Genomic DNA, 60,217 nt, shown 5'->3' with positions numbered 1-60,217 from the left:
TACTTTCAGAATATGTGGACCATATAGGCAAAAAGAATTTCGGAGATGGGACTTTTTTCCGATTTTCTGAAAATGTTAAGGTGACTTTAGGAAAATTTCCGATAAAATGGGCCACTGTAAAAAAATGAAGAAGGGTTGGGGGCTCAACCGAAATGTCTAAAGAGCGTACTTTCAGAATATGTGGACCATATAGCAAAAAGAATTTCGGAGATGGGAATTTTTCCGATTTTCTGAAAATGTTAAGGTGAATTTAGGAAAATTTCCGATAAAATGGGCCACTGTAAAAAAATGAAGAAGGGTTCGGGGTTGAGGGGGGTCTAAACTGAAAAAGAAATCTAAGAGTGTACTACCATGTGGACCATATAGGCAAAAAGAATTTTGGAGACTGGAATTTTTCCGATTTTCTGAAAATGTTTACTTTCAAAATTTCCGATAAAAAATGGGCCACTGTAAAAAAATGAAGAAAGGGTTCGGGGGGGGGGGTCATAAAGGTCTAAGAGTGTACTTTCAGAATATGTGGACCATATAGGCAAAGAGAATTTCGGAGATGGGAATTTTTCCGATTTTCTGAAAATGTTTAGGGTGTCTTTAGGAAAATTTCACCCTAAACATTTTCAGAAAATCGGAAAAATTCCCATCTCCGAAATTCTTTTTGCCTATGTGGTCCACATATTCTGAAAGTACACTCTTAGACCTTTCGTTTGAGCCCCCCCTCAACCCCGAACCCTTCTTCATTTTTTACAGTGGCCCATTTTATCGGAAATTTTCCTAAAGTCACCCTAAACATTTTCAGAAAAGCGGAAAAATTCCCATCTCCGAAATTCTTTTTGCTTATATGGTCCACATATTCTGAAAGTACACTCTTAGACCTTTCGTTTGAGCCCCCCCTCAACCCCGAACCCTTCTTCATTTTTTTACAGTGGCCCATTTTATCGGAAATTTTCCTAAAGTCACCCTAAACATTTTCAGAAAATCGGAAAAATTTCCATCTCCGAAATTCTTTTTGCCTATATGGTCCACATATTCTGAAAGTACACTCTTAAACCTTTCGTTTGAGCCCCCCCTCAACCCCGAACCCTTCTTCATTTTTTTACAGTGGCCCATTTTATCGGAAATTTTCCTAAAGTCACCCGAAACATTTTCAGAAAATCGGAAAAATGCCCATCTCCGAAACTCTTTTTGCCTATATGGTCCACATATTCTGAAAGTACACTCTTAGACCTTTCGTTTGAGCCCCCCCTCAACCCCGAACCCTTCTTCATATTTTTAAAGTGGCCCATTTTATCGGAAATTTTCCGAATGTTACCCTAAACATTTTCAGAAAATCGGAAAAATTCCCATCTCCAAAATTCTTTTTGCCTATATGGTCCACATATTCTGAAAGTACACTCTTAGACCTTTCGTTTGAGCCCCCCCCTCAACCCCGAACCCTTCTTCATTTTTTTACAATGGCCAATTTTATCGGAAATTTTCCTAAAGTCAACCTAAACATTTTCAGAAAATCGGAAAAATTCCCATCTCCGAAATTCTTTTTGCCTATGTGGTCCACATATTCTGAAAGTACACTCTTAGACCTTTCGTTTGAGCCCCCCCTCAACCCCGAACCTTTCTTCATTTTTTTACAGTGGCCCATTTTATCGGAAATTTTCCTAAAGTCACCCTAAACATTTTCAGAAAAGCGGAAAAATTCCCATCTCCGAAATTCTTTTTGCTTATATGGTCCACATATTCTGAAAGTACACTCTTAGACCTTTCGTTTGAGCCCCCCCTCAACCCCGAACCTTTCTTCATTTTTTTACAGTGGCCCATTTTATCGGAAATTTTCCTAAAGTCACCCTAAACATTTTCAGAAAATCGGAAAAATTCCCATCTCCGAAACTCTTTTTGCCTATATGGTCCACATATTCTGAAAGTACACTCTTAGACCTTTCGTTTGAGCCCCCCTCAACCCCGAACCCTTCTTCATTTTTTTACAGTGGCCCATTTTATCGGAAATTTTCCTAAAGTCACCCTAAACATTTTCAGAAAATCGGAAAAATTGCCATCTCCGAAACTCTGTTTGCCTAAATGGTCCACATATTCCGAAAGTACACTCTTAGGCCTTTCGTTTGAGCCCCCCCTCAACCCCGAACCCTTCTTCATTTTTTTACAGTGGCCCATTTTATCGGAAATTTTCCTAAAGTCACCCTAAACATTTTCAGAAAATCGGAAAAATTCCCATCTCCGAAACTCTTTTTGCCTATATGGTCCACATATTCTGAAAGTACACTCTTAGACCTTTCGTTTGAGCCCCCCCTCAACCTCGAACCCTTCTTCATTTTTTTACAGTGGCCAATTTTATCGGAAATTTTCCTAAAGTCAACCTAAACATTTTCAGAAAATCGGAATAATTCCCATCTCCGAAATTCTTTTTGCCTATATGGTCCACATATTCTGAAAGTACACTCTTAGGCCTTTCGTTTGAGCCCCCCCTCAACCCCGAACCCTTCTTCATTTTTTTACAATGGGGTATTTTATATGAAATTTGCATAAGGCCGGCCGCAATTTAGTTCTGCAAATTGGTGGCGCATTGTCATATACGCTCACATACTGCGCACAATTCTGTTCTGCAAATTGTGGCACATTCTCAGTTACGCTCACACTTTCTCTCTCTCTCGATTTAGTTCTGCAATTTCGCATTCTCTCACTCTCTCTGTCTTAACCCTATGTGAACCAGTGAAAAAGTTTGGTGGTTTGTGTCTTTGCTAGTTAAATTTTAAATTTATCTTCACGGACATCGCAATACTTAAGGCTGTGTTTTTCGAAGTGAATGCGAATTACATACTAATGTGGTCGAGAAGCGTAAACGTCTACCTACTTGGTGCTGTTGACACCAAGTAACATCATGTACATAGTGAAGGTCTTGCTGAGTATCGCTTGTGTAGGAGAGAGAATATAGTTAAACATGGATCTATTTGTGTATACGCTTTGAAGATATATAAGACATGGTGAAAACAACGTGAGGTAGAATTTTTCCATTGAGTTTGAACTAGATTATGAGATGTAATCTAGTGAAAAATGGCAATACAAAGCGAGGACACCAAGTCCCAAATTTAAGGATGAACTGTTTCTAGGCAACAATAGATGTCAGTCCCATCACTTAGGTCATGCTAAGGCATACTAATCGGCTGCTTATCTGAATTAAGTTATCCCATGACATTCTAATGACTAAACTCGTTATCAAATCATTACATAGGAATAACACAAAAAATATAGCAGGAAATAGCGCCCCGCAGATAAAAGTGGTAGCACTAAATAAGCAAGGAGAAAATTAATAAGCAAGGATCACAACCACTACACAAAATTCAAGGAGTCGTTGTTTCTAGGCAAGGATAGTTGACAGCCCCATCATCTAGGACAGGCTAATGCTGGGCTAATTGAAAAATACGGCGATGCTTTATGGAAAATATTTGCTCCCAAAATAATTAACAAGAAAAAAAAAATTGTGTACTAAATGTGAAAGCAGAAATCGCCATATATTGTCATTTATATATATATATATATATATACTGAATCATATGTTCGTCTTAACCACCAATTGTCTTTTTTTTGTTTACCTTTTTTATATAATCAATATTATATCACATTACAACTTCACATTATTCAAAATGCTACAGCCTAACATAACATAATTATATTTTTTGTTTCTGTGGTGGCAAGCTCAATTTGATGTGGTTAAGTGGCATTTATTATTTGAATTGCTGTGCGAATCGAATTCGACATTTGTAATTGATATTTAATGTTACGAGAAAGAGATCACGAATAATAATCACTCAAACAAATAATAATAATGAGTACTTGAATTTACTTACCCTTTTCACTTTCGACAACATCATCCTCCTCCGCATCATCTTCCTTGGCTTTGATCAATTTAATTTGTTGTTCCAGCTCCTTGAGGGTAAAATTGGTTAATGTTGCTGCACTAATGTTGGTACCCTCCAAGGCGTTATATTCCAAAATGGTTTCCTCCGCAAAAATTTGCATACTATAATTGACTTTATCTTCAAATACCGAAGCAATTTTACCCTCTAAGTGCTTGGCAGAATCACCGACCTGCTTATCACCACCCACAGACAGCAGCTGATCATCAAGGTCACAATTATCCTTGAGGCTACATGTTGCTGCAGCGGCAGCATGATTTGCTGCATCCAGAGAGTGAGCCACACGCTCATGACAACTAAACACTGCCAGCAGCAGGAATATTAGGGTAGTACCCTTGTTACGCATTTTTAATTAGTAGTTCTTTGTATTTTGGTTTTTAATTTTTTGTTAATTGTGTTTTATAATTTGTTTTTGTTTTTAGTCACTTTGATTTTGTTTTTAATTTGTTCACTTGTTACATTCGTTTAATTTTGTTAATTTGCATATCAGTTTTTTTATTTTTTTTCTTTTTTCGTTATAACATTAAATGTCCGGTTTATTCGTAATTATTTTGTTTTTTGTTGTTTTAGCTGTAAAGAGAAGAAATTATGTAATTAAAATCTGGGTCATTTTTTGTTGTTTGTATTTTATTGCAAAGTAGGCGTTTTGCTAAGGCGTTAATTTCGATTGTTTCTGTTATTGTTAACACAATTGTTATTAATTGTAGAGTGGGAAAATAGTTTTTTTTTTGTTTAAATGCCCATTCAAATTAAATTTTTATTAAAAGTCGCCGGTTTTTTGTCACATTATTGCTTATACCGGAAATTAAAAACTTCAGAGCGCGTTTTATTAAAGTAATAATGTTACGAAGGTTTATTTGAACCAAAACCTTTATATCATTTAATCAAAGGAATAAAAAAGTCTTTGGATTTAAAAATTTGACCAAAAAGTGAACTATTTTGATGGGATTCTAAGTGATCTCAATTTAAAATCTATTATTTATAATGTCCACCGGATTTATTATGACTCCACATTGCTATATGAGTGAAAGAAGTCTGTTGTTCTCAAATTGTAGGGATTTGTTGTAAAATCTCTAGAGTTGCACAATATAGTTCGATCTTCCCCGATTTAAAAATGTAACTAAACGTAAACTATTTTGATGGGATTCTAAATGTTCCCATTTTAAAATCTATTATTTAGTATGTACCCCAGACCTATATCTTGACTCCACATTGCTATATGAGTGAAAGGAGTCAACTGTTCTCAGAATGTCAGGGTATATAGTATAATCTCTAGAATTGGACAATCTAGTTCGATCTTCCCCGATTTACTCTGCAAAAGGAACTAGATCATTCATTTAGTTACATAGTTCCATTTAGTTCACTCATGTAATGATACACCTCAGTTAACGGAAAGATCAAAATGAACGATTAGTGGATCAAAAGGAATTAGTCAAACGAGTGCAAAATGAAACTAGATAAATGAACGAAGTGGACCTAATACGCTTCGTTCCTTTTGTGGAATAGTTACATTGAACTAGTTCGTTTCGGAACGATGCAACTCTAATAATCTCATAGTATGCCCAAAACGGTTGTTCACATATATTTACTAATAATAAATATGGAACATGTTTTGCTATGGGTTTCTTGTGTTAAGGTGAGATAATTTAATTTAAGAAGGATATATTTTTGCTTACAGTCCACTTGAGATAACATCGTATTCTTATAGAAGGAGATTCTTAATGAGGACATATGTTGGATATTTTCTTTGCCATGTGGTATGTTTGAATTAAATTATGGGATGCAGTCAAGATTCTACCGACATCTGCATACATTTGCTGCCCCTTGCGAGATAAATAAATTGGGATCTCCACTCTATTAATTATAGTTATTTTATCGTACATTAGAGCTGTACAGTATCGAACTAGTTCAAATGAACATAAAAAGATAAACTCAACTAGGTTTTACAAAGTCGTTCTTTTTAGTTCAATAAAATAACTAATGTGAGCAGTTTACATGAATTTAGTAAACCCATATAAAAAATTATGTTGATAGGTCCATAATTTCAGGTTTATCTTTTAATTTCTTAAGTAAGTGATATTCCAATAAAACAAAACATAAAGAAATTTGTTTTTGTTCGCACATCATACACTTCCAAGAACGCTAACTGAACGATTCGGGTAGCGATGAACTGTAAAGATGAATAGTTCGCGAACGTATTAGTTCAGAAGAACGATTCAGTTAAAAGAGCAAGAGAACTAGTTCAGTCAAATTCGTTCTTCATAGTTCATTTGTTATTTTTTAGCTATGCGAACTATCTCAACGTTTGCCTTGACCTAAACTTAAGGCAATGAAAAATTGCTTACAAATATTAAAAAAAATATAGAAATAACATTTAAAAAAATTCAAATTTATACTATGATCTATCTATTTATAAATGTATTTTTCTGAACAAAATTCCAATGTATATTTTTTAAAATATTAATTTGCATTCATTTACGCCTGATATTCACGAACTAAATACCAAAGAATCGTTCAGTATATGATCCACAATCGTATTTCTGTAGCGACGAACTATTGAACTACTGAACTAAAAGAACGAACTAGTTCATTCTTGAGAGCTGAACTAAAAAGAGTGATGTTCTTAATGAACTAGAAAATACAACTCTAATGAACTAATAAAGGATCGACCAAACTAAAATAGCGTAATTGCGAACGATTGAACTAGTTCACTCAAAAGAGCCGACCTTAAAAGAGCGATCAACTTACTGAACTAGATAGAGCCACTCGATCGTACATAGTTCTTAAGCAACACTTTAATTATTCCAAAATTAGTAAAGTTAAGTCGTTCCGAAACGAACTATGCTGTTCAACGACACTATTCTACATAAGGAACGATCGGTACTAGGTCCGCTACTTTCGTTCATTTAGTTCCTTTTGCTGAGGTCGTTCATCTATTTTCTTTTGATCCAATTGTTCATCTAGATCTTCCCGTTCATTGAACAATTTAATTGATATGTACAAATGAACGAGTGATCTGAAAAGGAATTGTGAAAATGACCGAGTTCCATTTGCGAGCCGAAGAATATCGAACCGTTTCAGAAAAGAGGCTGTCTAAGTCTAAAACCTCAGATACCCTATAAGGTATATATATTCTTGATCAGAATAAAATAATATGTCAATTTAAAAACGTCTAGATCTACGTGTGTATTTTCAAAACTTGATAAAGTTCGTAACTTGCTACTACTCCTGGGTTCTTTGATAATGAACACCGAATTGAGTTATAAATGGTGGAAATTTTTCCTACCAAAAAACATCAAGACATTCAATACAAATCTTCTCGAGATGATTCTCATGTTGTGTGTTTTGTGCTCATGTGTTGTGTTTTTTACAATGAATTAGAAAAAAAATAAATATGTCAATCGCTGAATAACTTCTAAAATTACACTGTGCTACAAAACAACAAAAAGATTTATTCAGGGATTCTAATTTAACAATTCTGTTTAGTTGGAGTCCCTGGAACCCAAAAATATCTTTGGTTTTTCTGGGTCACTTCGAAAATTTGTTTTATAACGATAAATGTAGAGAAAAACGTGGAAAAAATCTAACCAAGGAGATGCAACGGCCGATAGAATATGGAAAAGGAAAGGATTTTTTTAACTATATAAGGTGTTGAGGTTGAGCCTGAATATATAAATTTCCTATCGAGAGAATTGCGATATTCTGCAAGACAATAAAGAAGTAGTTTATGACCAATATATTTGTAGGTCGGATTCAAATTGGCTAAAGTATGAATATTTAAGGTCTAGAAATCGCTGGGGAGAGATAACAACTTTATACACATTTTTGAAGCCAGTACCCACAGTAGTTTGAAAATTATTGTGCCGATCATCACATATTGTTGTAAACTTATTATGTACATTAAAATCTTGCCTCAAAATGGTGGACTTTAATCAAATTTGTTTGATGCAAATTGAATTAGTCCTTTTTTATATTATTATTTGTAAAAAGTCAAATTTACTATCTAAAGCCAAAATTATTAATTTATTAAGCGAACACATATATATGATCTGAAAATTTTCAGATCATCAAAGCAAAACTGTATTAGAGGGACCGAATATATATCAAAATAAATTATTCGAATATTTTATAAGCTATTATCTTTTTATAAAATATTGTATATATAAAACATATATATTAACTAATATTCTTTATTTGTTTTTAAAATCCCATTTATTTTTTTATAAGCTAATATCTTTTTATAAAATATTATATATATAAAAATATATATTAACGAATATTCTTTATTTGTTTTTTGATGTCCCAATGTCTATTTATTAAAAAAAAACATTTTCTTTATAAATTAATTTCGGTCTCATTTTGGTTATCCTGGTCGGTATTTTCACTCTTTAAATTTTTTTTTATTGTTTTTTAAATTAAAAATTATGTTCACTTTTAAAAAAATTTCGGTTTGGTAATATTTTAATTATTTTTTTTTTAAATATTTTCTTTTATATGTACATTTCCTTTTTGTTTTTAATATTGTTTTTTATTATTTTTTGTTTTTAATATTGTTTTTTATTTTTTATTTTTAAAAATTGTTTTTTTATTATTAAAATTTATTTTTTTTTTAATATTTTTTATTAAAAATTCAAATTATATTTTTTCAACACACCGTCACTTTCTTAAAAAAATCTTGCAATTCTTTATTGTTTCCTTTAGAAACGATTCTTTTTTTGTTCACTCAAAACCGTTTTTCCGAGTCGCTACAACCGCTTAGATGCGAATTTCAATTCGAACTAAATGCTGTGAATGTCTAAATGTTGGCTTGAAACGGTTCAAGCGAAAGAAGCAATAATTTTTTTTCATTTGAATTATTCATGCAAAGTGCGCGCGCGTTAAGGCAAAAAACCCACAACAAAACATTCAAAATCCAAACTCGAAACCCAGCGCGACTTATTCGAACATCATACTGCTAAGCCAGAGCCAACAACAAAGTCTGAGCTCTGAGCGAGAAGAATACTAACAAAGTTAAGACTAACGTCGTCGTCGTCGTTGTCGTCTTGGTCTGTGCTATTATTCCAACATTACTGTGAGTGATGGCTAGCTATAGAGTAACAATCTAAGCTAGACCGACAGTCGATCAGTCGCTTGGTCATATAGACAAAAACATTTAGCACCGAACAACAACATAACACACAGACCAAAAACGTCAATAGTTGGCTAAAAATCTCCCGAAAAGACAACAAAAACAAAAAAACCACCGACTAACCAAAAGAATTTCAAAATATTGACAAAAAGCACAAAAACACACATTTCAAAAAAGAAAAACAACAACAACATAAAGAAGTAGAAAACAAAACTTAGTAGATATTACAACTCGTCATTGTGGCTAGCACAAAACCGCTCTCTCACGCCATCACCATAAATTTGTAAAAACCAAAAATTTGATGTAGATCGTCAAACAAAAATCAGCGCTTAGCCGCCAATGTGGAAAATGCTGAAGTCAACATGACAGTGCCAAAATCGAAAACCAAAATATAGCCAAGTTAACAGAATTCCACATAACAGTGTTTCATTCTTTTCGACAGGTGTCTGATAGGTCTGAGAGCTGCATTTGTAGAGTTAACAGTGGTTTAGTTCTCAGCTGTTAGTTACATTGTAGCTATCCACTATTCTCTTTTTCTCCCTAATGGGAAAAACGACATCTCCTTTCTCTGTTAGCCCTCTTGTATATTTGTAGTAACAGTTTGTTTGGTATTTTAATAAAATGCCGGTTGCGCATGCCCAACAGAGACAATGTTATCAATCAAAATCAAAAACATCAAATTGCTACCAAGCGTACGTGGGGTGTAACGGAAATTTATTTCATATACAAAACAAACAAGTAACAAAGTTTCATTGGGCGTTGCCGACAGATATATATATATACTCCGTATATATCGGTCTGTAATTCCTCATCGCTAAGGTCTACGGTCACAGTATTATTACTATTATTATTGGGAATAACAAAGAGAGTGGAACGACGGTTCCCATCTTCGGACTTAATCTAGGTTTGGTTAAAATACTACACTGTGCAAAGTTTCGATGAAATTTGACATTCTATTTGCTTCATATGAAATGGACAAGTTTTCAAAATGTGGAGGGTACTAGAAGGAGTGGAACGATGAATCTCATATTTCGTCATTATGCATTACAAATTATTATTTCGATTTCAAATTATAATGGCCACACATGCCTAGATCAATTCAGTTAGTCGAAGACGGGAGTTATACAAAACCCGATCTAATTTAAAATTGTTTTTTACCAACCAAAAACGCGAAATTCCAAATTACAACCACTCCAGTTGTATCATCGAAATACCGAAAAGTGAAGGCCATTCTTCCACAGAAAAATCATAATAATCAAATAGCTATCTTTCAGCGAAGATCAAAGGGGGTTCATCTTACTTACTTATCTGGCTTATAACAGAACGGTTGTTCCATAAGCCGAGCTTGAAAAACTATTTCTAAGCGCGTCGGTCCTGTGCGCAACTCATCCAATTTTGAAAGTCCATGTTTCGAGATGTTGTCTTCTACTTGACCATTTCATCGGAATCATAGCCTTCCCCTTCTGTGTGAAACATCACTTGGATCGCTTTTATAAGTCTTTTGAGTGGGGGAATCCTCATCCATTCTCACAACATGACTTAGCCAACGTAGTCGCCTGACTATGTCGATATCTGACAATAGATAGCTCATGGTTCATTCTACGACGATATTCACCGGCAGATCGGCCCATAGATCTTCTAGAAAAATTTTCTCTCAAACACTCCAAGAGCTGCCTCACACATCTGTTTGCGTAAGTACCCATGCTTCAGATCAATATAACAGCACGCGTAGTATCAGCGGCTTGTAGAGTGTGAGCTTGGTCTGGCGCAAGGTGACCTTGTGTCTAAATTGCTTACTTAGTCCAACCATAGTAACATCTATTGGCAAACACTATCCTTCAGTTGGTCCGAGTCTATTGAACGTCTTGCGCGTTGATACCATCAGCTTGGTCTCCTCGCCATTTTCTGCCAGAAGGTGGCAGTTACCGCTTCCGATGTTCGACCCATTATGTCGATGTCGTCAGCGTAGGCGAGTACAGAGTGGTGTACAGAGTGCCATTTCTGTTCACATTTGCATCTCGTTTGGCCTTTTCCAGCAGGATGTTAAACAGGTCACACGACAAACTGTCACCTTGTCTCAATCCTCGTACGGTATTGAAGGGCTCCGAGAGGTCCTTTCCGACTTTAACAGTTGACTTTGTGTCAGTTAAAGTTATCCGATAATGTCATTGATCTTTGGCTTCAGTCGTTCACACAGCGCGCTGGGTAGCACTTTATATGCGATGGGAAGGAGACTTATTCCTCTGTAGTTGCCAAATATCGTCTTGTCTCATTTTTTGTGCACGGAACACGGGATGCTGAGGTTCCAATCATTGTGCATGCATTCCTCTAGCCAAATTGCTCTAATCAACTGGTGCATGCTCCTGACCACCGATCTTGAATTGTTCGGCTGTGTAATGCATCGGCACCTTCTCGGACCTCATCTTGGCTACGTTGTATACAATATATACCGTCATCTCTTATTGGTTCTGCGGTATCTTCTTCTTCTTCTCGGTGACTATTTGATACCAGAAGCTTTACAAACTGCTCCTTCCCGATTCTCAACACGACGTCTGTATCTGTCACCAGGTTTCCTTCTTCATTCCATCAGGAGGATGTACCCGCACCAAAGCCTTTGGATTGGTGTTTTATTCGTTGGTAAAATTTCCGGACTTCATTCTGACTCCTGTACATCTCGATTTACTCACGCTCAAGTTTTTCTTGTTCTTTCTTCTTTTTTCTGATAGCACGTTTCTCATCTTCATCTTCTTCCTTGCGTTTTGCTACTGTTTGCAGGGTGCCCTACAGGCTGTATTTTCCAACTCAGTAGCATTACGACACCCCCGATTGTACCACGGGTTTCTTGATGGTGGTTGTTGCTACCCAAGTGTTGCTTTTGCTGTAGTTTATAGGCAGTGGACAATTCTTTGCCATTGTGTTTCTATATTATTATAGGGACAAGGTGGGTAAGTTGGGTAAGTTGAGCGGAGTAATCGCTCCTCGTATCGATCGAACGTCAAAAAAACAGGATGAATGCTGTGGGGTTATTTTCCCTTGCCTTTACATAATAAGAGGGATTTTTCGAGTTTCAACGGATGATGAAAGTATCTATATAACATTTGATATTCTGTTTGCAACCCCTCGAAATACATGAATATTATACCAAGTTTTGGGGTAGCTCCGAAGGACACATGCCTTAGTATGACTCACATATAACTGTACCCTCCTTTTTCATACAGTAGTGGACATTCGTTTGAGCGCATATGATTTTTTTGAGATTTTACTATGAAAACACATTATTATTATATATCAGAAAACCAAGTTTTTGTTTGCTTCGAGGCTGAATGGAAGCGTTATCCTGGTGAAAAATTATATAATCGTCCTGTTTTTAATCAATATGTAAAATCTCAAAAACATCATATGCCATCAAACGAATGTTCACTGCGCCCATACAAAGGTCACAAGACATTTGCGGTAAGGTCACAAGATATAGCTAAACTGTGTTTCTCAAATTTTAAGACTAGATTTGCGGATGTTGAAAACTCATAGAAAACATTTTTAGACGTAAACTAAATCAGGCTTAAATATGGATAATATCAGACTACTCCTTCTGGTACCTCCATTACAAATGGTCAAAAAATTAATTTGCCTAACTGAGTATTTTTACTAAAACTATATCGTGTATGAAGGTGGGAATTATTGGTCACCTCCTCCACAAATGATCCATATTAACATCTACCAAACTTTTTTGAATCCGAAAATGGTATTTATTAGTAGATCCATTCAGTATAATAGGATATATTATCCTATCGGTTTCTAACTAAGTTTGTAGTCAAAAATAGGTAATTTTCCAAAAATCATATTTCATAGTTCCGCCTTTTTGTTAATTCTTGTGCGATGTTAATAATGCTGCCGTTGGAATTTTTGAAAAGAAGGGGTTTTCTTTTGTTACAATAAAACTAAATTTTCTTTTTCTTTAAGTCATAACATACATCCATGCAAAGTTACAAGTCTTCAATATAATGCAATCAATCGTTTGGAAGTCGCCAACATTTCAAATCGAGAATGGAGCGGTTCCCCTAAGTTGTAGCTAATGAAGTTGAGGGCACAATTTGCGTCTTTTGAAAACTACTTTTCAATTGACCAACTAACCTTACTCGTTTTATGTTGTATTAGCATTTTATAGTTGATCATTGTTGGAATTAAGTCCAAAATTCAGATTTAACCTTTCTTTGTCCTCTGACGTTTTTTTTTAGTTCATCCACAAAAATTTCCATTCCAAAAATGGTTTTCATTAAAATCAGGTTTATTCTCGTTTTTTCCTAAATTTAAACATTTTTTTCAGTGTAATGCAGTGGGAAATTAAGAATATTATATTATTTCATTCCTATTAATAAAAAACTATTCCAATGGCATTGCATCAGTTGTTAGTTTTTATTTGGTAAGAACAAGTCGAAAAAAAGTTGTCAAACCCCAACACCAGAGAAAATTAATAACAAGAATTTTGAATACATTAAAAAAGATAATCATTATTTAAAAAGAAAAAAATAGTAAAGAAAAAGTTTTGGGGTTGCTGCTCCTTGTCTATCTAAATAAAAAAGTTGTTATGACAAACTGAAATGGGAATGTGGATAGCTAGATGACAACTTGGCAAAAAAAGTCGCACCTTTTGTTTAAATTATTAACTTATTAACAAAAATTTTAAATGAGATTTTTTTATGTTCGACATAAATTGTTGTTTTTGTACAAATCCAGACAGAAAGTTCTATTCCATATTAGCAATCATTTAAAACATTCTAACAATCACTACCATTTTGGGTGTAGATGTCGTGTTAATTAAAAAATTATCATAATTTGTTGCCATTTTTTATTATTTGAACATGAGTCAGCAAATATTTCTTTTTAAGAATCTATTCTGGAATAACTTGGGACAAAGTATCATAAAATATTAGTTTATTTGTTCTAAGCGATTATAGTTTTTTTTTGGAAGAGAAATTCCATTGTTTTTTGATCGAGACTGTTTAAAATTGTGAAACTAGTTCAGGGAGACTGTGAAGGGTTATAAAAAATTAATATAAGCAATTTCGTAAAGCTAACATATAGTCTCGTCGGCTATAAACTAGGTATAGGGCCATAAAGATTGACACATATTTATAATTTTTGGTAGAAACGTGTCGTAGATATCGAATTTTGGGGATATGCGCCATTTAGCGGCTACACCGAAACTTGGTCCATTATTGATAATTTTTACGCAATGAGAATCTAAAATAAAACAGCCAATTTGGTTGATATTGGAATTTTTATCAACCAAATTGTCCTTCTTTCCTAAAATACCGGCTGAAAACCGTAATAAAAGTGCCTGCAAAATTTCGAAACTTCGACAGAGTATGTCTTTGATCGTTTCCGTCCCTTTTTCATTCACTTCATTAATTTTTAATTATCCACGCCCATTGTTGGGAAAGTCCTTGAAAAATATTCCTAAAAAATCCACGTTAATAAAAAGGAAGGGCGTTTAAAAAATCCACGTTTATAGTTCGGAAAAGGCCTTGAAAACATTCTTTAAAATCCACGTTTATAAAAGGGAACGGCCTTTAAAAATATTCTTTAAAAATCCACGTTTAAAAAAGGGAACGGCCTTTAAAAAAATTCTTTAAAAATCCACAAAAATATTCTTCACATAATCCACGCTTATTGTTAAGAAGGTCCTTGAAAAATATTCTTCACATAATCCACGCTTATTGTTAAGAAGGTCCTTGAAAAATATTCTTCACATAATCCACGCTTATTATTAAGAAGGTTCTTGAAAAATATTCTTCACATAATCCACGCTTATTATTAAGAAGGTCCTTGAAAAATATTATTCACATAATCCACGCTTATTGTTAAGAAGGTCCTTGAAAAATATTCTTCACATAATCCATGCTTATTGTTAAGAAGGTCCTTGAGAAATATTCTTCACATAATCCACGCTTATTGTTAAGAAGGTCCTTGAAAAATATTCTTTAAAAAATCCACGGCCTTTAAAAATATTCTTTAAAAAATCCACGCTTGAAAGTGGGAAAGGTCCTTGAAAAATATTTTTTAAAAAATCCACGCTTGTTGGTAGGAAAGGTCCTTGAAAAATATTCTTTAAAAATCAGCGCATGTAGGTAGGAAAGGTCCCTGAAAAGTATTCTTTAAAAAATCCACGCTTGTAGGTGGGAAAGGTCCTTGAAAAATATTCTTCCAAAAACTCCACGATTATAGTTGGGAAGGTCCTTGAAAATATTATTTAAAAAATCCATTCTTATAGTCGGGGAGGTCCTTGAAAAGTAGTCTTTATAGTTGGGGAGGTCCTTCAAAAATATTCTTTAAAAAATTCACGTTTCTTTAAAAATTTACGCATATAGTTAAGAAGGTCCTTGTAAAAATTCCACGCTTATAGTTGGTATGGTCCTTGAAAAATATTCTTTAAAAAATCAGGTCCTTGCAAAAAATTCTTTAAAAAATTCAAGCTTATATTTGGGAAGTTTAAAAAATTCAAGCCCTTGAAAATATTCTTTAAAAAATCCTCATTGATGGGAATGTCCTTGACAAATATTCTTTTATTTTGGGAAGATCATTGACAAATGTTCTTTAAAAAATCCACGCTTATAGATAGAGAGGTCCTTAAAAAATAATATTCAAAAAATTCCGTCTCATAGTTGGGAAGGTTCTTGAAAATTATTCATTAAAAACCCACGCTTAAGTTGGGAAGGTCCTTATAAAATATTCTTTGAAAAACCACGCTTATAGTTCGGAAAATCCACGCTTATAGTTGGGAAAATCTACGCTTATAGTTTGGAAGATCCTTGAAAAATATTCTTGAAAAAATCTACGTTTCTAGTTGGGAACTCGAAAATCTCCTGACAATGGACTGAGGAGTTTTTAAGCATCCAATGACATGAATCTTCAGGTGCATGTGGTTTCTGTAAACAAAAATCATTCCCAACAGGTAGCTTATGGAAAAACACAGATTAGTATAAATTGAAATTTGATTGGGCAGGAGTAGTTGCCATTACAGTTAAGAAGGTCCTTGTAAAAAATCCAGGCTTATAGTTGCGATGGTCCTTGAAAAAATCAGGTCCTTGCAAAATATTCCTTAAAAAATCCACGCTTATAGTTGGGAAGCTTAAAAAATTCAGGCCCTTGAAAATATTCTTTAAAAAATCCTCGTTTTTGTTGGGAAGGTTCTTGAAAATAATTCTTTATAGATGGGAATGGCCTTGACAAATATTCTTTTAGAATGTCCTTGACAAATATTCGTTAGATCCTTGACAAATGTTCTTTAAAAATGCACGCTTACAGATGGGAATGTCCGTGACAAATATTCTTTCAGATGGGAAGATCCTTGACAAATGTTTTTTAAAAAAATCCACGCTTATAATTGGGAACGTCCTTGACAAATATTCTTTGAGATGGGAAGATCCTTGACAAATGTTCTTTAAAAAAAGATGGGGAGGTCCTTGAAAAATATTATTTAAAAAATTCCCTCTTATAGTTGGGAATGTTCTTGAAAATTATTTTTTAAAAATCCAATCGGGATTAAAAAAATATTGTGTAAAAAATTCACGCTATATGAATTGATACCTTTTCTTAATTTTTAATAATTTCTCATTAGGAATTTTCCACCCCCCATGTGCTTAATTCTCTTACATAGTGTAATTAGAAGAATTTGTAGTTCAGTAAATTTCTAGAGCATTTACTTTCCCGATAGTGCCTCAGGGTGGGTACTTGCGCGTGTATTCTTTCACTTTACAAACAAATTGGCACGTGGGGCCTTGACTTAAAAATGCAGAAGAATGCGTACTTAAATAAATTGGAAGTTATTTTGTTTATTGGGAGAAGAGTGTCTTCATCGACAAGAATTTCAACTTCTTGATAAAAAAAAACATCGATCAATGCAATAATATTTCATTAACGTTTATTTGCTTAGCTCGTGATGCATTATGTGATTTTTTTTTTTATTATTGATTTCTGGTTCTTGTTCTTGCAGTTAGTTAGGTTCAAAATATGATGGTCTATAATTAGAAAAATTTGTAATTCAGTTACTTTCTTGATCGCACCTCAAGGTGTATGCTTGCATGTGTTTACAGAACAATAGGCTTCTTACACACGTGGGACCTTGAATGCGTAATTAAATTAATTGAATTTTTTTCGTTTGGGATGAAGAGTGGCTGGCTTGATGGACAAGAATTTCAACTTCTTAAAACAAAAAATGTCGATCGCTGCAATAATCTTTCATTAACAGTTATTTTTTGCATTGCTCGTGCTGCATTATGAGATTTTTATATGGGTGTCATCTGGTTCTTCGTGTAGTTAGGTGCAAAATTTAGATGAATGCAAAAAAATATTTTTAATTTTTATTTTTGATTACTTGGCTAAATCGGGATTTTCTATGAGTCCAGTAAATGTTGTTATATTTTTATGGTTTATGATGATAGAATTTATATTTCGTTTAATTTTATGTTATTGTGAATTCTTGACAGAAAGTTATATTCATGTTATTGCCTTATCTGCTTTGCTACCTCTCATTTTGATTGGCAGTTTACTATTTGTATTAGCATTTTGTTGATTTTTTTTTTGTTGATTTTAGAAATTTCGAACTTTGGCATTTTTTTTCAGTCAGTCTGTTATGATTAAGTAGCTTCTCTATTGACAATTATTATTGCATCAGATGGTTAATTATAAACAAATGTTTTTTACTATTGTATAATTGTTATTAATTAAGTTTTTTATTTCTTTTACAGGTAAATATTTCCTTTCAAAATTGGTACGTACATTGAAAAAATATACAATTTTAAAAAAATAAAAAGAACTATTTTTTATTAAAGATAATATATATAATTTTTTCCTAAATCCGCCATTTAATTTTTTGTTTGTTTATGCTCGAGTAACTTATTTCACATTTGAAATTCTGTTAATTTGTGTTATGGCAAATTTTTTAATGAATATTTGCTTGTTTACATTGTAATAAAATTGTAACGATAATAACAAAATTGTGCAAAATAGGAAATCCAATCATAAAAAATTTATTAAAAAAATTTAAACGAAGTAAAACCATGTATCTTGATTACATTCTTTGTTAAGAACAATGGTGCTTCATTAACCATTAACAATCTTAACCAAAAGAAGTTCAGCACTTTAATGGAAAACGTGTTGAAACTGCGTAATTTGTCATTGAAATAAAATTAAGTTGTAAAATCATGCTTTGTTCAGCACACACAAAGTGTAACAGCAGTCGCAATGTAAAACACGCACAAAAAACTACTATCGTAAATTATCACCTTCACATACTTTATTTATTATAAACGGGTTTAAGAAATTTATTAAAATATTGAAAATAAGCATGAATCAGATTCTAGAACATCAATACAAAGCAATAGTTGCTTAAGCATTTTTTTTAAATTCTTGTCAAAACATCAATGCCCATGCATGCATTCTTAAAAGAATTTTAAAATCAGAGCTTCAAGACGCCGATTTTTTAAAGAAACTTTAAAATCCTCTTCAAAGCCCCCAGATGTGTATTTTAATAGAATGTTAATATAATCTTCAATCCCGAGAATTCTTTAAATAGATTTTAAAATCCTCTTCAAGTTTGGGTTCTTTAAAGGAAATCTTTTTAAATCCTCTTCAAGGCTTCAAAGTGTGATTTTTTTTAAATTCTCCTCAATACTATCTAGAGTGGACCTTAAAAATGAGTTTGTTAAAGTCTCATGGCATGGATTTTTTAAAGAAATTTTTAAATCCTACAAAGGAATTTTAAAACCCTTTCAAGGCTACAATGCGTTGATTTTTTTAAAGGAATTTTAAAATCATTTAAAAGATTTTTAAAACACTTTTCAATGCTTTCAGGCTTCGGATTTTTTTAAGCCATCTTCGAAGCCATTAACGGCGTAGTTTTTTTTGTGGAACTTTAAAATTATTATCAATTTTTTTAAATCCACCTTCAAAGGGCACAAGGTTTTAGAATTTGATTTTTAAAAGCAGTTTTTGTGTCATATTCTAAGACCCCAAGGCAGATATTCCTTCTCTAGCGTAATTTTTTAAGGATTTTTATTCAGACTTACGACTAATGAGAGTATATAGACTTTGATATGGCAAAAAAGTGCCTCATCGAAATATTGGTTTTAGATCCCATGTTTTTTTTCTTTGTTTTTAACCAATGTCCGTATGTCCGTCTGACCCACTGTTGGGCACGATAACTCTTGAAGGGAGTAAAAGATTTCATCCAATCTTTGCACATCGTAATATTAGGTTGGGGAAAACAAATTCATTATTTTTATATGAACTATATGACTTTATTTAACATGCTTCGTAATGTCCGATTTGTGTCAAATATACACCGTTTTGTTGCCATTTTAAAGGTAACTTTATAATGCCTCTCTCATAGAAGCCATGCTCTCTATTTGCAAAAACTCAGGTAGTCGATTTTCACAATCCTCCCTAGATACCAATTTTTATCCGGACTGTATGGCGGATGCATTAAAACTTCCCAACCAAGCTCCCGAAGTTTCTGGGGAGTCACTGTAGATGTGGCCTAGCGTTGTCCTCGTGGGATACGACACCTCTCCTGTTGGCCAATTGTGGCCATTTCTGATCAATTGCTATCTTCAAACGGCCCAGTTGTTCACAGTAGAGATCAGAATTTAGCGTTTGTCTATATGGAAGCAACTCATAATAAATAATACCCTTCCAATCCCGCAAAATGCCTAGCAGAACCTTCGCCGCTCTTTGAACTCGATCGTTTTCGCACAGGATTATCATTTGCGACCCATTTTTCATCTCCTCCAGTCACTATCCGCTTAAGAAATGTGTCTATCTCATTCCGTTTGGCCAGGCTTCGCAGATGGAAATTCGATACATCCTATTTTTTCCCTTAATTGGTGTGGTACCCAAACATCGAGCTTCCTTTTTTGAAAAAAGTCCAGCTTTGTGCAAACATGCTGGTCGAATTCGATCACTTATCCGATTTTTTCGACATTTTCGACAACCGGCCTTATAGATTTGTTCCCAAATCTAATATTTTTTCCAAACTTAGTTCTATTTCGAGGATGGGGAATATCGGTCCAATCTTTCTTGTACCACGAATTCGATATGAACCAATCTTTGTACAACCCATTATCTTTACTAAGCCTAGAACAAGTCCTTCTGGTTTCCTCCACAAGTGGTTAAAATTTACAATATTTACAAATCCAATATTAAGCGAATTGGATGTCCGATTGCATAACCCAGATTTAGTCCGAATATGGGATCCATTATTGCACTCCTTCTGGTACCTCCCCCACGAATGGTAACAATTTTCATTATTTACAAATCCAATATTAGACAAATGGAATGCCCGGTCTGAACGAAACATTGTACATTATGTTTACCAAGTCTAGATCAAGTCCGAAGATGGGACCCATTGGTCCACTCATTCTGATACCTCTCTACAAGTGGTCAAAATTTTCAATATTTAAAAATCCCGTATTGGGCGAATGTAATTTATTATTAAAGACAAACTTTGCACAACTAATTATCTTTACCAAGTCAAAGCCAGTGGTGGACCTCTCCTTCTGGTACCTCCCCCACAAATGACCAACATTTCAAGACGAAGATCTTACCCGTCCATCGACACAATTACATGTTGTCGATACAGTACTTGTTTGGGTGCTATCGTCAGGAGCACGCCTGCCGTAATCTAATGGACAAGACTCCCCAGTCCACGAACGTAAGGAAATATCTTCATGATTTAGAGAATGGTCCACAGATATAAGCGTAAACCCCTAGATCAAGAAGCCTATCAAGCAGGTCTGAATGGTATTCACACGGACGCAGTCGCTCAATCAATATCATACCATAATCGGAGACCATCCCCATCCATCGCAGCAGAGGAGAAGCTGCTGCCCAGACAAGCACGAGTAGTCTTAGCTCAATTAAGATCAGGATGGGCAAGAATTGACGGCTCAATACCTAACATATGTCCTGCATGTAGACTAGGACCACACGACACGTTACACCTCTTCAATTGTCCAGCTAACCCGGCTCATCTATCGCCGAATTCGCTTGTAGTTTCGACATTCTTGAATTTGGAGGTTGAGGAAGCACAACCAGACAATGAATGATCCATCGCATGTATTTTATTGCTACTACAACAACAAGAACTACCGTTTTGATCAACATTAAATGCGATTTATAAAAACTTATACATTCTATAAATCGAATATTAAAATCCCGGAGAAATCTGTAAACCATAGCCTGAGGGTATATATCTGTCGGCAACACAGACTGACAATTTTTTACTTATTTTTAATGTACACTGCTTCTAAGAGGACCTTTTTTATGCGAATTGTACTATCCTCTTCAAAATTGCGATACAATGACCGGCATTTTCCCCGCACTGTCAATTTCGTGTCGAAATTACAAATCTTTTTAACTGATTGAAGTAACTTTTTTGTTCCGACCCTGTTCCCATATTACTCTGTGGACATATGTCACCAATTTACCCAATAAAATGTTGAAACAATAATAAAAATGCTAATGCCAACAACTAAGTGTCTTCTATGGTTTTTTGCAAGATTTTACCACCTAACATACTTTGGTCAAATTAGCACAAAACAGTCACGTCACCGTGATTATCAAAGAATTGGCTTAAAAACCATGACAAGTAGCCAGCTGACTACGAAGTATTGCATTACACCCGACTTAAATGACTGATCTGATCCAAATAATCGTCGTACAGCAAAAGAAATAAAAGACAAACAACCTCTAGCACTCGACCAAATAAATTTTATAACAAATAATTCAAAGTAGTCGGTCGTATTCATGTACCGACCGACGATGACTTTGTTGGACTAGGTGAATAAAAAGAAGCAAAACAAAAATAAGAAACATTTGAAACCAAAATAAAAATATGAAACGTGTTTCAGATCTGTTGCACGATACACCACCAACTAAACACCAATTTGTTTAATTTACTTATTTCTCTCTCACAATATTTTTCTCTCTTTGGGGGTTCGACATTGCAAATGAAAATGAAAATCAAAATTGCAGGTTGTGTACTCACACGGCGAACGACACCAACCACACTATTTTATCATAACGTCATAAAGTTGTTGTTGTTGCTGCTGTTGCATTGCGTGAGTTTTACTTCTGATGCAGTAATCGACATGTCCGTAGCCGCCGTCATCGCTTTGCCAAGTTTTGAGCTAATATCTAGTTTTGCGCCTGCGCACCAATGATTTCTGTCGGAACGGCGGTCGTCGATTACACAAATGTTGTATTGCATTTCTGTGGTGTGCTAAATACACAAACGATTAACTTGTTTGATTTTGTTGTCCATTTACAAGATTGTGTACAATATTTGAATATTTTTTCCGAAATATTGATATTGATTCTGCAAAGTATTGAAAGTATTTATATGGGCATGGAAAGAAACGAAGGAGACCTAGTGAATATCCTCTTCTGTCATATTTTGTGAAAATAATATCTATAAGAAGAATAACAGTTGGGTTCATATAATAAAAGAGCTATTGGAATTCTATAGAAGAAAATCTAATCGTCTTCAATGGGAGACAATCTACATGTTCTTCCATCGGAATAGGTATTTATGATTTCCATAGGCCTTCTATGGTTTGAAGGACTCTTCGGAGTAGACTTACTGGGTTTTAGTTAACAAAAGTGATGACGTCATGATATTCGGTAAATGAAAACTTAGCGGTACTTGTTGGTCTTCTGGTAGAGAAGACTTACTATTGTTCTATGGAAGAAAACCGGCTAATCTATAATATGTTGTAATAATAATGAAAAAATCTAATTCCAACTAAGTGTCATCTACGAATTTTTTGCTAGATTTTACCTACCACCTAACAAACTATGGTCAAATTAGCACAAAACAGTCACGTCACCGTGATTATCAAAGAATTGGCTTAAAAACCATAACTCGTAGCCAGCTGACTACGAAGTATTTCATTACACCCGGCTTAAATGACTGATCTGAACCAAATAAAACACAACCTCTAGTAGTTGACCAAATACATTGTATATCAAATAATAATAAACATGGTAGAACTTCCGATTTTCAATGGGAAAAACTACTGATTTTCGATGGGTCTTCTGGTAGAGGTCACTTACTATTCTTCTATGAAAGAAAACCGGCTGATCTAGAGAAGACAAAGATATCTATAGAAACCTCGAAAATCTTCTACAGGAACCCATATTAAAAATTGTCAACATGGTGTGTTTTCGCCCTCCAAGAACCAGGTAACGCCAAATTACAGCCACTTCCGTTTTAAAAAGCGCCTGGGTTAAATTTGACATACACATATTGTCTAAAATCTCCCAAATACCAAACATTGAATTTACCGCTTTATAAAACATGGCTATACAAAAACATGGACCGATATTGATATATTGACTTTTGGTAGGAAGACGTAACACCTTATGAGGATGTTAGAGTAAATGCGGTTAAAAATAGTGCAAATTACGAATAATTGAGCGTACCGGTATTGCACGAATGTTGGGTCAACAGATGGAGAACAAATTATCTTAAAAATCTTCGACTAATGTTCCTTAAGATGTTTTAAAGTGACCCAAATTGTTTCACGTCTCTTGTTATTTGGAAAAACAATAATATTTATAAAAAATCAACGCCTCTTGTGAAGGAAAAATATTAAAAAACTCCACTATTTCCTTTTGTTGAAAAAAGTATTAAAAAAATATCCATGGCTATTGTTGAACAAATATAAAAAATACACACCTGCTAATCTTTGAAAAATGTTTCACGGCGGTTACTTCTTAAAAAAAAATTAAAAAAATCCACGCAAAAAGTCCTTTCAAAAAATATTATTTTAAAAATCAAAGTCTAACTCCCTTAAAAATCTTTTAAAACTCAACGCTTAAAGTTTCTTCAAAAAATATTATTTTGAAAATAAAGGTCTAAAGCTCCTTCCAATTATTCTTTTTAAACTCAAAGCCAAATCTTCCAAAAATATCCACGCCATCTGTTAGTGAAGAATAATTTAAAATATATATTCTGTCGTTGGTTTTAAAAAATTATTTTAAAAATCCACACTTACAATTCTTTAAAAAAATATTCCATAAAAAATCATCGGTTATTTTTTTAGTATTATTTTAAAAATCCAATTGAGAAAAAATTCCACACAAATTCTTCGGTGATCGTTTTTAAACAATATCCTTGGGAAAACATATAGTTTTAACAATCGACACCTAAAGACTCTTTACAAATCGACCTTGAAAAAATATGCTTTTAAAAATCGACTCTTCAAAGATCTTTGGAAAAAATATGTCGTTGAAAAAATATTCTTTAAAAAAGTCCACTCCTCAGATGGTCGTTGAAAAAATATTCTTTGAAAAATCCACGCCTCGGATGGTCGTTAAAAAACATTTTTTTTTAAATGGAGCTTGAAAAATATTTAAGACTACTTTACACCTGATGTAGGTCCCTAAGCATGGACATAACCCCACATAATGGTGCAGTGCTATAATGTAATAGTTCTCTCTTTTTAGCATATAGTTTTTTGTCATTTCAGTTGATCACCGGCCAGCAGGACTCAGAGAGGACGTATTGGCCTTCTATGGAAAACATAGTCTTATCCTGAAAATAAGGTATGTTTCCTCCTACCTTAATAACAATATATATTACGTTGGGAAAAAAGAAATTCATTATTTTTATATGAACTTTAAGGCTTTATTTAACATGCTTCGGAATGTTCGGTTTGGGCCAAATATGCACCGTTTTGTTGTATGATTTGTTGCCATTTTAAACGTATCTTTATAATGCCAAAAAACTCTAGTATTCGATTTCCACAATCCTCCCTAGACAACTTTTTTTATCACTAAAGAAATTTTGCAATGCAAGAAAAAGATGATAATCGATTGATGCCAAGTCCGGACTGTATGGCGGATGCATTAAAACTTCTCAACCAAGCTCCCGAAGTTTCTGGCGAGTCAAAGTATATGTGTGTGGCCTAGATTTGTCCTGGTGGAACACGACACCTTTCCTGTTGGCCAGTTCCGGCCAATGTTACGACTGCTAACATGCCGGTCAACTTCGATCATTTCTCCCATTTTATCGACATTTACGATTTTTTATCTGCACCTCACCTACCTGTGCGAAATCCATCTTTAACATCAAAAATTTCTGAACGGAATCTACGAAACCAAAATGGCACATATTTGGCTGTTACAGTATCGGAACCATAACACCATTCACTATTTTAGCCAATTAGTTTGCATTTTCGCCTTTGTCAAAGAACAACTGTAAAATGTACCGAATTTTCTCTTTGTTTACTTCCATTTTTAACACCCTGAAACTCACAATTGAATGCACCAAACAAAAAACAGCAAAATAATTTTTTTACTGCGAAATGTAACCCTTTCAACGAGCATAAATCTAAAATTGTTTGATCGATACTTTACGAGAAATCTATTAGTACAGCCATCCGCCGAAAAAAATAATGGATTTCTTGGAACTTCCCAATCTAATAAATGCCTTACATACTCTCTCTTATGTACCGACCCTCGTATCCAGTTATGCGATGTTTGAATAGTAAAAGTGAATGTTGTAAAACGGTGGTCATGCATGCGATTTCTAACGAATTTCTTTCATTGTTCGGGACGTTAAGCGCAGTTAACGTCATTTTTTTATACCATGTTTGTGTTATGGTCATTGGCGAAGAGACAAGGTGTGATAATGACATTAGGTAGGCGATTGAAACGTGAAATATTTATATTTTATTTAAATGAATAAAATGTACAGGCCAAAATCTATAAATTGTGCTCCAAATTTCTGGGAAGGCGGTATTTGGCTCAATGAAGGATACTGTGGTCTCAATGTAAAACTTATATCAGCCGATATTTGGGTATAGTCCCCATATTGAGGTTTAACTTCTTTACTGGTAATTTTATAAATCTAGGCGGATTTTCCAACCGATACGACTATATTTTAAAGTTGATGGATAATCCAATTATCCACAGAAAATTTTAAATATAAATCTAGGGTTCAACATAGCCCCCACGCGCCATGTTCGGCATGTTCGAGTTTCTACCTTAATTTTCCAATCTGTGTATCGGTACTTTGGTATTTCATTTTCATCTGGCAGCTTTTTATAATGGTCGATCAGATCGACTTTTATTATTTTTAATGTCCAGCTCATAGTGGATGGTATAAAAACACCGGTCTTTCCGGATTTAAAAAAAGTTTTTACTTATTTCCAGTTTACTACAGAAACCACCTATAGGATCCAATATTTGTTCGGAAAATGCTCACTAGTATATCAATGCGGTGGCTATATGTTTAATGTATTTCCAAATCAAATTTATTTCTTATTCAATATTCATGAAATATTTTTTATTGTTTTTTTCTTTTATCCTCTATCTATTCAAAGAATTATGTCCCAAGAACCGATATGGTCGGTCAATTTTGTAATAATCTTTTATGTAAAAAAATAAAATTGAATTTGTAATGTGGCCAAGTCATAATTATCAGATAGGAAAAATTGAAAAAAAAACAGGCACACACTGAAAAACCAACAACTAAAATAAACAGCCTGCAAGTGAATAAACAACACATCAATATCGCGCTCATAACTATGAATCGGATCTAGTCGGGGCAAAAATACAAAACGAATAAAAAATATTACAAATCAAAGAATGTTGAAAAAAAAACTAAACAGCATTCATAGATCCACAGGAAAAACATGTTAAGATCCAACAAAAAAAGTAACACCAAAACACCGGCTAAAACCAAACACCACCAGAAGAGGTACCACAGTTGAGTTGAAGTTGTGGCGAGAATAGTATGCCACATTAACTTGAAATTGGAAATGTTTTTTCTTATGGAGGAACCAGTCCACAAAACCCGAACCATTCTCTTTCGAAGTGCAACCATGTGCAGTCAGACACCAGCCAGTCCAGTGCAATAGTCCATAAAAATGTTGTATTACTCACTTGGTGTGCCGACAGACATTCGTCTTGTAGTCACTCATTCACTCATATTTTGTCTACAATTAGGCCGGCATTTAAGCCAAACTTAGAAAAAACAAAACACACACAAAACAAACTTGTTGTCTGAAGCAAGTGGCAAGTCTGCCGATTTGTGCTATAGGGGAAGGGGGAAGCTAATATTTTTTATGGCCACTGCGTTGCAATTTAGCAATGAAATGGCATCTGAATTACAAACACAAACATAGATACACACACATCCGATAACAAAATGTGTTGAGTAAATAAGTCAATGCAGTGGCGGGGGGAATAGCAACATGAATAAAAAGTGAGTTTAGAACTACGCTCGAAGAAAAATGACAATTGAAAAGGTTAAACTAAGTATAAACTTTATTTGATATTGTTTATAAAGATATATCGCTTATAGCGGCCCATTTTGCCAGGCGTTATAAGCGAGTTCGACTGGCAAAATGGGCCGCTATAAGCGATATGTCTTTATAAACAATATCAAATAAAGGTCAGAACATTTCTCGGGACTTTGGATACAGTTACTATAAGCGATATAAAATCATATGCCTTCTGAAATCACAATAGCATAATTTTTATCTGTAACTGACATTTCAGATTTTTTAGAGGCTGACATACATATGCAGAAAATTATAATGTTTTGACATAGTTCCCACTCCCGAGATCTGGGAGGAGAGAGGTCTCCGCCCAAGTTTTAGCCGAATTTCCTTAACGAAGAAGTTGCAATGTGGCATTCCGGGTTGTTGTAGGAAGATTTTCGATGTAGTCTTTTTTAAATCATGGACCTACACCGAGAATCTTTGGCATTTCCGCTATTTAGCCTATTTTCCTTTCGAAGTGGTTGTAATTTGACATATCGTCTTCCAAGTGAATAAAAACTTCTTCTCAAATAATGTTTACTATAGGTACAATTGTCCCGCTTTATTTTAGGCGTTGAAGCTCCAGCCACATTTTCCAACTTAAGGGTCTATAATTTGGTATTTAATATTCTCAGATCATAAACAATGCAATTAGTAGACAATTTATTATACAATTACGGATTTTGGAGAAAACAGATATATACTCTCAGCCTATGGTTTGCGGTGGTACCAGAAGGAGTGGATCCATATTCCCAATCTTCGAACTTGAACTAAGTTTGTAAGAAATATTACGATGTGCAAAGTTTGGATGAAATCGCTTACACCCTTCGAGAATTATTGTGTGTCATGGGTATATGCCTTCATTAGCCATAAGGCCGAGGGTATACACATATTCTTAAAAAAACTCCTACAGTTCCTTGGAATATCATTTCTAGAAATTCTACGTCTATTGGTCGTTGAAAAAATAATTTTAAAAATCTACGTCTACTGTTTCTTGAAGCAAATATTCATAAAAATTGAATAGAAAATTGTTTTCTAAAAACAAACACGCCCACTGTCCCTTGATGACATAAAAGACAGTTATACAAGGCAGGCTGATTGTCTATTCTGGTTAATGCACCCTTAGACACCAAAAAGTATTCCAACATAGCCTGAGACATTTCTCCCGTAACCTGTGACAATTCGCATATGAATTCTCTCGGGACAGGCAGAATACGAGGCGATGTGTGATACCGTTTAAGATTCCATTAACAAAATGGTTTCTTCTTCGATATTTGTGATTACCAAGTGTGTAAACCCTTCAATATGCCTTATATATTGAGGATATCTTAAAAGTGTATTTTGCGTAAAGTTTTGACTAATTTTTTCCTTTTGTAGTGAAAGGACCCATTTTTATCTACTGTCAGTTCTATTTTGATTTCAAGATGAGGTAATCGTTGTTTTTCATTTACGTCGAAGATAAATACATAAATTTTTTGTGGGTTCTGCGATAATTATTTCAATGTTTTGCAAATAGAATGGCAAACTGAATACCATTTTTTATGGCGGAGAAGATAAAAATCAGCAAGAATTTAGTAAACATGTTTATTTCCAAATAATTATGTCTGGAAATGTTCTTCCTGGAAATATAATATAATTTTTGAATATTTTTTTACAATTTCGTTGATGAATGTTTATGATTTGTTTTTTTATTAATAAAAGTTATACCATCGTACCATAAATCATTTTTAATTATTGTTTTTTTGTTCTTCAAACTAATTTCTTTTAACACTTTTGCTTTCAATTCTTTTCTTATAAATGTACTTAGCAAACCACTATAAAAAGTTTTAGAACAGCGAAACGGGGCTGACGTAAACTTTCTGTGGTGCTAATTCCCGTGTCTGGACAAATTTTGGGAACTGTACACAATCTGGTGTAATAACGACACTACTGAAAATGACAGACTATATAAGCCCCCCGGGAACAAAAATTTAGTATAAATTTCATATCCGAGTACATACATCAATATAATATATATATATATATATATATATATTTAAAGGTCAACTACTTCTCTTGCATGCACTAGTAAATTCTTTGGACTATATCTATCCGGAATTAAATTTCTGAGGTGAAGTCTATGTCCATTTGACCTGCTATATATTGACCGATCATCATCATAACCATCATTCTTATTCTAAGGCCAGGTCATCTTCTCCATTAACACTTTCATATATTTCCATAATTTTTGAGGTAGTATAACTGGAAATATATAGATTTTTTGTCCGTAAAAAGAGTACCTACCAGGGGTACCTACCTACCACATGCAAAATGAGTTTTTTTAAAGGAGGGTGAGGAAAGGACAACCAAAAAGTCCCAAAGTGTGTCTGTCGCATCCTCTTACAAATTGGAAAATGGTTTTGAATGTTTCAACATCCAGAAGTCTACTGTTGAATAAGTGAAAAGTGTTTTTTTCTTTTCGGGTTTAGCGGATGAAACTTTATATGTATGTATAAGATATTTGACAGGGTATCTAAAATTACAAAGAATGTTTCCTTTGCTACTTGGGATTAGAAGGATTAACATGAAAACTAGTTTCGACAGTTATAATAAGCACAGTAATTAGTTTGTGTTTGGATCCAACATTTTTGAGAGGCCAAGGATATGACGGCGCGTCTAATATAATGGAGTGTAGGCAAAAATACCGAATAATGAGGGGTACTGTTGTATGGGAGATATTCCGAAATTTAAGCTAATATTGATGATACAGCCAATTTGGATGAAAACCATTCCCAACACTCATCAATGTACTGAAATTTGGAAGGTACCCTTAGAATCACTTTCTGAGCCGATTTATGCATATCCGTCCGTCCGTCTGTAGATGTTAAATTGTAAACAAAGTACAGCTCGCATGTATGATCCGTTTTGGATGAAATTTGGCCCAAGTCACTTATTTGGTCCAAGGACGACCCTATTGAAACTGAAGAAAATCGGATCAGATTTGGCTATAGCTGGTGCACCAATTTGCATGATATTGAGTCTTGAATGACGTGTGGTAGCTTTCACGAAAATCGGTTCTGATTTAGATATAGCTCCCATATATATTTTCGTCCGATTTAATATAAGTGGTGCCTCAAAGTCCCTATACACCTAAGTCTGTTTTTACACGGTAGATTGGTTCCAGAAAAAGCCGTGTAAAAAAAAGACATTGGCCTTATACATAAAGGGAATTCCCCTAAATTAGTGATATTCACATTTGCTTTGACCAGTAAAAATTGTTTGTACGCGCTAAAGGGGATTCACTTAAATCTTTAAGCTAGTGTTCGCAAACTATCGATACTATCGATGGGTTCTGACTTTTTTCTTTCATAAATACTATTTTGTGATATAAACATACTTCGCAAAAATTAAATTTGACAAAAGAAAAAATAAGTACATAAAATTTCAAATCGTGCTATATGGAATAAAGTCGTCTAAAAAAAAATAAAATATTCAATTTTCAAACCGTGTTATATCAAAACCGTGTACAAAAAGACCGTGTAATAACAGACTTAGTAGATTTAGATATAGCTCCCATATATATTTTCGTCCCATTTTATGTAAATTGTGGACAAAGACCCACAGTTTGTTTGATTGACACACAATTTTGTACAAATAATTAATCTCTGGTCCATTGTAAGCAAACGACTTTAAATCTACCAGAATGAAATGAAAAGTATCATAGACTGCAGAAAGGCATGTGTATGGATTAGTGTTAGTCGGTTCACTTATTAATAAAGATTACACATTTAAATTCGTTCAATTTCATTTCAATGTTCCCTCGAAGGAATTGTTAGGATGCATATGTGTGTCCGACTATACTACTTTCCTTACTGGTTTTATATTACAAGCTGTTTCGTGATTTTAGTAGATAGATTGACATTATTTAATCGACGTATACTTTTCTTCTGATCCGTCTGTAGGACAGTTAATTCTGAATTATACACTATAATTGGTTGCCTGAAGTAATCGGAGAACAAGTGAACACGAAACGTCGGCTGACCGACCGAAGCATGGAATTGATGAGTCATAAATACCTTAACTGTTACCCAAGGGTTGCTCCTTCTTCCCTCACATCAGGAAGAAAATCGCATGCCAATCGAAAAATTGCTGTTGAAGCGTTAAGACTCCATATTTCGAGGGTGGCTCTATCGAAGCAACAATGTCTCTCTTTTGCTTTTAAATATCACATTTAGCCCCTGAGAATGTAAGAAATCAAATTAATTTCAGTTACAAGGTTTTAGAATATCTTATGATCTCCATTATCATTATCCATATGTCGAATTTAAAAACCCAAACGTATTCAAGTATATTTTATTATACCCTACACAACTATGTTGTCAGGGTATTATAGCTTTGTGCAGCCCCAAGAGTTTGTAAAGCCGCGAGTTACTAGTTCTAGACCCATCTTTTAGTATACCGATCGTTATATCTCGACTAGCTGAGTCGATCTAGACATGTGTGTCCGTCTGTCCATTATAATTTGTAAACACGATACAGGCCACAGTTATAGACCATTCTTCACGAAATTTTGCATGTAGGATGTATTCTGGCCAATGAAAACCCCTATTTTTTTGGTGAAGTTCGGTTAACATTTAGGGGATGAAATGGACCAAAACCTTTATTTTTTTTTTTGATTTTCTGGTCGCTCCAGAGGCCGCAATTATGGCCCAAACATCGAGAATTTTTACATGGAGAAGGGAATCGGGCCAAAGAATAAGCATGCCTGTTTTGATAAAGATCGGTCAATATTTAGCGTGTCAAATGGACCCTGATTTTGTGTGAAAAATTACAAAATTTGTTTTCTATGGCGTATATATTTACTCTTGAAGGACATAGATCCAAAATGTTGATAGTAAATCGATATCAATTATATTGTATTGTAGTATGTATCCGGATGTGGGAGTAAGACTAACATATTTACAGGTGGTTACGTATTCATATATTATTTAGTAAGCCATTATCACACTAGAGTGCGGAAATATAGCGCTGATCGCTTTGAAATGTTCCGCCAAGTCCGAGTTATGGTCAATATTAGTAATATTTGTTGACCTCTAGTCGGTCAAGAGGGTACAAATATCGGTTAAGGCTACAAATATCACAGAAAGTTAGATTTTCGTGGGAGTTGTGTAGGGTATCATATGGTCGGTCCCGTCCGACTATACTGCTCCGCTCACTGGTTTCTATATATATTAACTTAATAAAATATTTTACATATATGACATGTGTAAAAGTGTACGTCAAGCTGTTTAAAAAAATCGTACTGTTGGTTTTATGAATTCAATGTCATGCATAAATGCTTTGCATATTACCAACGCCACAGACCCAGTGAAACATAAATACCATTCCAACAACAGCGGCCATAATTGACGAGTGTGTGTGGCAGAAAATTACTAATCAAATAGAGGTGGGCATGGGAAATTGAATTTAATAAAATATTTGACTGTTGGCTCTTCTTTTTTTTTTGTCTATCCGAGCATGTAAACAGACCATCATTACGACGTCGAATACGTGCTATTGGTTATGTATGATCGTCCAATGTTATTAAGATTGTGAATGTGATGGGCAATATTACAAATTACAATAACAACAAAAAATACGACATATATATTCTTCACAGAAAATAATTCAGAATTCTGGTATTAGAGATGCCCACTCAAGGTCGTTATCTGTAGTTCTTTTGTATTGGATATACTTTTGTTAGAACAAGACGAAGACGTTTGACAAACAATACAACAGATTCTTTGAATTGGAAATACACTAATCCATTTAGCAAAAATTCCCAACAACAATAGAAAGAACACAACTGAAGACAAACATTGTTCTTTGTCTTCCATCAAACAAGAATAATAATTTACTTTAAACCAAAGCCGCTCGCAATAAAACTGCCAAACCAACGGATGGACTATAAAAAATAAAAATATTACTAAAAAAAAGATGAAGAACAAGTTGTTGGAATTGTTGTAGTGTTCGTGTGAGTGTGTGCGCGTTTCATAAAATGTGTTAATTCCAATACAAATTAAATTAGAATATTATAAATGTATCTGTTTGTAAAAGCACAAAAAAAAATCGACAAAAATCACTTCCTCATTTTGAATTATAGTCCCATGCAACACAGGCAGACAGACATGTGTATTACATTCGAAGGGGACCAGAGAATATTTCGTAAATTTTTAGTGATACAGTGATACATTTTTTCCAAAGGGAACTTTTTTAAATTTTTTAATCTGTCCGACGATAGACTTTTTATATTAAAAAATAGAGGCTATAAAATAAAGTTTTCTTACTTACGTAGCTGGCTTGTGACAGAACTTTCGTTCCATAAGCCGAGTTTTAAAAAAGATTCCGAGGCGCGTCGGTCTTTTGTGCAGTTTTTCCAATTTGAAAGACCATATTCGGCATTGTTGTCTTCCTCTTGATCTTTCCATCTAATTCTTGGCCTTCCCCTTCTGCGTGAACCATCACCTGGTTCGCCTGGTATATGCCTTTTGAGCTGGGACATCTTCATTCATTCTCACCATATGACCTAGCCAACGTAATCGCTGCAGCTCGATACGTCCAAGAATAGAAATAATCGGGTATGTTCTGGAACTCACGGTGTGTTCTTTTCACATTACATTCTCAGAAGCCCTCCTGTTCTGCTTCTCACGTGAATTGAAATTTTGAACTGCCAAAAATAAACGTCATGGTACTTTGGTTAAACTGTATTCGTTTTTAGCTTTGCTTCTGTATTTTTTATAATTTCGTTAATTCTAACGACAATTTTATTATTATTTTTTAATATTTTATTATTCGCAACATAAAATATATGTATGAAACCTCTGTAATATCATTAAATTGTTGATTGATTTAGGGGGAACATTTGGTAACCCTATCTTTTACGGCCTTACATCAAATCATTCAGTTGAAGAAAATTCAAGTATCTATTTAAAATTTGTTTTTAATGGTGTTTCATGTTCATTTTGTGATTTTAATCAAATTATACGCAATAATAACATATCAATCTATCATCATGTGCGTTTTTTAAAAAAATATATGTCTCCACAATTTGTGTATATAAATGTTAACTTGTTGGTGAATCCCCGAATGGTTCATTCATTCCATAGAAAAAAATATGTCTCCACAATTTTTGTATATAAATTTAACTTTAGGGACCAGAATGAAAATATCCACCACATGAATATTAACACTGTCATTAAAATGACCTTCATTTCACATATTTATTTCAGTGATGGAAAGCGTGGTCGCTATTTGTTCTTCCCCACTCTTACCCTCTCTAAAAGAAACACAAATACCCAATTTCTAAGACGCAAAATAATCATGATTTTAGTTGTAGTTTCTTTCACAATCACATTCTTCTTCCTTTCATTTGGAAACAAGAATATTTGGTACATAAAATAATCGGAATTAAACTCGATTTTCACAACGACATGGCCCGGCATCACGTCGCCCAATATTTCCAATTCAATTTAGCCGGCCAACTAATGACAATAGTTGGGTGCTCGATTGCGTCTCTAGTTTTACCACTTTTTTCTCTTTTTGACTCATTTCGATTTTCAGTTTTTTTTGGTTTGATGAAATTGTCATTGACGGTGGTCAATGATCTCCGACGTAGATCGATCGGTTGAACTTCTTTTTTTTGCGGTAATTTGCATGTTTAAGCAGAAATATTTTCAAACATATTTTAATTACTGAAAAAACTGGCATAATTAATGTTTGGCGTTAAATAAACAGACAATGGATGATGGGTTATCGCAGCATCAACTTCTTCTTCGACGTCGAAGTGGACGTCTTGTCATAGATGTGTTAACGAAAAAAAAACTTCCGCTTATAATTAAAAACATTTGTTACTTTGTATTCAATGGAATTCTTTATAACACTGTTTGACTGTATATTCAGATGCCGGGGTTAAAGTGCATGTTTTATCCAAATTTCATAAATTTGTTTTTTGCTCGTTTTTTTCGGTAGTGTTTAGAGTTGATGAAATGACCGATTATGACTATAATTAATCAATTAATCATTTTCTTAGACGTCAGATTATTATAGTTTTCAAACTATTAGTGACTCCAAACATTTTTTTCAATAAATCAATGTTGATTCTTTAATAAAACATATTAAAAAAATCAGGTTCATTGGCCTATTGGTCCTATTGATAATAATGTTAAAATGAAAAATAAAAAATATAGAAATATATACAACGTTCTTCAATAAACTTCATGGAAAAATATATTTTTCCTTGCCTTCTATAGACCCTTGAATATTTTCAAATCCACACCTTTTACAGACACTAGAAAAAATTTCTTCTAAAATCCAAGACTTTTATAAACCACTGAAATTTTTGTTTTTTTAAATCCACGCCTTTTATAGACTCTGAAAAAAAAATCTTCTAAAATCCAGGGGTTTTCTAGACCATTGAAAATATACTTTTTTAAAAATCCACTCTTTATATGACCCTTCAACAAATATTTTTTAAAAATCCACGCCTTTTATGGGCCATTGAAAAATATTTAAAAACCAGTGAGCGGAACAGTATAGTCGGACGGGGCCGACCATACGATACCCTACCCAACTTCCACGGAATTCTACCTTTTTGCGGATGTTTATTTCGAGCCAGAGTAATATTTCGTTATATTTGCACCCGATTAGAGTTCAACATCACATCTTCCTTACACTGACATATATTCCGAATATTACTAATATTCAGTACAGTCCTTCTAATTACTTGTCCAGATTCCCTTCACCGTGAGTTGTGTTGTGTTATAATTGTAGCCTATAGTATAAGTAATTGTAGCCTATAACCAGTGAGCGGACCAGTATAGTCGGACGGGGCCCACCATACGATACCCTACACAACTACCAAGGAACTCAAATTTTCTGCGGATGTATATTCCGAGCCTGGACAATATTTCGTGATATTTGCACCCTCTTGCCCGATTAGGTAAAGGTAAAGAGCACATCTTCCTCACACTGACATATTTTCCGAATATTACGAGTATTCAGTACAGCTATTGTCCAGATTCCCTTCACCGTGGGTTGAGTTGTGATGTTCGGCTTTCATTTGTGGTCTATAGATCGACTCGAAAATAACACAAAAAATTAAGTTTTCGGTCCACTTCATTCCAAAATTATTTTCTGATCATCTCCAAAAATTATAGGCGTTGTCCTTGACCATAACTGGAACCTCATGGAACATGTCAAAGCAATCAGCGCTATAGTTCCGCTCTCTAGATTGATTATGGGTTACTAAATAATATACGAATACGGATATACCCACATCCGAGCACATACAAGAATATAATTGGTCTTAATTTAAAGGTCAACCACTCCTCTTGGATATAATATAAACTTCTCGGGTCTATGTCCTTCAGGGGTATATATATATACGCTATAGAATACAAATTTTGTCATTTTTCACACAAAAATCAGGGTCCATTTGACCCGCTAAATATTGACCGATCTTTATCAAAACAGGCATGATTATTCTTTGGCCTGATCCCCTTCTCCATGGAAAATTTCACGATGTTCGGGCCATTATTGTGGCCTCTTGAGCGACCAGAAAAAGCAACAAAAATTTAGTATTTGGTCCATTTCATCCCCTAAATATTAATCGATCGTTCCAAAAAACAATAGGGGTCTTCGTTGGCCAGAACCCGTCCTACATGCAAAATTTCGTGAAGATTGGACCATAACTATGGCCTGTATCGTGTTTACAAATTATAATGGACAGACGGACGGACACACATGTCCAGATCGACTCAGCTAGTCGAGATATGACGATCGGTATATTTAAGGGCGGTCTAGGACCAATATTTCGCGGCTTTACAAACTTTTGGGGCTGCACAAATCTATAATACCCTGACAACATAGTTGTGTAGGGTATAATTAAGTTGTTAAATTTTATTATGTGATCATTATTAAAATTTAAAATTATTATGTGATCATCACTGAAAATTATAGGCGTTGTCCTTGACCACAACTGGAATCTTATGGAAAATTTCAAAGCGATCATCGCTATGTTTTCGCCCTCTAGTGTGGTAATGGGTTACTAAATAATATATGAATACGTAAGTACTTGTAAATATTTAAGTGTAACTCCCACATCTGATTACATACGACCATATAATTGGTATCAATTTAAAGGTCAACCACTTATCTTGGATATACTATCAAATTCTCGGGTTTATGTCCTTAAGTGGCAAATATATGCGCCAAAGAATACAAATTTTGTAATTTTTCACACAAAAGTCAGGGTCCATTTGATCCGCTAAATATTGACCAATCTTTATCAAAACAGGTGAGCTTATTCTTTGGCCTGATCCCCTTCTTGAAGTAAAATTGCACGATGTTCGGGCCATAATTGTGGCCTCTGGATCGACCAGAAAAAAATTAAGTATTTGGTCCATTTCATCCCCTAAATATTAACCGATCTTTACCAAACACTATAGGGGTCTTCATTAGACAGAACCCATCCTATTATAATAGACGGACGGACGGACACACATGTCTAGATCGACTCAGCTAGTCGATATATGACGATCGGTATACTTAAAGGTGGGTCTAGGACCAATATTTCGCGGCGTTACAAACTCTTGGGGCTGTACAAAGCCATAATACCCTGACACATAGTTGTGTAGGGTATAAAAACCATCGCCTTTTTCTACACTCTTAACAATTATTTTTTAACATTTCTTTCATAAAACGTTTATAGACCCTTCAAGAATATTTTTAAAAATGCACTCCTTTTTTGAGGATTTACATTTTTTTAAATCCACGCCCTTAAAAAAAAAATAATTGTTTTCAAATCCACACTATTCGACCCGCCTTGTATATAATCTTTTAAAAAATATCTTCTAAACACCCCCGCCTTTTATAATCCCTTAAAAATTATTCGGCTGGCCCTTGAAAAAATATCCTAAAAAAGCATACTTATAGTTCGGGTGGTCCTGAAAGAATATATTTCAACAAATTGTAGCTTAAAGTTCTGTAGGCCCTTTTAAAAATGTCAAACTAGTTTTTTGATTCTTGAAACAATAATTTTTTAAAAATTCGCATTTATTCAGATTTGTATTATTTTCACATTTTAATTAGCAGATTTGCAGGAACTTATTTTTGACCAGATTTAATACGAAAAAGTTAAGAAATCATTAATAATTAACTTCGTCATTAACAAATGACTCTCTTCGACCTGTTAATTATACTATCACAACTAGTATCAGCGAAAGCATCTGGTTTTACTTCCTGATCTCGAAAGTGGTTTATAAAAGAAAAAACATACTCGTTTCAAATATTTAATGCAAATCGAAATTGCTACGGCACGCGTTAGATAAAACCACCAATAAAACAAATGCATTTCTTTTATATTTAATTTAAATTCAAATATTTTATACTTTTATTGATGTGTTCAACGTATTTGATAATATGTTTATATGCGATATTTATTCTATAACGTCATACCATGGCTCACACTGTGACCGCAGAAGTTTAAGAGCAACTGCATCAATCGGTAGATGTTTGCGCGCATTGACGTTGATCGTTGTTTCAAAGTCAATGTTAGTGCCAGAAGATTTTCAGCTTTTCTTTTTTTAAGTTTATTTTATTTATATACACAAACAAATTAAGCTGTCCTGAATGGCACTCAATAAAAACGGTAACTAAGTAAGTTTTTTTGCAAATAAACTATCATCTACTATTAATTACCAAAATATTTGTTTTGTGCTACAAAGTCTAATGCCACGTCTAACTGAACATTGATTTTTTTAGCAAATCTATTTGAACCTGGAAAAAATAATTTGACACACAATGCCTACTTGAACTTTATACTTTATAAAAATGTGAAATGCACGCCTATTTAAACCTCAAAAATACAATTTATAAAAATCCACCCCTTCTTTAAGCTTGAAAAAAATAATTTATAAAAATCCACGCCTATTTGAAGCTTGAATATAAAATATTTAAAAAAATAAAATATTTAAAAATTCACGTTTATATGAAGCTAAAAACTATATTTAAACCAGTAAGGAAAGTAGTAAAGTCGGACTGGGCCGACCCGTCACCACTTTGATATATTCTACATATGTATCTTTACAAATACATGTCAATGTTCCCTCGAAAGAACATACTCATGTCTTTCTGCAACCTATGCTAAATTTAATTTCTTCGGACAGATTTAGAGTCGTCTGCGTACCATGGGACAAATTTTGGTACGCCGCACTGTCAAAAATTTAATCTCAATCCCGTTCTAATTACATATGGAAGCTATCGCTGCATCTGCACGCTTTTCAACAAAACGCAATAAAGTCTTTCAAATCTCAATTCGATACGTTGTGCAAAATTTCTTCTTAATAGGACAAACATTAGGATTTTGGTGCACTATATACATAAAATCGGACAAAAATATATATGGGAACTATATCTAAATCTGAACCGATTTTTACGAAATTTAACACACATCGTTCTAGACTTAATTCAATGCTTTATGCCAAATTTTGTGAAAATCGAAGCATATATAGAGACTTTGGTGCACCATTTATCTAAATCTGAACCGATTTTCACGAAATTTAACACACATTGTTCCAGGCATAATTCAGTAGGCTATGCCAAATTTCGTGCAAATCGAAGGATGTAAAGGGACGAAAATATATATGGGAGCTATATCTAAATCTGAACCGATTTTAAGGAAATTTAACACACATCGTTCTAGACTTAATTCAGTGCTCTATGCCAAATTTCGTGAAAATCGAATTATATATAGGGACTTTGATGCACCATTTACATAAAATCGGACGAAAATATATGTGGGAGCTATATATAAATCTGAACCGATTTTTCCCAATTTTAATAGGGTTCGTCCTTGGGCCAAATAAATGAGCCAATTTTTCCCAATTTTAATAGGGTTCGTCCTTGGGCCAAATAAATGAGCTGTGCCAAATTTCATCCAATTCGAATCAAAAATGCGACCTGTAGTTTCTTTATAAGAAAGTGATTCTATGCATATTCTCAAAAGGAACCATGTGTCTATCTCGTTTCCTTTTGCCTGTTACAAACATATGCACAAAGACATAATGCCCTGTACCACAGTGTGGTGAATGGTATAAAAACGCCTATAAAAAGCATCGAAAGAAATAATTTATAAAAATCCAAGACTATTTGAAGCTTCAAAAAATAAATGAAATGGATAATTTGAACCTTGAAAAAAAAATAATTTATAAAAATCCACTCCTATTTGAAGCTTTAAAAAAGTAACTTATAAAAATCTAAGCCTATCTGCAGCTTTAAAAAAATATTTATACAAATCCTCGACTATTTGAAGTTTGAACATTTTTTTTAAAGTCCACTCCTATTTGAACCTCAAAAAACGTATTTTTCAAATCACCGTCTAGTTAAAGTGAAAAGAAAATTTAAATGTCGTGCCCTTGAAAAAATTTTATTAAAAAATTGTCACACCTATAACTAAAAAAAATAAACAGTTATATTGATCGGTTAAGATTTTTAATTCATAAAAACCCGTTAACAATTTCCAAATTTGCCGTACTGCAATGACCGAACGTAAACTTGGCCTACTACATTGAATTGACCAAAAAGTAAATAATTTCCTAAATTGTAAAAAGTCCCCACTATCTCACTCTCTTTCCAAAGCAAAAACTTTTCATTTGAAAACAGAAAATATGTTCAAAGGTTATATTTCAGTGTGTGTGTGTGTGTGTTCGTGCCTTGTGCACATTTTCAAGGTCTCTCTCGATAATCAAACGAATTATTTCAAAATATGTCTTTAGTTGTCACGTTGTAATGCGTAATTCTGGTCGCATTCAATATACGCCAAGTGAAGAGAAAGAAACCCAACAACAACAAGGCCTAAAACAAGCACAAGCACTCACACTCACATGCAGACAGGCAATATACAAATGAATGAAACAACAACCACTACAACAACAAAATATGCATTAAAAACTAAGCCAATTTGATTGACATTAAATACGGCGGTACGTGGCTTGTAATTGATTGCACAGAAGAGTTAGGGGGATTGACTCTGATGGTGAGGACGGACGGTCGGTCGGGTCGATGAGTTGATCGAACAATAAGCCGTCTTGAGACTCATTCTCTTTTTTACGCCTTCATAAAAAAAAACTTGCAATGACTGCACTCCTAATACAGTTAGCCAAGCCAAATGAATGAAATGGACAGCCAATGGCCCTCACCGCTATCCATCCATAATTCCAGTTAAGCAAATTCGGACTTACACAATGGCGTCGGCCAGCTACGCCGCTACTGATGACCTTGATTTTGTTTCTTGCAGTAAACATTATTTTTTTGTTTATTTTGTTTTAGTTGTTGTTTTTTGTGGTATGTTGGTGGCTAAGGTCCAAATCCCCTGTTTGGTCATTTATTTATTTTTTTTTTATTATTGAAATGCAGATGTCTGCCATTACATGTTGTGAATATTAAAAATTTCTTTAGAGTGTCGTAGTCATTGCCATACGAGAAATTTCTTATCAATGAACAAACAAAAAAATATTCCAGTGAATCCCTACTCACAAGTTCGTTGCTTAAGTCTTTTGTTTTATGGCATGGTAATCCCGGATAGCCATCATTTGTTATGTTCTCTATGTTAATTTCATTCAAATGGGAGAGCAAACACTGTTATTTTCCAGTATGAATAATGGCTAGGCAAGCACACCCGATCCATTTGGATGTCACAATTTTATGTGCGCAGATTTATTTCCTCTATTTGAAAAAAAAAAAACAATGAACCGAACAGACAAAACAAACACCTCTCATTTTTATTTGGAGAGCTATTGAATGAATATTAGAAAATAGTTAATAATTAATGAAATAAATTAATTCATATGTCTGAAATCTTTGCTAAAATTGGAACATAGATTGACCTCAAAATTCATGTTTTTTTTGGTATAGAATTTCAAATAACTTCTCTTGTTTGTTTATATCAGATCTAAGCAGTTCGTTGCACCTTCCATCTTCATGAGACAATAATATCGTGTGGAGGTGACCAAAAAATTAGAATCATTTTGACACACTTCTTATGGAATGAGGCAGCAATATTTAATTAGAATTATTAATTAAAGTGATGCTAATGACAGGAAGTTATGTGGATGTGACAGAAGCTAAAGAAATTGAATAAAAATAAGAAGAACCTGATTTGTATATTGAGTTTTTTGAGAAGGGGATATTTAAATATTTTTTATCAAAGCCGAATTTTTATACCCTACATAACTATGTTGTCAGGGTATTATAGCTTAGTGCAGCCCCAAGAGTTGGTAACACCGCGAAATATTGGTCCCAGACCCACCTTTAAGTATACCGATCGTTATATCTCGACTAGCTGAGTTGATCTAGACACGTGTGTCCGCCCGTCCGTCCGTCTGTCCATTATAATTTGTAAACACGATACAGGCCACAGTTATGGACCAATATTCACGAAATTTTGCATGTCGGATCGGTTCTGGCCAATGAAGACCCATATTATTTTTGGTAAAGATCGGTTAATATTTAGGGGATGAAATGGACCAAATACTAAATTTTTGTCGGTTTTTTCTGGCCGCTCCAGAGGCCGCAATTATGGCCCAAAAATCGCAAAGAATAAGCATGCCTGTTTTGATAATGATCGGTCAATATTTAGCGTGTCAAATGGACCCTGATTTTTGTGTGAAAAATTACAAAATTTGTCTTATATAGCGTATATATTTACTCCTGAAGGACATTGACCCAAAATGTTGATAGTATATGGAAGATGAGTGGTTGACCTTTAAATCTATACCAATTATATTGTCGTATGTACCCGGATGTGGGAGTTACACATACATTTTTTCAGGTGGTTACGTATTAATCTATTATTTAGTAACCCATTGCCACACTAGAGGGCGGAAATATAGAGTTAATCGCTTTGAAATATTCCATGAGGATCCAGGTATGGTCAAGGACAACCCCCATAATTTTCGGTGATGATCAGATAATAGTTTTGGGATCAAGTGGACCTAAAACTTGATTTTTTGTGTAATTTGGAGTCGATCTATAGGCCACAATTGATAGGGAATCCGGGTAAGTAATTAGAAAGGCTGTACTGAATATTAGTAATATTTGTTGACCTCTAGTCCGTCAAGAGGGTGCAAATATCGGGAAATATTGCCCAAGCTCAGAACATAAAGCCACAGAAAGTTAGACTTTCGTGGAAGTTGTGTAGGGTATTATATGGTCGGCCCCGTCCGACTATACTGCTCCACTCACTGGTTTTAAATTGTTTTTAATGTTAAATCGGGTAGTTTCTCTTTATTATACCCTCAGCGTAGTGGTGCTTTACTATTATGATTGTGAATTGTGAAATCTTTGTGGCACAGAAACCGAAAAAATGGTCCATCGACTTAATTAAATGTTTAAATCAATTTCTCCAACGTTTTTATAAGCTTGGGCTTTCAATTCATTGTAAAAGCTCCTACAGGTTTTTTTCAAAGTATGGAATTTTTGAAATTGTTCCTTTAAGGCCAATACAGGCCTTGATTTTTTTAATTATTTCAAGCTTCAAATAGGCGGGGATTTGTATAGACTATTTTTTCAAGGTTCAAATAGGCGGGGATTTTTATAAATTATTTTTTATTATTATTTTTTTATAGGTAGACCCATTATATTATTGTGTATCGAAATTTAGTATTAAAACTTTCACATTTGAACTTTTTAAAATTGTCTTTAGGTCACTTTGTTCTATAGGTGTCTGTATTTGCATTGATATTCCAAAGTCCATTTTCAAAAATTCCGGATCATTATGAATATCATTGTATAGTTTTTTATCATTCTTGACTATCTCCCATACTATTGTGTGTGAATTAGATAAATATTGTCTGAATGCAGATGTGTGTTTATTTTGATAACCTGTTTGGATTCGAAGATAATGAGGTTGACGGTGGTGGTGTCTGCGGAGCTGATGATAGCCAATAAACCCCTTCGGTTAACATCTTCACAACGAAAAGTCCATCCAACGCTGCTACTATAGGTCAAAAACCTTTCATTGATTCTCCATTCGTTTTGTTTTATCTACTGTCAAGGTTATTGGTCAATTAACATTTTGTTTATTTCCGCTTTTGTGGGGTGTTTATAAATTATATTTGTTGTTTTTGCTGTTGTTGGTTTAAATTTGTTGTAATATCAAAGAAGTAACCAAAGAACCAATTTTGTTTGATCATTCCTAAATTTAGATTTATTCTAGAAGTTTGCATAACTCGAAATGGTTAGAATAATCATATTTTGAACTTTGACCGGTTGGATATTTGGCCAGGAAGGGTTTAGAATATTTCATGACATTCACAATTTTAAAAGCATTTTACATAATATGTTTTTTGAAAGACACAAATAAAGTTACATTTAATCCACACATATCAATTTATTCAAATATGACATAATTCCGTTCAAAATATTATTAATATAGATTGAGGCAACGTTAAAATCCACCATGCTTTTAAAAATAAATTAAGAATACTTTAAATCGTGGATTTAAAAAAAAAAAATATTTTTAGGGCGTTCATTTTTGCATGAATATTTTATAAACAACAATAAGCGCGAAATTTGTTTAAATGGGTCCATGTTTTGACATAGGCTCATAAAAGGTGGTCTTAATTTAACATTTTGGTCATGGTTTGAAATAGCCTATATATAAACTGACCGACCGATTTTTGATATTTTGAAGGCCTTGTTATGGTGGACCCAGGAAATAGGCATTCCTTGGCCCTAATAATATGCAAGGGAGATAGTTTGGGACAAATATTTTACAAATTAAACCTATTTCAATTGATCAAATCATGAGCGCTATATCGGTATGATACGTTCTGACCCTCAACTTCTCGACCTTGATAAATCACAGATGCTGATAGACATTACAGTCATTTGCCTTACAAACTACCTCTTCGGAGACCGTTGTTGCTTTTTTTTAGAAATAAACAAAAATTTCATAGATTCTTGTTGTTCGCCTTTCGTGTAGGATTTGAAGAACCAACATTATGTCAAGGCTTTATGTTAACTTACATTTGCCTTACAAACTACCAATATCTGCCTGGCGCTGTGAAATTCCGACGTGGGCTAGTATGACAAGAGTTCACCGATGGAATGAAATCAATGTATGGGTAAGAACTGGTATAATGATTATAATCTTGACTTGCAGATAGACGATGGTCAGGAAGGTTCTCGAAGAACAGCTGTTTTGCCACAGAAAATTACTACCGTGTGTGAATTGATAAAGTATGATCGTCATGTGATATACGATCTTCGGGTATTTTTTAGAAAATCGAACAAGAGAACACGAATTAGTGTGCACCAAGACAATGCGAACTCTCACGCATCGACTCAACCCGTCGCTGTTTGATCGATCAAAATGAGGAATTAGTGGTGGCATCCAATGACTTAAAAAACCCTGGCCTATACTTTCCATCTCCAGAAGACTCTGTTAAAGCGTTCCATGCCATGTGGCAATCGAAATTAAAAAACTGCACCTGAATGTCACATCGTAGTGTTTTAGTCGCATCGTATTCTTACATCGATTGGAAAATTTTCAAATTGGTTTTCAAATCATGGAAATGCCGAAAAGATATATTCAACACATAATTTGTCTTTTTTACGATGTTTTTACGATTAACGGACGATAACTCATAAACTATAAACCCAATCGGTTTCAAATTTGAACACGTTATTCTTGACCTACATAGCTTTTATATGACCTAGTATAAATCCAACTGGTTAAGATTGGAACCAGTTTTATAATCCTCCTATTGAAATTAGAGAAAATCTGTTCAGATTGAGATAGAGCTCCCATATATATTTTCGTACGATTTTATCTAAATAGTGCACCATACTCCTAATATTAGCTTAGGTAAAAAGAAATCCATTATTTATTTATTTTTTTGTGTAAATGGTTTAAAACATGCCGGTCTTCCTTATCAAATTGCACATAATTGGCTGTTACAGTATCGGAAATATAAACAGCATTCACAATTTGAGCCACTTGGCTTGCATTTTCGCCTTTGTCAAAGAAAATGTACCGACTTATCTCTTTCTTCACTTCCATTTTCAACACCTTGTTACTCACAACTAAATGCACAAAAAAAACAGCAAAATAATTGTTTTAATGCGAGCATAAATCTGGTTGATGTATGCGAAGTTTTACTGAAATCGGTTCAGATTTAGATATAGCTCCCATATATAGTTTCATCCGATTTTATGTGAATGATGCACCAAACTCCCAATATTTGTCCGTACTGAATTACGACCAGACTGATGTATGCAAAGTTTTGTTAAAATTGGTTCAGAATTAGATATAGCTCCCATTTACCAAGCTCCCAATATTTGTCCGATAGAGACAAAAATTTGCACAGGGTACTGAATTAGGTCTGGACTGATATATGCGAAGTTTTGTTAAAATCTGCTCAGATTTAGATATAGCTCCTATATATTGTTTCGTCCGATTTTATGTGAACGATGTGCCAAACTTCCAATATTTGTCCGATTGAAACAAATATTTGCATAGCGAATGCAATTGAGGCAAGAATGGTGTGCGTTAAGGTTTGTTGAAATCGGTTGATATTTAGATATAGGTCTTATTTATTTTTTTTCTTCCGATTTTATGTAAATGTTCAACCGAAGAGCGTATGTTTGTTCGATTTACACGAAATTTGTGCATATGCTATTGTGTTCAGTGTGATGTGTATTAAAGTTGCAAAAACCAAATGATATATGTAACGTTTGCTCAATTAGGCCCATGGGTTTATATATAGCTCCCATACATAATTTTGCTCCATTTCAATGCAAATGGTACACCAACGAATTCATGTCTGCCCGTTTGTCATGCAATTTTTCATTGACTTTACAATGGTATGGGTATGGGGTTTTTTAATTGGTTCAAATATCTATGTAGATTGCACATTTAATTCCGCCAGATTACACCTCAATGTTCCTCCAAAGTTGCTATATCTGTTCTATCTAAAGGATATTGTATATATTAGATTGGGAAAAAAGAAATCCATTATTTTTTTCGGCAGATGCCTGCACTGATAAAGTATCGATCAAAGAATTTCAGATTTATGCTCGTTGCAGTTTTTTGTTTGGTACATTCAGTTTTGAGTTACAGGGTGTTAAAAATGGAAGTGAACAAAGAGATAATTCGGTACATATTATACATAATGGATTTCTTTTTCCCCAACCTAACATTAACATCTTTTGTATGTACCCAAAGTGGTGAAGGGTATCATATAGTCGGCCCCGTCCGACTTTTGATCTATTTTTAGTGGTTTACATTAAAATAGACACAGCTTCCACAAAAAATGTTGATGGTGAATAACATGAAATGTTTGCAATGGCAGATCAATAAATCCAAATTATTCAATTTTCTTATATATTTTAAAAATTCTCCAGACATAAATAGGTGAACCTCGACTTAAGGTACGTTAAAAAAAGACAATATTGGCCATATATTTGCTATATCTATGTTTGCTTTAAGCTTGGATATAACGAACTAATTTAATTGATCCTTACTAGTTTGCTATAACAGTACTTTACTTTACTGTATATAAATTGGATACAAATTGGATTGCACAACTTTGGATTTCCCCTTAGTAAAACGAATTTATCCAAAGCTCTTCAATTTGTACGCCATACTATAACCATTTATGAATTATAAAGTGGCTTCAGCTATGTTCAATTTTTGGTAATATATCTTATTTTTTATATTTCGTTAATGTTTAAAAAAACATAAATTCTATAATTCTATCCAAATAATGTTTGCATTTCTCTTTTTATTATTACATTGTGTTGTACGATTTATCGTCGTTTCTAATGTTTTAACAGCCTAAAGGTATGCTATTATTTATTTCTTTTTACGATATGCTACAGTAAAACATTGATATGGTATGGAAAAACCATTATGAAAAAAATTCGGTAAATTTTCGCAACTTATTAGAAATATGAAATCCATTCTTCCTTGTTAGTCCTTGCTCAAAAATTATATTTTTTAATCCGAATTTGTTTGTAGTCATTGAAAAAATATTGTTTGGTAATCTACACTTCTTGTCGTTGCAAAAATAGTTATTAAAAATCCACGCTTGTTTATACTCCTTTTCAAAAATATTTGTAAACCAGTGGGCGGAGCAATATAATCGGACGGGACCTACCATACGATAACCTACATAACTACCACGGAACTCTAAGTTTCTGCGGATTTTTATTCCGAACCTGGGCAATATTTCGTCATAGTTGCACCCTCTTGTCCGATTAGAGGTCAACACTTCGACTGACATATTTTCCGAATATTACTAATATTCAGTACAGTCCTTCTAATAACTAGTCCATATTCCCTTCACCGTGGTTTGTGTTATGATGTTTGGCTTATAATTGTGGCCTATAAATCGACTCGAAAAAAAAAACACAAAAAAATATTACTTGTTTTCGGTCCACCATCCATCCATCTTATCATCACCGAAAATTATAGGCGTTGTCTTTGACCATAACTGGAACCTCATGGAACAATTCAAAACGATCAGCGTTATATTTCCGCCCTCCAGTGTGGTAATGAGTTACTAAATAATATCTGAATAAGTAAGCACCTGTAAATATTTACGTGTAACTCCCACATCCGAGTACATACGATAATATAATTGGTATCAATTTAAAGGTCTACTACTCCTCTTGGATATACTATCAACATCTTGGGACTATGTCCTTCAGGATATACGCTATAGAATACCAAATTTGTCATTTTTCACACAAAAGTCAAGGTCCATTTCAACCGCTAAATATTTAGCGATGTTTATCAAAATAGGCATGCTTTTACTTTGGTCCGATCCCCTTCCTCATAATTGCCGCCTCTAGAGCGACCAGAAAAAAAAACGACAAAAATTAAGTATTTGGTCTATTTCATCCCATAAATTTTTTACCGATCTTTACCAGGTGTATTCATTGGCCAGAACCCATCCTACATGCAAAGTTTCGTGTGGCCTGTATCGTGTTTACAAATTATAATGTACAGACGGAGGGACGGACACAAATGAAGATCGGTATACATAAAGGTATTTCGAATATTTCGCGGCGTTACAAACTCTTGGGACTGCACAATGCTATAATACCCTGACAAATTAGTTGTGTAGGGTATAAAAATCCACTCTTGCAAAAATATTTATTGAATATCAACGCTTGTTTATAACCCAGCAAAAAAATTCACGCTTGTTTACATTCTTGCAAAAATATGTATTAAAAATTCTCACTTCCCCCATCCAAAAAAATTGTAAAACTTTTAATTTCTGATGTTGAAAATCTCAAACCGAATGCGAGTACATTAAACGGTTAAATGAATATTTAACGCGTGACCACACACTTTTCTTTTTAATTAAAATGTCGAAATTATCGTTAGGATGCATATACAAAACGTTTCAGATGGACGAATGCCATCTAGAGGAGTATTTTGTACGTTAAATGTTATCTGTCTGAATGAAGGACAATATAAATTTAAAAATTCTAAAACGGTTTTGCTGCCAAAGTAAAACCTTAAATTTTCAAAATTTTAATTTTAAAATGGACTACCGGGAGAGGAAGGGTTATATTAACACCAAAAACTTAATTTTTACCGTTTTTACGCCGATTGGGTTATTAGTTTTTGAGTTATCGTGCCCGCCATATTGATTCGAGAAAAATGTGTTTAAAGTTTGAGAGTCAGTCTTGCCGTCACTTGATGCTGACACAATAAATCGACTATATCTTGAAGAGTTCTTGAGATTTTGACTTGAAATTTTGTAGGGACATTCTTGAATTAGTGTCGGTTACCAGTTACCGTTTACCTAAAGCCCTCGCAAAAATATTTATCGAAACATCGCGCTAGTTCACAGTCTCTGAATAAAATTATTAAAAATACCGCTTGTTTATAGTCCTTTCAAAATTGTTTATTAAAAGTCCACGCATGGTTATATTCCTTGCAAAAATTTTTATTAAAAATCGGCGTTTGTCTGTAGTCGTCCTTGTAAAAGAACATATTGAAATTCAACGCTCTTGTGGTTTGAAAAACCTCGGTACTTTTTTGTATAGACTTTGAAAAAAACATTTTTTTAATAATTAAAAATATATTTATATCACATGTTATTGTTTAAAGTCGATTTCCTCCTTCGTATCAAATACTCCATTAACCAGAATAATAACATCAAACAGGTCAGGGCATTTATACAATGTATGGTGATCGCATAGCCATAGTTATCGGTAATTAAGCCTAAAAGAGAAATTCAAAGAATTCAATCATAGAAACAAAAAATCAAACTCATAAAATCCCTCGCTTACCCAACAATGGACCCAATGTAAACGATGTTATTGAACTGAATATCAATTGTAATCCCGATGCTGCCGGGAGACGTTTCAGCGGAACATAACTGGGTATTATCAATGGCGAGAAGATTATACGAAAGCCCTTACCGAATCCAATTAAAATAAAGACCATCAATACGATGTGATATGAATCGGTGAGAGTTACAATCCAACGTCCCAGCGATACGGTGATAATACCAATGGCAAAGAGAACACTGTTCGATAGTTTCACTTTCTCCAATACAAAAGGGGAGAGAAACCTTACAGCAATATCCATAATACCCAAGCAGGACATGGCAACAGATATTTGTTTATCGGTGTAGCCGAAGTTGTTCAATATGAATGGGGTGAGTACTGAGAAGTTGATTTCACCGAACATCATTATGGCCATGCCCAAAGCCAAGTTGACGAAAGTCAAATCTTTCAGCAGATCCAAATCGAAAAATAATATTACTTTTTGGGTAAAAGAGGATTTCTTACGGCTTCCTTCCTCCTCTTCGATATTGAATGTGTATTTCTCTGGTCTTCTCTCTAGAAGAAGTTTCTCTTCGGCACAGGTACAACTGGTAGAGGCAATTTTTATGGACTGGGAATTATTATTGGTTTGGTTTGAAATTGTAGGCAAGGTTCCGTCCTGATTTTCTTTCATTTGGTTGCCATCATTTTCACAATTTTTTCTTGAAGATTTCCTTTCCCTCCCCTCATTATTTTCCTGAGCCATCGTCAGACTTTCGGCCTTTTCGAATTTCAACTCCTTTTCTTCTAGAATTTCCTGATCCCGACAATATTGACACTTAAAAACAACGTCTTCTTCTTCGCAATTTCCTCTGTCATCATTTGTTAAAATTTGATCTTCTTTGGACTTGGGAGAATGCCACAAAACTGGCTGCAGCGTCAAGGAGCACATAAAGGCATTTAACATTATGCCCGAGTACACCAAAATTGCACCCTGCACACCATAATGGGCAAATAAAATTATGGTGATTTGTGGAAATATCACCGAACCCAAGCCAGTTATGGTCCATGAAAATCCAGTAGCTTTTCGGCGTTTATTTTTGAAATATGTATTCAAGGCCAGGGCGTTTGCTTGGCAGCACAGGCCCAAACCAATACCTAGATGAAGAAAAACAAAATATTTTGTATTTAAAATTTTACAAATTTGCCTCATCTACTTACCATAAATCGTGGAAAAACTTAATAAATATTGTAAGAAATTTTCGCAAAATGCCGAACAAAATATTCCCACGAATGCCAATAGGCTACCCATCAATGCCACCTGACGAAATGTAAACCGTCGAAACATGGCACCATTGACAAGACCGACCAATGAAGATAATGCCAATTCGGAATTAACAATTGTTGATATCTGTTTGGCATTAAAGCCGGATTTTTCCATGCGTTGCCTATAGATGAGGCCATATTGATGCTGCGGCGGGAACAGGGAAAGCTGTTGTAAAGTGATATAAAATTTTACAAATTAAAACAACAACTAATTTTTTAGGATTAAACACTCACATTACTTAAACCGGCAGCAATGCACACCACCCAACCCCAGCCTCCATCAGGTGCCACAAAATTTGGACCTAAATCACTTCTATCAGGACGTTTGGGTTTCTGTGATACTGTTGTTGCCTTATAGACGCTTGAGTTGTTTGCTTCATTTTGCTTGTCTCTATCCATTCTTCATATAATTCTGGAAATGCTATTAAAAATGTTGAAATGTTGTTGTCGTGTATGATTAAAGTCATTGAAAAAATATGTTTAACCAGCAGGGAATGTAGTAAAGTCGGACTGGGCCGGTAATATTATACCCTTCATCACTTGGGGATATTTTACATATGTATTCTAACAGATATCGTCTTTTCCAAGCAACATTGACATGAAATTGAACGAACTTAAATATGCGATCTTTAAGTAAACGGACTAATATCAATTCCAACACATGCCTTTCGCAATCAATTCCATACTTTGTAAATCTATTTAAATCAAACTTTACGCACGCTTTTTGGTATGCTTTACTTTTTAAACTGTAATATGAATCAGACACCCATTGATTGTTTGCTGTACAATCAACATGAATAGGTCGAAATTATATATGGATGCTATGCTATATCTAAATCTGAAGCGATTTCAAGGAAACTTGTCAGAGATTAATTTATATTAATTTCAGTACGTTTTGCCAATCGGCCTATCTATGGGTCTTTAGTGCACCATTTACTTAAAATCGGACGAAAGTATGTATAGGAGCTATATGTAAATCTGAACCACTTTTAAGAAAACTTGACACACGAAAGGTTATAATAACTTCAGTACATTGTACAAAAGTGTGTTCCGGCCGTCCAAATTTGGGTCTTCAGTGCACAATTTACATTAAATCGGACGAAAATATATATTGGAGATATATCTAAATCTGAACCGATTTTAACGAAACTTAGCACACATTATTCTGGACCTAATTCAGTACCATATGCCAAATTTCGTGCAAATTTGGTGCAACATTTACATAAAATCGGACAAAACTATATATGGGAGCTATATCTAACTCTGAACCGATTTTCACGAAACTGAGCACACATCATTCTGGACCTAATTTAGTACTCTGTGCCAAATTTCGTGCAAATCGAAAGATATATATGGTCTTTGGTGCCCTATTTACCTTCAATCGAACGAAAACATATCTGGGAGCTATATCTAAATCTGTGCAGATTTTCACGAAATTTAGCACACATCATTCTGGACCTAATTCAGTACCCTTTGCTAAATTTCGTGCAAATCGAAAGATATATATGGACTTTGGTGCCCTATTTACCTTCAATCGAACGAAAATATATATGGGAGCTATATCTAAATCTGAATCGATTTCCAGGAAGCTTAAAACACATCATTCTAGGAGTAATTCACTACGCTATGCCAAATTTCGTGCAAATCGAAAAATATATAGGGTCTTTGGTGAACCATTTACATTAAATCGGTTGAACATATATATGGGAACTATATCTAAATCTGAACCGATTTTCAAGAAATTTTACACACATCATTCTTGACTCAATTTATTGCTCTAAGCCGAATTTCGTGTAAATCGAAAGATATATAGGGACTTTGGTGTCCCATTTACCTTAAATCAGATGAAAATATATATGGAAGCTATATCTAAATCTGAACCGATTTTCAGGAAACTTAACACACATCATTCTAGAATTAATTCATTACGCTATACCAAATTTCGTGCAAATCGAAAGTTATATAGGGTCTTTGGTGAACCATTTACATAAATCGGTTGAACATATATATGGGAGCTATATCTAAATCTGAACCGATTTTCAAGATATTTTACGCACATTATTCTAGACTCAATTCAGTACGCAATGCCAAATTTCTTGGAAATCGAAAGATATATAGGGACTTTGGTACACCATTCACATTATTATGCCAAAATTTGTGCAAATCGAAAGATATATAGGGACTTTGGTGCACCAATTACCTTACATCGGGCGAAAATATATATGGGAGCTATATCTAAATCTGAACCGATTTTCAAGAAATTTTACACACATCATTCTAGACTCAATTCATTACGCTATGCCAAAATTCGTGCAAATCAGAAGATATATAGATACTTTGGTACACCATTCACATTATATCGGACGAAAGTATATATGGGAGATATATCTAAATCTGAACAGATTTTTCCCAATTTCCCAAGCGTGCCAAATTTCATACAATTCGGATCATAAATGTTTTGTTTACAATTTAACATGGACAGACAGACGAAGCTATATCTAAATCTGAACAGATGTTTCCCAATTTCCCAAGCTGTGCCAAATTTCATCCAACTCGGATCATAAATGCGACCTGTATTTTGTTTACAATTGAACATGGACAGACAGACGAACGGCCGGACATGCATAAATCGACTTAAAAAGTGATTCTATGCATGGTCTCAAAAGGAACCATGTGTCTATCTCGTTTCCTTTTGCCTGTTACAAAACATAATACCCTGTACCACAGTGTGGTGAAGGGTATAAAAATGCGTGCGTTTTTATAGCCCTTGAAAAAATGTTTTTATGAAATGCAATTTTGTTTTTAGTATTTTTAAATCAAACTTAAATATAGTCCTTGCAAAATTATTACTAACAATCCCACTTGTCTGCAGTTGCAATTTTTTTTAAATCCAAATTTTTTTTTATATTCATGGAAAAAATATTTTTTAACACTTCCTACCTAGTTCTTGAAAACTTTTTATTAAAAAAATTGACGAATGTTTATAGTCAGAATTATATTTTTGAAATTCTACGCTTGTTTAGGGTCGTTGAAACACATTTTTTTAATTATTAAATTATTTTTCAGTGTTTTGACATAGCTCCACACAATTTTCGTCATTTTATAGATGTCAGCGGCATTATTCCACCAAAGTGGCTGAAATTTTTTAATTCGGATTCCTGGTGAATAAGAAATTTGTTCTTAGAAATCTTTCATATAGATCTATGGTTTTTAAATATCCCAATTAATTTTCAATACGCTGAAGTTCATTGCCCAGTTCTGCACAGAGATCTCTGTAATTTGTTTTTTTTTTTTAATTTCTCAGAGCATAAACTACCTACTAAACCTACCTAGTTCTTGAAAACTTTTTATTAAAAAATTGACGAATGTTTGTAGTCAGAGTAATATTTTTGAAATTCTACACTTATTTAGGGCCGTTGAAACACATTTTTTTTTTAAATTATTAAATTATTTTTCATTAATTATATTATTTCTAATTAATTAAATTTTTCAAACATATTTTGAAAATATCCACACCTTTTTTGCTTTTTACGAAGAGAACATCACTTAACAGGCGGCTCGAGTTTCTTTACCCAACAATCGTTTTAACATTGTGCAACTGTAAATTGTTTTATTGATTAGAATTAATATTCAATCAAATCATTTATTTTATTTGACTATATTTTTAAATGAAAGCTTCTTATAAGAATTAAAAAAGTCTTAACAATTTACTATTTACACCAAAGAAATATACACGGAAGAAACACAAAACAAGTACTTTATCACAATCCAGCCACTTTTAATACGTCGAATAATTATTGTAAAAAAAAACAAATCATATGTTTTTCAAAATGCATTTGTTGTTGTTGTAATCATTGTTCACGTGCTTGACATTCGTTCTCATTCACAAGTTTAGTTTCTCCGTTCTATTTTTCTGTGAGTTGCAATCGGCTCTAAGCAAAAACAATAACTAATTTGTTGATGCCGATTTTTTGTTCAGTAAAACTGTTGAAATATTGAAATATTAGTTATTTTGTTAATTATTCGCTCTCTTTCTCTTTCTATCTCTCTGAATTTGGAATTGATTAAGGTGATTTACCCAATTAACAGTTGTGTAGAAAAATTTAGCACACATGCAATCACATTTGACAATTATGAATTTCTACTTACCATATATCTTAACTTTTTTAATGCGATTGTGAATGAAATAAAGGGTTTATTTTTTGCAAAATGTTGTTTACAAATATTTTTTTTTATGTATCAGTAACAAAAATTATATTTACATTTGTATAGATAGATACTTTTACTGATTTTTATATACATAGGTATAGGGTAGTATATTTTGAATATCAATGTAATTGTTATAATAGGTTGCATCGAAAATCTTTGAATTCGTAACGATAAAAAAATCGAGGTTGAAATATGTTGTTATGAAATTAATAATTTATTAAAAATGCGATGGTTTGTGGGAGAGGGAATTTGGACCTATATAGCCAATAGTTGCACTATATATGGGTAGTATACTTATTATCCAAAACCGCATTGTCGGATTTTAAATAAATTTGATAAAAAAAATTATGATGTGATAAGTTTGGATCTGTATGAGCACATATTGAGATGAAGGAGGGAAGCGATAAGCCTCATATATAATACGACTTAACCAAAAATTGTCAAAAAAAATTTTTTTTTGATTTTTTATTTAATGATTAGTGATAAGTATAAGAGAACAATTTAGTAATATGTTGTTTTTTAAAGGCATACGGCTATGATAATTTTCCAGTTAAAAATGTTATTATTGGCGGTACGGCCGTGTGACGCTCCTTTCTTATATAATCGATTTATGAGATGACTCCCATTGGAATCATAACTATAAACCCATGATAAAGTTAGAAGTAGAAGCCTCTGAAGCAGATCTGTATGAGCACATATTGAGATGAAGGAAATTCCTCAAACTAACGACTTAACCAAAAATTGTCAAAAAAAAAATTTTTTTGTTTTTTTTATTGAATTGGAACTTATTCTAATTCATGAATGTCTCCTCAAAATTTCAAATAAAAATCTCAACAGCTCTCGATGATATAGTCGACGGCAGGAGAGCTTTTCAAATTTAAAAGTTTTTTTTGAAAATCGCCAAAAATTTCAAATTGAAATGGTGACCCCTCTCCCATTTCAAAACCTTAAACCTTAAAACCTTAAAGAGACGATCATTTTGAGACAACAAACATGATGAATTATGTTTCCCCTTATTCTGACTAGACAAGTTGTGAATCCAAATTCTTTATTTAATTCAATTCTACTAGTAAGTACACGACAATTTTTATAGTGTATACAGAATTTATCTTATAAAAATATTAAACATTTATTTTATGCAATGCAAATGTTACATTTGTAAAGGTATTACATTAAGACCTGGGAAATTTTTAATTTAATGAACGCTTTAATTCCAATTTTCTGTTGTAATTCTCGTTGAAGTAATCTAAAAAATTCGATGTCAGTGTGACCACATGTTGGTCGAAGTGTCGAAAATGTCGCTGTCTCGTAGCAAACGAATTGGACATCTCCCAAACAACGTTATGACGACTTTTGCCCAAGGTTCCTGGTTTGAAACCTTATATGTTAATGCCGATACAAGAATTATAGCCGATTGATCATTTATAGCTACCTAGGGTGTGAGTTGATAAGTCCTTTTGATAATGCTGAAAAGAAGGGTGCTTTACGCCATTACATGGCCATTAGCAGGGCATACTCTTGTGCGCTTTAGAAATGAAGACAACTTAGCAGAACTAATTTTGAAATTTTGTCTCTCTAAGCTTCTAGGAATTCGGTGTTCATAGTGAATGCCTTTAGTATTTTTCTGTCACATCCGCTTAGGTTCGTAAGTTCGTGAATAGTATAATTTCCCAAGATTTGGATTTGAAGACCTACAAAAGCAGTGGTGTCGGAAACACGCTCTGCACCTGTTGCTTCCCTTACACCCAATTTTGTGAGAATGAGAATACCGGTCAGTCTGCTGATTTCCTTGTTGTTAAGCGTTAAGCTTTATCTTATCTCCATTTGGTTCTCCTCATAAAATTTGTGTGTTCTTTTTAGTCCTCTCGTTTTTTTAAAGAATTTTGTGGTACTTTTTCGCCTATGACCTAATTTTTAGATGTGTTGATCTAAAAGGTTTATTATTGAACTACCCTTCAATTTTATTTGAGATATTCACCGGAGTCCCGAATAAAATATATATAAATTCTTGATCAATTTAGCAATGCCCATATGTCTGGATGTGTGTTTAAATTACGAAAGAGACCCCAATATTTAAGATAGAGATTTGATGCATTGCTACTACTCTAAGGATGCTTTGGTGTTATAAATACAATACATCGGCGCACGTTTTAGTATAGCTCCAACATAACTGTACCGCACTATTTTCGACAACTTCACATTTTAAAACGCATTTTCTAACCGAAAGGACTGTAATTTGTCATATATATTAACATATTTTAGCATAACCCCCATATAAAGGTCCGGCATAATTATCGGTATTGTAATAAACATTCCGGTTTCATGAAGAGTGAATTTTCCCACTGCAATAAACACTCCGGGTTCTTGATGGATGATTATTTTTGAGAAAATTTTTAATGTGGGGCCGTGTTTTGACATAGCTCTACCGAATTTTCGTTATTTTAATGATGTCAGCGGCATTATTCCACCAAAGTGACTGAAATTTGTCAATTCGGATTCCTGGTGAATATGAACATTGTTCCTAGAAATCTTTCAGTATGGATCTATGGTTTTTAAATATTCCCCATATCCTAATTAGTTTTCAATACGTTGAAGTTCATTGCCCAGTTCTGCACAGAGATCTCTGTAATTTGGTTTTTTAAATTTCTCAGAGCATAAACTGGCAGATAATTAGCCATGACATATGCCCCATATAAAGGCTCCGAACTTTTTAAGAAATTTTTTGAATCCGCATAACATGAGGGAGGGTGTAAAAATTCTTTACAGAAATTACATTCATCTTAAAAAAAAATAAACCTCTGCTTATAGAATAGCATTCTGTAAAGACGTACTCGAATATGTAGACTTCCTCAATCTGTACGGCTGTTCTTTGTAAACAACCGACAGTTATGGACCAATCATTACGAAAAGTTCCATATACGTTTATTTTAAAAATGAGTTAAGTCATTTTTTCAAATATTGCTTAGTGGTATACATTTTGTTTGTGGTTTTGGGCCCTTAAACGTGATAGAATATAAAAAGATTTGCATCAAAACCTAAAATGAACTTAAACCACTTTCAATATAAACGACTCACATATAGATTCATATTTAGGAAATGGACTTGTTTTTTCTTTCTCAAGGACCACCAAGAGCCGTGGATTTTTTAAAAAATATTTTTTCAAGGACCACCAAAAGGCGTATAATATTTCTTCAAGGACCACCAAAAGGCGTGGATTTTATAAAGAATATTTTTCAAGGACCACCAAGAGGTGTGGATTTTTTTAAAGAATATTTTTTCAAGGACCACCAAGAGGTGTGGATTTTTTAAAGAATATTTTTTCAAGGACCACCAAGAGGTTTGGATTTGTTAGAGAATATTTTTTCAAGGACCACGAAAAGGCCAAAGAACCAAAAGGATTTTTTAAAAAATATTTTTTCAAAGGCAACCAAAATATTTTTTCAAAGGCAACCAAAGGACCAAATGGACTTTTTAAAAACTAATTTTTTCAAGAACCACTAAAAGGACAAAGGACCAAAAGGATTTTTAAAAATTAAATTTTTTAAGTACCACCAAGAGGTGTGGATTTGTTAAAAAAATATTTTTTCAAGGACCTTTAAAAGGCCAAAGGACAAAAAGGATTTTTTTAAAAAATATTTTTTCAAGGGCAGCTTTATTTTTTCATAATCTCGCAATACAATATAATTGGTCATAAATGGCTTTCTTCGATTTCAAAAAATGTCTGAGTTTCAAAGGAACGGTGAGACAATACTTACCACTATCTGAAAACCTTTCGAAAAATTTAAAGTATTTTCAATTTTTCTCATAATGATTCATTATTCCAATTGTTTTCCTGTGATTACGATGATACTTACGTTAAAAAAACTTAAAAATTTGCTTCGGTAAATGAACGAATACGGGTGAGTAATTAGCTTATATAAACTTTGCTTCGATAAAAAAATATGGATTTTATACCCCAAGTTTCTTTGAGAGGGCGGTCGATTTGCAAACGTCGGTCCGCA

General features: G+C 33.8%; 1 protein-coding gene across 1 annotated transcript; it reads right to left on the bottom strand.

Moving 5' to 3' along the window:
* Positions 1–6,812: 6,812 nt before the first annotated feature.
* Positions 6,813–52,406, bottom strand: LOC133332305 (monocarboxylate transporter 9-like). The gene is made up of 5 exons (XM_061540707.1): positions 52,242–52,406; positions 51,903–52,173; positions 50,703–51,839; positions 50,505–50,634; positions 6,813–6,936 (listed from the first exon to the last, which is right to left on the bottom strand). The coding sequence occupies exons 1-5, from the start codon at positions 52,404–52,406 to the stop codon at positions 6,813–6,815; spliced, it is 1,827 nt and encodes a 608-aa protein (XP_061396691.1).
* Positions 52,407–60,217: the final 7,811 nt, after the last annotated feature.

The sequence above is a fragment of the Musca vetustissima genome, unplaced genomic scaffold, assembly GCF_032173495.1.
Source record: "Musca vetustissima isolate MV318-11 ecotype Yass unplaced genomic scaffold, APGP_CSIRO_Mvet_v1 utg5888, whole genome shotgun sequence".
NCBI lineage: Eukaryota > Metazoa > Arthropoda > Insecta > Diptera > Muscidae > Musca > Musca vetustissima.
The sequence above is the reverse complement of the archived record's forward strand: the minus strand, read 5'-3'. Positions and strand labels throughout refer to the sequence as shown.

Excerpts from the sequence above, each read along its gene's own strand:
- LOC133332305 (XM_061540707.1), bottom strand. The coding sequence starts at position 52,406 with ATGGATAGAGACAAGCAAAATGAAGCAAACAACTCAAGCGTCTATAAG. Across the intron at positions 51,840-51,902 it reads AAGTTTTTCCACGATTTATG|GTATTGGTTTGGGCCTGTGC; the intron begins GTAAGTAGATGA and ends TTCTTCATCTAG. Across the intron at positions 50,635-50,702 it reads TACATTGGGTCCATTGTTGG|GCTTAATTACCGATAACTAT; the intron begins GTAAGCGAGGGA and ends TTTCTCTTTTAG.